This window comes from Felis catus, chromosome A3 (assembly GCF_018350175.1).
Source record: "Felis catus isolate Fca126 chromosome A3, F.catus_Fca126_mat1.0, whole genome shotgun sequence".
Taxonomy (NCBI): domain Eukaryota; kingdom Metazoa; phylum Chordata; class Mammalia; order Carnivora; family Felidae; genus Felis; species Felis catus.
Window position 1 is genome coordinate 78,800,398 of NC_058370.1, and position 72,089 is coordinate 78,872,486.

General features: G+C 40.7%; 1 protein-coding gene and 1 non-coding gene across 4 annotated transcripts; one reads left to right on the plus strand and one right to left on the minus strand.

Annotated features, from left to right (window-relative positions):
* Window positions 1-415: 415 nt before the first annotated feature.
* Window positions 416-32,836, plus strand: PAPOLG (poly(A) polymerase gamma). Of its 3 annotated transcripts, XM_011281009.4 has the most exons (22): window positions 419-672; window positions 3,711-3,872; window positions 5,349-5,415; window positions 9,158-9,239; window positions 9,467-9,576; window positions 11,088-11,141; window positions 12,935-13,046; window positions 15,071-15,160; window positions 17,606-17,744; window positions 18,458-18,530; window positions 19,293-19,413; window positions 19,751-19,835; window positions 20,224-20,277; window positions 21,834-21,953; window positions 22,870-22,979; window positions 24,604-24,725; window positions 24,966-25,141; window positions 25,526-25,614; window positions 25,695-25,915; window positions 26,405-26,470; window positions 26,656-26,712; window positions 28,805-32,836. In XM_011281009.4, the coding sequence occupies exons 1-22, from the start codon at window positions 656-658 to the stop codon at window positions 28,901-28,903; spliced, it is 2,226 nt and encodes a 741-aa protein (XP_011279311.1). In that variant the 5' UTR covers window positions 419-655; the 3' UTR covers window positions 28,904-32,836. The 3 variants fall into 3 exon arrangements, with proteins under 3 accessions (XP_019682815.1, XP_019682814.1, XP_011279311.1); XM_019827256.3 differs by lacking the exons at window positions 24,966-25,141; window positions 25,526-25,614; window positions 25,695-25,915; ... (1 more) ...; window positions 26,656-26,712; window positions 28,805-32,836 and adding an exon at window positions 23,680-23,763 and having other exon boundaries at window positions 416-672; window positions 24,604-24,718; XM_019827255.3 differs by lacking the exons at window positions 24,604-24,725; window positions 24,966-25,141; window positions 25,526-25,614; ... (2 more) ...; window positions 26,656-26,712; window positions 28,805-32,836 and adding an exon at window positions 23,680-24,601 and having other exon boundaries at window positions 416-672.
* On the minus strand, window positions 7,456-7,564 carry LOC111560015. Its single transcript, XR_002741458.1, has one exon. It is a non-coding gene; the product is annotated as a U6 spliceosomal RNA (small nuclear RNA).
* Window positions 32,837-72,089: the final 39,253 nt, after the last annotated feature.

The window sequence follows — 72,089 nt, forward strand, 5'->3', positions numbered from 1 at the left end:
TACAAGCTTGCTTTCCACTGGTTTAATTGTAAAGTCACACGTTCCTCGGTGTGACCCTCTCACGACAAAATCTCCAGGAGTGGATTGATCACGTAGAACTCTGACTAATTAAAGATGTAGGATAACAGAAGAGTTAAAATTGTATTTGCTAGGCAAGGTTGTGATCTTTTAAAAAATATGTTAAAGTCTTTCATTGGTGAAACAAGGAAAATATGGTCCAAATTACCTTCCAAGCGGTTTGCCTAGATTGACAGTCCCACGGACAAAGGAGGGGACAAAACACTCCTTCCGACCGGCGTTTGAGGCCAGAGCCGGCGCCCCCTGTGGGCGGGACCACTCGAGCCTCCAGGGACCCAAACGAGGAGGGGGCGGGGTCGAAGGCGGGTCCAGGCCTCCGGGGGCGGGGCCGCAGCGGGCGAGGGGCAGGCTGGGAAGCGGCGCCATATTGGCGTCGGCCGCGCTGTATTGTCATAAATAGAGCCGGTTTTGTGGTGTTTTCACTACTCGGTTGGATGCCTCGGCCGTAGTAAGTGAGAAAGTGAGCGAGCAAGCGAGCTACAAGCAACCGGAGGAAAGTGGACAGGAGGAGAAGGAAAGAGCAAGAACTTGACTCCAGAGCGAAAGATACTCGGCTGTGAGGGAGACGCAGGAAGCGATGAAAGAGATGTCTGCGTAAGTGATGGGGGGCGGCGGTTGGGGGCGAAGCGGAGAGGGGTGGTTTGGGTGGTCGGCCGGGACCCCGTTTCCGTTCCCTGCCCCTCGCACCCTGCCCATAGCTCGCCGGAGTGGTCTCCTTCCCCGCTCCTGGCCGGTCGGCAAGGGCACCTCCCCTACACCGGGCGGCTCACCTGGCCACCCCTGAACAGACTGGGGGACTCTTGGAGCCCCCATCTGCCCTCGCCTGTCCCGCCTGTGAGGATGCCCCCAGGCAAATAAGCAGCCGGAGAGGCGCGGGTGTCCGTGGGGAGAAACAGTCGGTCACTCTCCTGCCCCCAGCGCTGTCTGAGCCCGTCTCTGCTCCTGTCTGCATTGGCGCAAATACCATCCCCCTACCTCCCCCTCCTCCCTCCCGACCGGCTGTCTCCTGGTCTTCAGGAGTGAATGACCTATCCTAGCCCATGGGTTTCTTTTTAATAAAGACTATGATCTTTTCGCTCTCCCCCGGCCTCCCCCACCTACCCATAGTATATCTACCAGTCTGGACCTCCTGCTCACACTTTGATAAGTCACAAACGGTTTCCGTGCTTGGCAAGATTTTGTTGTGGCTTCTAACATTTTGGTTTATTAGGAAGTAATTTAAGCAGAAAAATGCAGAGAATAACATAAGCATCATTTGTGTAGTCACCATCCATCTCTCTCAAAGCATAACATTCTGTATGTGTGGAGAGTGTGTGTGTACATAAATACCTTTATTTAGAAGAAATCAACTATTACAGATGTGTTTGAAGGATTCTCCTACCTCCTCTGGTTCCATTCACCTCCCTCCCCATAGTACCCCACGGTCCTGAATTTGATGTTTATTGCTGCATTTTTAAAAACGCTCTTACAACATATGTACATAATAACTGGCATTGTTTTACTTGTTTTTAAGCTTTGTATAACTGGTGTCACACTTGTCATTCTGCATCTTCTTTAAGTGCAACGTAGTTATTAGTATCTTTGAACTTTGTCCCTGTTAATATTTTCAACTCTAATGAATTCATAATAAGTACTATATTGTATTCCATTGTAGTGATACACCTTAGTTTAGGGTTTTTTTTTTTTTTTCCTGTTTTGACTATTTCAGGTTGTTTTGAAGTTTTTTTTTAACTTTATTTAGAGAGAGTGCTCACACAAGCAGGGAAGAGGGGCTGAGAGAGAATCTTTTTTTTGTTAATGTTTTTAAATGTATTTTTGAGAGAGAGAGAGTGCGCAAGCGGACAAGGGGCAGAGAGAGAGAGAGAGACAGAGGATTGTGAGCCTGATGTGGGGCTCAAACTCACAAAATGTGAGATCCTGACCTGAGCCAAAGTCCAAGTCAGATGCCCAACCAGTTGAGCCACCCAGGCACCCCATGTTTCTAAGTTCTTAATGGTACAGTGTGGCAGTAAACATTCTTGTACATGTTTCCTTGTACACTTGTACTAGAATTTCTCTAGAGTGTTTACTTGTAAGTGAAATTGATGCATTGAAGGGAATGTGGAATTCCTTTGCTTGCTTTTTCTTCCCCCCCTCTAGATGAGGGAGTTTCAGAATCATAGATTTAGAATTTTAGTGCTGGTAGGCATGTTCTTAGCTAACTTTTTCAGCATACAGATGAGAAAGTGGGACCCAGGATCATAGTATCGGAACTGAAGTACTTGTTGAAGGGAGAATGGAGTGGTGGAAAGATCTTGGATTTCGGAGTTCAGATTCTGGCTCTTCGTATCCCTTGGATCTTGGGTACCTATCTGTAAGATGGCACTTATTCACTACCTACCTCTTACAGTTATTGTTGAGATTAATTGATCATATATATTCTGTCCCATCCATTTACCATACTTATAAACACATTTTGTTTGTTCAACAGGAAAATTGATACCAGAAAGAAATTAAAGTCACTAATACTGATGTTTCCCTTTTGTGTCTCTTAATCATTTCAGAAGATACATAGGCTATTGTATCTTTCATTTGCTTCTCCCTCCCTACCTAATCAAATCTTTACCCAAGGAGCATGCCTTACTGTATGAACTTAGTGAATAAGACACTGTTTTGACCAGTTAAAATTCAAAACAATCACTACTGTATTTTGGAAGACTGTTCTTTTATATTTTGAGATTACATTCTTAACTGTTGTTGTTGATGTTCCTTACTGTTGAATGGTAAAGATAGATGGTAGGGTTACTTGGTTATCGTGTATGTTTATTTTTACTTTACTTTTCTTAGCAGAATAAAAAGTTATACCAACCCATGGTGGTCCCAAAATTTATTTTGAAATTATTGGCCTGTGTAAATACAAAATCAGAAATTGAGCTGTACTTTATTCAAAACTGTAATTCCCTGTTAGGATCTTTTGGAGGCTAGCTTATATTGTATCTATAAAAGTATAAAGAATTTGATAATTATTTAGTGTGACAATGGACTGGGTACCAATCTAAATAAAGAGAACAATTAACCAGAGTCAATGTTAGGACTGTAAATTCTGATTTGAGCAAAGGATGTTAATGTAGGTTTCTCAAGGACAAATCCTAATTGTGATTTCTTTTTAAAAGCGAGTCACAAGGACCTACCTTCTAATGTGATGTTTTGTTTCTTTCCTGGGGGGGGGGGGGGCATTGTTCTTACTCAGAGCTTTCTTTTCAAGTGGCTGACTGCTCTTCAAAGATTGAATATAGATGGTACTTGACTTAAGTCCGCAGGGTGTAGTGGAGGTGGCCCTGGCCCAGCTCCCATTCAGGCTCTTTGCCTTTGAGCTAAGTGGTGCTGGCACAGTTGTCCTGATGCCAACACATGCTGCTTTTGGCTTGAAAAGACATCCTAACCATGAAAGCTGGAGGCAGTATGAATAGCCCTTCATCAAAATAAACACAAAATACCCTTTTTTCCCTTAAAAAAAAAAAAAGTGCCTGCCCCAACTGTTAGTACTAAGTAAACTTTTAAGGTAGCTAAATTAATGAGTGGATTGAGAGATCCATGTATCAGTATGATATGATACTTTAAATTTTTTCTGCTGTTTCATTTTTCTTGAACAGAAACACCATGCTGGACAGCCAGCGTCAACAAAAGCATTATGGAATCACTTCTCCAATTAGTTTGGCATGTCCAAAAGAAATTGATCATATTTACACACAGAAATTGATTGATGCCATGAAACCATTTGGAGTGTTTGAAGATGAAGAAGAACTGAACCACAGGTATGTCATATAAAAATGCAAAATATTTAATAGCACATTAAATATTTAATCATTAATTCTGCAAATATATATCAGGTACTTACCATTATCCTGCCTAGGGATACAAAAATGACCAAATGTAGAGAAATTTTGGCCCTCCTAGAGCTTCTGTTTTTAGGTGGTTAGGGGAAAAGACAATTAGCCAAATAAGTACAATAAATACAATGTTACACATAAGAAGTGCTGCTGAGAAAAATGAAGCTGGAAGTGGAGTTGTCAGGAAGGCCTCATTAACATTTGAGGAAAAATTTGAGAGGGAGGGAACTATGTAGATATTTGAGGGAAGAGCATTCTAGGCAGAAGTTTTCAGGTGGGAGTGTACCTGGTATATTTAAGGAATATATAGTAAGGTAACCAAAGTGTCCAAACAGGGGGATATGGTCTTAAAGAATATGATGTGGGAAGGAGCTTGGAGAGCTAGGTCACTTAGGACCTTATAAGCCATTATAAAAGTTTTGGCTTTAACTCTTGAGTGAAATAGGAAGCCATTACGTTTTTGAGCAGAAAATGGACATGATTTACTCATGCCTTAAGACAGTCAGTCTGGCTGCTATATTGAGAATAGCCTAAAGAGGGATCAAGGGAAGAAATGGGGAAACGAGTTAGAAGGCTATTACAAGAACCCAGGGAGGAAAGGACGGTGAGTTGAACTAGGGCGATGGTAGTGGAAGTGATAAGTAGTAGAGTTCTGAATATATTTTAAAGGTAGGGTTGTTTAATGACTGGAATGTGTGTGAGAGAGAGAGAGGTTAAGGATGATGTCAAGGGTTTGGATGTTAGCACCTCAAAGGATGGAATTTCATTACCTGGAGAAGGCTGAGGGAGAAGCACGTTTGGACGTCTCAGGAATTCCATTTTTCATGTCATCTTTGAGATGCCTAAACTCTACTCTTCCCCAACCTCTTTTTTTTTTTTTTTTTTTTTTAATGTGGATTTGGATATGCTGTTGGTTGAAAGTTTGGTTTAATATCAGATTCTTTTATTAAATAATACTATTTCATAAAAATTAGCCAGTATTTAATTTACTCATTTTAATTATCCAAAGACCTATGACTGTCAGTGAGACAATGCTAACCTCTATCACCACGTTCAATTGATTTTATTCCATAGTAAGGCCAAGAAAGTTGACAATTCAGTTGGCCTCTGCAGACTTATTGAAGGTAATTTTGATTTTTTATTAGGCTTTTTGAATTTTGAAAATAGCTCAAAGACCAAAATACTGTCATCACATTTGTCATTTCTTTGGAACTCTTAGGGACCTAAGAATGCCAAAGAGATGTGCCATGTACCAACAGATGCGACAGCATTAGCCCATGTATAATGTGCTTTTACTCTAGCACCAACACAAAGGTTCTGCCTATATGTTTAACTACTTTTTTAAATACTGGTTTTGGGTTTTCTTAGTTTTAATCTAAAGCATGTTATTTTTTATTATAGGCTGGTTGTTCTTGGTAAATTGAACAATTTAGTAAAAGAATGGATTTCTGATGTCAGTGAGAGTAAGGTAAGACTCTAAACTGCATTGAATTCATAGTTCATTATGTCCTGGTCCTTAGTCCTAGTTAATAAGATGTAGAAATTGAGAATAATCTGAAATATGTTAAAACTAGGCTTTTTGCTCTGCTTGGTAATGAATTGGTCTAGATAGTTGAGTCTCTAAGTGAGAATTTCACTAGTGTCTAGCTATAGATCTACGTAGATTTCTTGCTTGAATTATATATAGTGGGCCAAAGTGTAAATATCAAGGGATTTTAGCTTAAAAGCCAGATTTCAGACATCTTGTGAACTACCAGGTCTGGCAACATTGGACCTGCCTTTGGGCAAAGCAGGAAGAGGCTTCAGTGGATTTGGGCTCCTGCCTTCCAGTGCCTCGTGGCCCCCACCAATGCCTGGTCTCTCTGACACAGCCCTTGTCACTTATCAATCAATTTTGTGTTTCTTATGTATACTTCCCTCCATTTGCATACCTGCCTGGCCCCTGAGACATAAGAGTTTGCAAATCCTAATTTGTAATTATACAACTTTTTTTCCCCTTCCGGTAGCTTAACTATTTTTCTTCTAAAATAAGTTACATTTTCTTACTTTCTTAGAGTATTTTGAATGTAATTGAATTTTCATTTGAAAATCACTGAATGTTATTTTACTGAGTATACTAAATTGAAATAGGGTGTGTGCGACTGGGTGATACCATCTTCCCCTTCACTATGTGGTCCAGACTGTTGTATTTTAAGTTTTTTGTTTGTTTTTATAATTTTTCCATTTCTCCCTTAACAATAATCAGTTGAAAGTTAATGTCTCACAGCAGTCAGTGTGTCTCTCTAAATTCTTTCTGCCCCTTACTCTGCCTGATTTTAGAAATTAGATAAACACCTGTCAGAATTCTTTCTTTTGTAAGTTTTATTTATTTCTGTACCTATGATACATGTTTAAAATTGGTTCTTTTAGACTCATGCGCTCTCAAAAATAAATAAAAAAAAAACATTTAAAAAATTTTTTTGATTTCCAAAATTGTTTCTTTTAGACTCTGAATAAGGTCATGAGGGACTCTGGTAAGTCTTCAGTCATTGAGTTTAAATAAATGGTCTTTATGTTGTTTATTTTTGCTGCCAGATAGCTATCTGACTCGTTTCTGAGCTCTCAGCAGGATTATCAGTAGTTGAGATTTTCAGATAAGTTGAATTCTGAGCAGGTGAAATGCTAGTCATGAGTAACAAAAAAAAAAATTCACTTTTGTTTTCCTGCTACTAGGTGATCAACTCCTTAAGAAAAAAGACCTGTCTTGGTCATCTGCCTAACTTCAAGACAGAACTCAGGCATTAAATAAATGTTAAAGGAATCCATTGTCCCTTTCTAATCAGCCTATAATTGTTACAAATGTCCAAACCAAATACTCACTAAAATTATTTTAAAATCATAATAACAAGCTTTATGATTTATTGTGTGTGGTCTTTATGTCAGCTATTATGGTTGTACTAAGGTCTTTGTTTCCATCCCCATTCTATGATGCATTCAAGATAAATCAAGTGGTATTATCCACAAAAGAGGCTATAATAATTTGTTGAGAGATGTACCTAGTTTTCTTCACAATTTCTTTGCACTTAACTGAAAAATCCAGTAGAATTCTGTTTCTAGGTCAAAAGGTGTTTGTTTTTTATTAAATTGCTTTTTCTCCCATGTTAACTCACATCAGTAGTTTAATCTGCATAAAGCAATCACTGGTTTACATTTAATTTTTAGGCATAAAAATTTAAGACTGCCACAATTTGGCTTTTTGTAGGCACAGTAAGTAAAATATCTTATTATGAAAAAAATTTTTAATTGGTTTTGACATCTTCCATTGTGTGGATAGAGTGATTTTTCATTTTCTGTATCAACTATTCCTTTTATCTATGCATATTTTAGTTTGGAAAATATTGGAAGAATTTGAGTTAGATCAAAGCTCATTTAAATATTCTACACACAGTTCGGATATTTTTAGATTGTAAACAATCTAAAACTCAAATTAGATCATTTTAATTACTGTGGTTTGTGATGAAATTTTGTTTCTAATGTGGAACGCTTCACAAATCAGTGTGTCATCCTTGCACAGGGGCCATGCTAATCTTCTCTGTATCGTTGCAGTTTTAGTATTTGTGTGTTGCTGAAGCGAGCACTGTAATGAAAATATTTTACCCTGGTTCAGTGTATCATTTTCTCATAAAATCTGTAAGAATCTTGCTTTTCAAAGTAGAAAAGTAAAAAATAGAAAGTAGGAAGGTAAGCTAAAAGTTCCCTATCTTCTCTACCTTTTTGGTTCATATTAGTCATCAATATCTTTACTGACTTCTTGCTCTAAAATTACGTGTGGTACTCTTGAAACATTAATATCTATTAAACAGGGAATAACAAACATATCTTGTTACACAGATAATTTCATTCAAGTGAATCAAGGATATTCTTTGGAACTTGCACTGGGCATTATAAAAACTAAGAGAAGTAGTAGAGACAATTCTCATTTTTAAGGAATTTATAGTTGAAGAGATGGGACATATATTCAGCAAAGAAAGGTCAATAAATGTATAATAGAGGAGCAGAGAGGGAAAAGAGCTTGTTATGGAAGAGAGGGGGTCACCAGAGAAGGCTTCATGAAAAAAGGTAGAACTTGAAATGAATTTTGAAAAAATAGTTGGTACTGAGATACCCAGAGAAGGATGGACAAGTGCGATGGAAAGGAGACTAGATTGTGTAACATGTTGGCAGTTGGGGCTTTAAAAGGATCCAGGGATCCTTACCTCAGTAGCCCGAGAAGAGTGCATTAGTAAGTTTTGAGCAGAAGAGTTATAATATATAGTAAGAACATCAGCAAGTGAGTTTTGTACAAAAAGAAATAGAAAATACAGACGAAAGGCAAGAAAGTAGCTTAAGATCCTAGAATTAAGGATTAAATTAGAACCTAGAATTAAGGGGGTAGTAGTTGAATAGGAAGGAGGTGACATGTGAGGGATATAAACTACAAATTGGTAAGCCAAGAAGAATAATGACTATAGGTAACAGGTGGTAAGGAGAATGAGGAACAGAAAGAGAAATCAGACAGGATACCTGTTTATCATAGGAAGAATATTTTGTTTCAAGCATGGCTATTGAAGTGGATCAGAATGTCTGAGTGAAAATACCGAAGGGGAAGTTAGAATTGGCTCGAGGGAGAGGTGAAAAGTAGCCTTATAATTCTGGTACAGTCTAAAAGATTTTATTAAAGTTGTTAGATTCGGTCATAAGGAGATCATGTCAAGAGTGGCTCCACTTTCTTACAGAAAGGTTGCAAAGCTAGGATAAAGAAACTAAGCATATTTGTCGCAATAACTAAAGGGGAAATGGAGTCAGTTAAGTGTATGGTACTGGAAAGAACTGAAAGTGCATTAGTTTGGTGCTTAAGACCTCCTTGGTGACTTCTGAGTGATGGAGCCATTGAAAGACAGGCCATTGGAAGGGGACAAGTAGGGTCAAGTGATAAAAAATGTTTTTCATAGAGATTTGTGCATGCATGAATTTGTTTTATCTTCCCTCAGGAAATACTCTGATTACTTCAAGCTATAGCCCAAAAGAGCTCTGAAGTACTTTCACAAATCTCAATTTACCTAAGTTGACAAATGTAGTATATATCACTAGTATTTAGGCAATTTTTATGCTAAAAATTTTGAAAAATGGAATGCCATTTGTTTAATTTAATTTAATTTAATTTAATTTAATTTAATTTAATTTAATTTTAGAATCTCCCACCTTCTGTCGTGGCTACTGTTGGTGGTAAAATTTTCACATTTGGCTCCTACAGGCTTGGAGTACACACCAAAGGTAATTGCTTTTCTGTGTTCTACTGATAAGAACTTTCAGTAACAAGCTCTTATTTATTCATAATTTGAAAGTAAAGAAGAGGAAAATAGCCATTATCTCACTACTCAGCTAATCATTGTTAACGCTTTCCTATATTCATTTTACATATTTTCTTCTGTACATGTTTGAATATACTTTAACAAAAACATACTTTACTCTTGTTGACTAGAAATAACTTTGATTTGCAGGAGCTGATATTGATGCACTTTGTGTAGCTCCAAGACATGTGGAGAGATCTGATTTTTTTCAGTCTTTTTTTGAAAAATTGAAACATCAAGATGGCATTAGAAACTTAAGAGTAAGTATCCTTTAGTATTTAATATTTTGAACTTATTAAGAAAAGCTAGGGGGTGCCTGGGTGGCGCAGTCGGTTAAGCGTCCGACTTCAGCCAGGTCACGATCTCGCGGTCCGGGAGTTCGAGCCCCGCGTCAGGCTCTGGGCTGATGGCTCGGAGCCTGGAGCCTGTTTCCGATTCTGTGTCTCCCCCTCTCTCTGCCCCTCCCCCGTTCATGCTCTGTCTCTCTCTGTCCCAAAAATAAATAAAACGTTAAAAAAAAATTAAAAAAAAAAAAAAGAAAAGAAAAGCTAGGGCTTACAGTTGTCAAAATATTTAAGAAGTCACTACATCTGGGGGACCTGGGTGGCTTAGTCAGTTACACATCCGACTTTGGCCCAGGTCATGGTCTCGCAGTTGGTGAGTTCAAGCCCTGCCATGGGCTCTATGTTGACATCTCAAAGCCTGGAGCCTGCTTTGGATTCTGTGTCTCCCTCTCTCTATGCCCCTCTGCCACTTGCGCTCTCTCTCTCAAATAAATAAACATTAAAAAAAATTTTTTTAATTTTAAAAAAAAGGAAGCCGCTACATTTCATTAAAATAACAAATGATTGAAAACATGGGCTTTACAGTTATACAGACCTGGGTTTGAATCTGGAATCTACCACATATTAACTTTTAGATTTTAAGTTACCTATTCTCTTTGAGCCTAGTTTCCTCAGCTGTAAAATGGAGATGTAGTGATAACTTGTTACAAGGTTTTTCTGAGGATCAGTGAGATAATTGACATAAACATTTACTGTAAGATCTGATAAATGGTTGATGCATATCAAACGATGGCTATTATTATGTATAAGATTAATAGTAACTTTGTGTATATGTAGCCATTCATTCAGCAAATGAAATTTCAGCACCAGTGATTTGTCAGATACTGTCCTTAGTCCCACAAATATAGTAGTGAATAAGACCGTTTATGGGAGGGAGGGATTGGGGAAATTAAACAGATAGCTTTAATACTATCTGAAGTGCTAGGATAAGGTGAAGTTGAAAGGATCTGCATTATTTGGGTATCTGGGAATGGAGAAGGAGGTTAAGAATTTGTTAGGCTGAGGGATTAAGGAAAGCTCAGAAAGACATCGGTTTCTACTAAATCAAATTATATTGATTGTATTTTTCTAACAGATTAAATCATGAGCTCTGGTCATGTTTTTATTTCCAGTACTAGTGCCCTTTGTAAATAATCAGTTTTCAATTTAATCTCAACAAATAGTAAGTACCCAGATGATAGCAGTTCTGCCTGCTAGTTTCTGATGAAGATTTTTAGGAGGATAATAAATTTGATAACTATGGTCTTGACATTTTGTGTGTCTTAAATAACACAATCACAGAGTAGAAGTATTTTTCTAGAATGTGAGACCCAAGAATATTTTTGCTTTTTAGCAAAATTATTCACATTGGCACTTTAGGAAGGATAAAGAAAGGATTACACCTTTGAAGGGATTACTTATGTGTTGTCATTGTTGTCCTCTTGTAGGCTGTAGAAGATGCCTTTGTACCTGTTATAAAGTTTGAATTTGATGGAATTGAAGTAAGTGTTTAATATTTTTCTGACTTTGTAATTGAACTGTTTAATACATAAGGTTTTTTTCAGTTTTCTTTTTTAAGTCAGACTCACATAGACACATATTTTAAAGAATCAAATAGTCTTTAAATAGTTCCTCACCTATCTTTCTCCTGTATCTATTGACTTCTCTGTGGAAAATGAACCAGCTTCCATCCCTACCCCCATGATTTTATACACACCCTTTGCATTCCCATAATCTAAAATAATTGTATTACTATAATTTTGGTTGGAACATATTCAGTATTTACATTATAATGATCTTATAAATGATGTTCAAAACTGAGCATAACGTGTACTAGATTACCATTCTTTGCTCTGTGGCACTGTTTCTTGGGAGTCAATAATTGTTTTTGCATTTTGTTTGCTTGGTTTTTATACATAACACTATTTCAAACTCAGTCTCTGCTAGCTGTCTAAATTTCCAAATAGATTTAGATTTCTCAGGTGTTCTGTCATTATCAACTTAAAAAGATATCTGACTCTTCTCACCTGTTCGAATCCACACCCAATTCTCCATGAATGATATACAACTAGCATCCTGGCATCTTTCTTTACTATCATCCCGGGATTTCCTTTCACTTCTCTCTAGAGGTTTCTTCTTTTTTGACTTCCTGTCATTTTACGGGCACTCATCCACTAGCTTCCTGAAAAAGAGCACATATTTTTGAGATCTTGCATGTTTAAAAGTGACTTTATTTTGTTCTCACACCAAAATAATAGTTTGGCTGAGTATAGAGCTCTAGGTGGGAAATAATGTATCTCAGAATTTTGAAGACCTTGCTTCATTGTCTTCTACCTTCCATGCTTTGTTGAAAAGTGTGATGCCATTTTATTTCACGTCCTTTGCTTGTGACCTGTTTTATCTCTTTGGACACTTAATGTGATCTTTTTTTTCCTGGGCTTCATAGTTGTTAAATTCATGGCAATAATATACTTTGGTATATCTTTTCAACCAAATATGCTAGGCACTAATAGTCCTCTTAAGCACTTTGGAAACTCCTGTCCTTCTGTTCTTGGAAATTGTATTGAATTCTGTTGGATTTCCTACCTTTGTTTTCTCTCCTTTTTCTGTGTATTAGACCTCCACATCCCTATATTTTTGTTCTGCTTTTTGGGGTTTTCTCATCTTCCAAACTTCCTATTGTCCTCCCTTTCTGCTGTCATATTTTTAAGAATAACTTTTTTATTCTCTAAATGTTCCTTTCTATTTATGTATGTGTTTATTTACAGCCTCCTTCTTTCCTGGTTATAATGTTTTTTATCTCTTAAATCTGCTGAGTCAGTTACCACTCATCCCCATCTGCTTTCATCGTTTTTGCTGTTGTCTCTTTATTACCTTTGTCCTAGTGGGTGATGCCTTCAAAAACAAAATAATATAAAAAACAAAATGAAATTATGCTGGTATTTTAATGGGGTTTCAATAGGGAGTGAATGTAAATGTGTGTTGGATCTGCCATCTTTTCTAGAAGTTCACTCATAAGATTTTGATGTTCTTTTTAATGCTCAGCATATATGCTAAATTAAAATGCTTTCTCTTAATTTGCAAACTTAATTACCATCACAGAACTTTGGTGATTTTCCCATGTGAGATTGCCTAGATAGGCTTTTTGAAGTTTTGGTAGACCTTCCCAAACTAATAATTAGAACTTTATACTTTTAAGGTTGGGAGGGGGGAGAATGGACTAGAAGGAGAAAAAGTAATATTTTTCTCTTTTTTTTCTTTTATTCTCTTTTTTTTTTTTTTCATCTTTCCAAAGATTGATCTAGTCTTTGCAAGACTGGCAATACAAACCATATCAGATAATTTAGATCTAAGAGACGACTCTCGACTGAGAAGCCTTGATATAAGGTGTATTCGCAGCCTAAATGGTAAGCTTCTAAAACGAAATCTCAGATACCTGCTTGAAAACAATTAGACAAAGAGATCTTTTTGCAGAACTATTAATGGACTTTTCAAGGGATTGGACTAAGTCAGTTAAAAATGATGTGATTTTCTTTATATAGATCATCTGACCACATTTAGGCGTTTTAAAAGATACATTTATTTGAAATGTTGTTTGTAGTAATGGTGCACAAACCTAATGGTCTCAGGACCCCTTTGCACTTTGAAAATTTATTGAGGACCCCAAAATCTTCCATTTATGTGGGTTATATCTGTCAGTATTTACTATATTAGAAGTAAAAACAGAAAATTTTAAAGTATGAGTTTATTTCAAAGTAATAAACCCATTCTAAGTGAATATAAATGCATCTTTTCTGTGAGAATGGCATTTTTTGCATTTTTGCAAATCTCTTTAATATTTCCAATATTTAATATTGGAAAAAGGAAGAGAATTTTAATAGCTTTTTCAGAAAATTATGGATATTCTTTGATGCTACACCAAAACTTGACCAGCGACAGTGTCTTTTTTTTTTTCTCCAACAGCTCTATTAAGGTATAATTATATGCCATAAAATTTGTCCCTTTTGGGGTACAATTCCATAGTCTTTACTGTATTCACAGAGTTGTCCACCACAGTCCAATTTTAGAACATTTCATCATCTTCAAAAGATCCCTCTTACACATTTACGGTCATTCTCCTTTCCAACCCCCAGTCCTAGGCAACCACTAATCTACCTTCTGTCTATAAATTTGCTTTTTCTGGACATTTCATATAAATGGGATCATACAATATGTGGTCTTTTGTGTCTGACTTCTTTCACTTAGCATAATGTTTGTGAGGTTCATCCATGTTTGTAACATGTATCAGTAGTTCCCTTTTATTTCTAAATAAAAGACTTTTTGTAAGGTTAATTTGAATATCAGTTAACTTTTTATACTCTTATATTAAAATCTATTGGTCTGTTTTGTTCTTTGAATGGATCTTTTACCCATACATGATTTTATATACAGTCATGCCTTAGTTGTTTGGAAAACACTGGTTCACAAAGTTATTTGGATCTTCTAAATGTTAACACACAATTTCCTTATAAGGTACCCCAAAAAATCACATTCATTAATGTCCCCACCAATCTCACCAGACAAGTCTTTACATACTGGAAAGCTGCCAGGCTCACAGCAGATACTGGTTGTCCAAAATTTTAGTTTTTACTTGAAAGCTCCAATTTTATTGTTGGTAGCAAGTTTTGTTGTTTGTTTTCCTTGAAGTGAAGGACTCACTTTGTTTGTTCATTGTTTTAGAATCTAAGTAAAACTGTTCCTTGAGAAAAGCAGGTCATTCAGCTTTCTTCAAACTTTTCAGACACTGCAGGGTTCCTTTCCTGTTTTCTAACTGCAAATGTGTAGTGGTGAAGATACACTGTTTACTAGTACAGCTTTGGTACCAGCACTTTTACCCACCACTGCTTTTGCACCATCAGTGCAAATGTTAACGCAGTAAAAGAGGCAAAGCCTTATTGTTATTATAAGAACAGGTTTGACGAATTTTGGAGGAAAAAAAATAGGTTGACCTGACAGATTCCCCGGGGATCCACAGACTGCACTTCCGAGAACCACTGGCTTATAGCATCTTTTATTTAATCATTGCATTTTTGTTGTACTTCAGGGTCCAACAGTAAATCACAGTGTTTGTGAAATAAGGTTTACTTTAAAGGAAAAAGTTTTGTAAGTTGGGGACATTGGATTAACAGTAAAGTCAAATGTTGGAGAAAGCTAAAGATACTCAGACCCACGTCTTCCTTTAATGTTGAATTACGTTACCCATGTGCTTTTTAATTCTTTAAAAGCAAAGTGATTCCTCATAAAAGTGCTAAATTTCAAATACATAGAGAAAATAAACCCTCGCATTTTATTATCTTTGATTTTTTAACTTTTGAGAGTCTGGAAATTAGAAGCCGTCTGAATTAACTGGATGTTGTTGCATAATGAAAAATGAATGCTTTATCTTTTTCAGGATGTAGAGTTACTGATGAAATTTTGCATTTAGTGCCAAATAAAGAAACTTTCAGACTCACCCTAAGAGCAGTCAAATTATGGGCAAAACGTAAGTATCCCAGATCTTTTAAGTTTACACTGTAAAATTACCGCTTTCAGTTACTAATGATAGAAGCACATATGAAAATTCCTGAACCTATTGATACTGTTAGGGATTGAGGTCCAATAAGTTTTGGAGAATCTGTTTCTTTTTCAGGTACAGTGGTTATGGTGATCTGATATGTGACTATACCTCCTTCTTGCTTGATTGAAAACTAAAAACTCCTGACTTCCCGTCTTGGGTTTTAGCCAGCCAGTCAGAATGAGTTAGAACTTGAGGAGTGAAACCTTCGTTGTTCTTCATGCTTTCTATGGGGCAGGACCATCTTATTCATCTTTGTCTCCCCATTACCATCAGAGTATAATTTATAGTAGGTATTCGGTAAAGTTTTTAAGTGGAGAGCCTATAGTGATAGTTTCAGCTTCTTTCTGTTTTTGCCTTGTAACACTTTTCTAGTAAAGCCTGGAACTAATTTATATATATACATAGGGTATGGTTCATAAAAGGCCCAAACCTAAGCTGGCACAGCACATTTTTCATAATTTGTAATTATATTTAAGTAGTGCTATACTTCTGGCACCACGTTTTACATAGTCTAAAAATGCACTCGCCGATAAAATTTTTTGTGATGATGGAAATGTTGTCTGTGCTGTCCAAAAGTAACCATGTGGCTATTGATCACTTGAAATGTGCAACTGAGAAACCGAATTTTTTAATCAAATTAAAATTTAAGAGAAGTGAAAGCATATATTCATGTAAAAATTTGTACACAGATGTTCATAGCATTCTTCTTAATAGCGAAAAAGTAGAGACAACCTCATGTTCATGAATTGATGAATGGATAAACTAAAGGTGATAGGTATAGCCATAATGTGGAATATTACTTGGCAATAAAAAGGACTGAAGTAAATTCCATTTATATAAAATGTTCACATTAGGCAAATGTAGAGAGATAAAAAGTAGATGAGTATTTGCCTAGGTCTGGGAAGACTGGGAGCAGATAGGAGGGGAGCAACTGCTAAAGGTTTCTTTTTGGGGTGGTGAAAGGGTTCCAGAATTAATTATGGTGATGATTGCACAACTCTGTGAATATACTAAAAGCCATTAATTTTAATCTGTTACATGGATGAATCTTATGGTATGTGAATGATATTTCAATAAAACTATTACAAAAAAAAAAAGTACATATGACTTGTGGCTACCATGTTGGAAGTACATATCTAAAAAGAGCTCAGGGGGCGCCTGGGTGGCGCAGTCAGTTAAGCGTCCGACTTCAGCCAGGTCACGATCTCGCGGTCCGTGAGTTCGAGCCCCGCGTCAGGCTCTGGGCTGATGGCTCGGAGCCTGGAGCCTGTTTCCGATTCTGTGTCTCCCTCTCTCTCTGCCCCTCCCCCATTCATGCTCTGTCTCTCTCTGTCCCAAAAATAAATAAAAAATGTTGGCAAAAAAAATTAAAAAAAATAAAAATAAAAAGAGCTCAGGCAAGTAGGAGTTGTCCTTGGACTCAGTTACCTGGTATAGTCAGGATAAAGTAAGTTGCAAGAAAGGGGTATCACAATTTTTTTTTCCTTACAAATTAAATTACATAACATGTTTTGTCAATCCTTAGATGTATATTTTACCCATTTAACATATCTAAAATTGAAATTTTTGTATCTTTTTCTCTTGCTTGCTTAGTGGGACATAAAATAACACTATGTTGGGGCACCTGGGTGGCTCAGTTGGTTAAGCATCCGACTCTTGATTTTGGCTCAGGTCACAGTCTCCTAGTTCATGGGATCAAGCTCCACGTCGAGCTCTTCTGCACTGACAGCTCAGAGCCTGCTTGGGATTCTCTCTCTGCCCATCCCCTACTTGTGCACGTGCTCTCTCTCAAAATAAAAACATTAAAAAAAAAATGTCCTATTATGTAACTGAGGACTTAGTAGTTTTGATCAAATATGGTAATATTTTATAGATTGCTACAAGAAACAATCATAAGAAAAATGAGTACTATCAATGGTGTATTGTACTTTATGGAGAGGTACCCAAAGTCTGCAAAATTAGTCCAGCTTTACACTTGATTTTTAAATGCCCATGAATATAACTAATGAAATGTTTATTCTTCCTACTTGTAGTCCCTCCAGATATCTTTTCTCTTTGTTTTCATTTTTTTCTCAACCATAGCTATTGAAAAGTGGGAAATTCCAATGTTTTATAGTAGAGCCTGCTTGGGCAGTCAGAACTGGGGCAGAGAACTGAGGGGTCTGTTTTTGGAGGGCAAAATAGGGGGATAGGATGCAGTTAATGGCTTACTAATAGAACTGTGGGCCTAGCATGAAGGTCTGCTTATTGATAGTAATGTTATTTCAATAACTAAGCAACAATCTTAGGAACTAAGTTATCCTATTCCTTAGAGTTGAATGTTATGGATAGTAGATCCTAACAATAGTTAACAAAACATTAATTTTCTAGGACGTGGTATTTATTCCAACATGCTGGGATTTCTTGGTGGTGTCTCCTGGGCAATGCTGGTTGCAAGAACTTGCCAATTATATCCAAATGCAGCAGCTTCTACTTTAGTTCATAAGTTCTTTTTAGTTTTTTCCAAATGGTAAGTATTTATGGGCATACTTTCACTATCTTATTAACTTCTCCCTGTATGTAAATTTGTTTGGCAATTTAAGAGTGATGCAGAGACGTTTTCTCTTGTCTTACATTCTTTTTAAGTTAAAAGTTTAAAAATGTCAAATTTGAGACAATGATGAGACACCAGATGGTGCTGTCTTCTGGCATTGAGGGTTTCTATAAATGTAGGCTTTTAGCTTGAGAGTGGTCATGATAGATTTTGCTCTGCTGACTACTAGCTATGTAGAGGTTAACATATCCTATGTAAAATGGAGGTGATAATCATAGCTACTGCATGGATTTATTAGGAGTATTTTCAGTTAATGTCAGCTCTTAACTGCTATTAAATTATCAGTTAAATCCATAAAAGCAAATAGAAGGAAGGGGAAAATTCAGATTTAAATTAGCTACAGCTTAATGAGCAAAACAGTATTTGTTTTGCCCTTTCAGAAGATACATTTAAAATAAGCAGCTTTTAAAAAAATAAAATAAAATAAAACAAAATAAAATAATAAAAAATAAATAAAATAAGCAGCTTTTTCCTTTGTGTACTTCCTTCCCTTGCCCACTTTTTTTTTTTTTTTAATACCAAATACCCAGCCATAATGTTTGCCATATGAAAGTTGAAACAGAGTCTAACGACTTTTATGTTTCCTGAAGTGAGGTCCTATGTCAGTTAATTTGCCTTATTCATGTTAGGGAATGGCCAAATCCTGTCCTGCTGAAGCAACCAGAAGAAAGCAATTTGAATTTGCCTGTTTGGGATCCTCGGGTATGTGACTTATTATGGAAATTAATTAAACCTTTTAGGAAAAGGACGATTCTCTAAACTGCAATCTAAAGATAATTTCTCTTGTTTCTGCTCATCTTCCTTCTGTATAGCTATAGTTCTTTCCTTCTGTCTGCTGTCTTTTGGTGAAGATGACCTGTATTCCAAATTCTGATCCAAATGTTATGTCATTAAAAATCACCCACATAAGACTAGATGAGTGAGTGTATCAACCGAAATATTGTAATCTGTTGCTAAAAACTTACAAGTAATTAATTACTAAAAGTGCTGAAATATATAAGATTTACTTTGCAGTGCAATTTAAAGCAGACTCATGGTTCTAAGCTAGCATAACTCTCACCTTGCATTTTAATTTGCTTTTAGATTGAGTGCTCATTCCTCTGAGTTACCTAGGGGAAATTACCCATTGAGTAGGTGCAGAAAGAGGAGTAAGAAACCATTGGATTAATGCTTTTTGCAGCTCTGATACTGTGTTTCCTTGGTTTTAAGAGACCATCGTTTATAAGATGCACCATCCATTTAACAGCTTTTCAGGGGAAAAATAAACTTCTGCAGAGTTTCCTTTGACTATCAGACACATCTGACTTCAGAAATAAATGTAGTTGGGGAGGGAAAATGTACTTCTTAGAATTGAGGAACTGTAGTATTAAATTTATATTTCATATTCTTCAGACTTTTGGGGAAATGAAGTGAGGACAACTGAAATAGGAGAATAGATCAATTATTCTGCTTCTAATTTCACAGGTAAATCCATCAGATAGGTATCATCTCATGCCCATAATCACCCCTGCCTACCCACAGCAGAATTCTACGTATAATGTGTCCACCTCAACTCGAACAGTAATGGTAGAAGAATTTAAACAAGGTAAACTTGTTGGCCCTTTGCCCTTTATGTATTCCCACAAGTTTTTGGTTTACAACAGTTTTATTCTAAAGTTTAGTTATGCCTATTATTTCTAAAAATTCTTTCAAATATGTATTTTTTCAGTAGTTAGTTTTCTAAAATATAATATTAAGTCCAAAATGGAGCCAGCCCAATCTGTTTGAAATTGATTTTTGTGTTATGAGAAATTCCTTTTTTTTGTTTTGTTTTTTTACTCAAGAGTTTGTTGAGGTTAGAGATTTTGGGGGTAGGTTGATACAGAAACTGATAATAAAATAGCCAGTTTTCAAAATCAGTCTCTGTCTCGTTTTTAATTTAGGTCTTGCCGTCACAGATGAAATCCTTCAAGGGAAATCAGACTGGTCCAAACTACTTGAGCCACCAAATTTTTTTCAAAAGTATAGGTATTTGAAATTTTTCATTTTGTGTGTGTGTGTTTAAGGAAGAGTGTTAAATTTACAAAGTTAATATATGATGGGTGACTGTTGTCCCTTAAATTTCAAGTAAGGTAGAGAATAGGTTAGCAGAAATCCTAAATGAGTTTGTGTATTCTAGTAGTATCTCACCCAGTATTAGTGGTGTTTTTGCTTTTAGTGAATTGATTTTTGATTATAGTGTCTAGAATTGATTTTGTGAAAATTAGAGCGTGTTCTAATTTTCATAAGCTATGTGTCTGCATTAGTTCTTATGTTCATTGGGAGGAAGAAAGAAAAAATAATGATGGAAAAGCAGACCTAACAATGTTTCTGGCTTTTTTTTTTTTCCATGACTGTTGCTAAAAATTCTTCACAGACATTATATAGTATTGACTGCCAGTGCATCAACAGAAGAAAACCATCTAGAGTGGTAAGTGATATTCAAGTTCTGTACTTAAATTTGTAGTGATAACATTTATATGATGCTTTAGGTTTATAAAATACTTTATCACTAAAATTATTAAATCTTATTAGTGACTGTTATACATGACCATGGAGCATCAGTGTTTAAGAAATGCCATCAAATGAATGTTTCAGAATTAGAGGTAATACAGGATAAGGATATATGTATGTTCTTTGCCTTTGCCACTTCTCAGATTTAAGCAAAATTGTGAGGCACTTCAAACAATTCTGATACCTAGGCTCAAGTTTTCCATCCTTGCCATCATGTTTCCCCTTCAAAACTAAAAGGAAAAGATATTTTATATATTCTTTTAATTTAGGAGATTAGGGACATGAAAGCTTCTGTCAACAGAGAGGCATTTTTGGTCAAGGAGCAGTGCTTTCTTTCTAGTACATCTAAGTTCATGCCCTTTGCCTCCAGTGTATAGACATCCCTAACTATTAGGCAGAAGCTATTAGGCCACCAGAGATGGTTGTGCTTTCCTCGGGTCTGATTTCTGGGAAAGAAAAACACAATACTGTCTTACTTTTGCTTCCAAAGTTTAGTGCTTATTTTATTGATAATTAAAGAGGCATTGAAAAGAATCCTTTCACTAAAACAACGTATTTCATTTGTCTAGATTGGGAATCAGGAAACTATGATCTGAGCCAAACCTAGTCTGCCACATGTTTTTATAAATAGTTTTATTGAAATACAGCCACACTCACTCATTTATATGTTGTGTATGACTGCTTTCCTGCTATATGTCAGGGTTGAATAGTTACAACAGAAACTCTATAGCCACAAAGCCCAAAATACTTACTCTCTGACCAACACTGAGTAGTAACTCAGTGTTTCATAAATGTGCTGTTGAAGCACACACAATTACAACGTATAAGCTTTTTCAAGTGTTTGAATAATTAAAAATGTTCTTGTAGTTTTTCTAATTAATAAAATCATTGTAAATTTACATAGCTGACAGCAGTCACGTGTGTTAAATGAGATAGAAAATAAAGTTGCAGGTACCTGATGAAACTTTCTATATTTTAGTAGTATCTGTTCTGACTTTACTGAATTCTGTTTTAAATGTAATATCTAGTACCAATTTTATGAAAATCAGCATGTTTTATTTCATTTAGTGCCAGTTATTAGCTTTTTTTGTTCACATGATTTAAACATATCCTTAGCCTTACAGTTTAGATACAAGATTTGAAAGTGAAAAAAATCAACAGTTTTTGTTCATACTGAGATCGTGACTATTTTATGGTCTAAACAGGCAGGGTAGTTTAGATTAGGAATTCATTAAGTAGATCATTTCTTTTAAGGGGTTGGGGGGGGACACAGAAATGGACAAAGCAAATTGTCATTTACTTAAATGGTATTTTAAACAGTCCCTAATATATTAGATTTTTTTTTTTTTTTTTTTTTTTTTTTTTTTTTTATTGAGCATGTAAAGCATCATAGCTATCATATGCCTTTTTCGGTTACTTAGGTGTAGTTTCCAAATTTCATATGGAAAAATTTTGTCCACTCTTCTATTTCAGGGTTGGATTAGTAGAATCTAAAATCCGTGTGCTTGTTGGAAACTTGGAACGGAACGAATTTATTACTCTTGCCCATGTAAATCCCCAGTCATTCCCAGGAAATAAGGAACATCATAAAGAGTAAGTTAAATATTTTTTAATACTATGTTTCTTAAATAATGTTATTTGACAACAGGCATGATTTAAGATCAGTTGTGACATTGTCATTTAACAAACATTGATGGGGGATGATGATACATTATGTATTTGAACATGAGTGGTCCTACATTAAAACTAGTATATGCTATGTTGGTAGCCCACAGACCCCAGCAGAAACTCCCATCACAAGTTTGGAGCATCTTTATGAATATATTTGATACGTTACTTTCAAAGCCATTTAATCCTCTTTATTGCAACACAGGGTAACTGATCAGTGTTTTTTGGTGTCAATTTTAAGAATTTAGCCAAACCAGGGTGGGGGGCCACCTGGGTGGCACAGCCAAGCATCCAACTCTTGATCTCAGCTCAGGTCATGATCTCACAGTTCCTGAGTTTGAGCCCCACATGGGGCTCTATGCTGATGGTGCAGAGCCTGCTTGGGATTCTGTCCCTCCTCTCTGCCCCTCCCCTGCTTGTATGTATGTACACTTTCTCTCTCTCAAAATAAATAAATAAATAAGCTTAAAAAAAAACAACGAATTTAGCCAAACCAGGGAGACTGGGTGGCTCAGTCAGTTAAGCATCTGACTCTTGATTTCAACTCTGGTCATGATCTCCTAGTTCATGAGTTTGAGCCTTTGGGCGGAGCCTGCTTGGGATTCTCTCCCTCTCTCTCTGCGCCTCTCCTGCTCATGCTCGCGCTCTCTCTCTCTCTCTCTCAATAAATAAATAAACTTACAAAAAAAGAATTTAGCCAAACCATTGCAATTTGTATTTATGTTTCCATGGAGATTGAGTTTGAATTACCAAATGACATCTGTAAAATTATAATAAATAAATAAATAAATAAATAAATAAATAAATAAATAGATGGAAATTAAATTTTTTTATTTTATAGCAACAATTACGTGTCAATGTGGTTCCTTGGAATAATTTTTCGGAGAGTTGAAAATGCAGAAAGTGTTAACATAGACCTGACCTATGATATACAGTCGTTTACTGATACAGGTAAGACTTTGTCATCATGGAGCTATGGTTCTCAAGTTTGGTTGTAACACAGTATCATCTGCCATGGATCTGGCTGGCTAGATTTGTTAATTGGTTAAATGAATGTGTACATCCATATTATGAAAACCTATGCTGCTATTTTAAAAAGGCATAGTGAAATAATTTCCAAGACATTAAGTGGGGCTAAAGTTGCAAAACAGTATGCATAGTATGCTACAATTTCTGTAAATAAATAAACACATTTGCTTGTAAGTACCTAGAATATCTTTGGAAGGATATATAGTTTTAAAAAAAAGAAGGTGGTAGAACTGGTTGCTTTTTAGGTCAAGGAACCAGGTGTGTCTAGGGGATAATGTGAGGAGACTTCTTTGAACTGCTTGAGTTTTGTACCAAGTGATGGCATTATCTATTTCAGAACAAAAAGAAGACTAAAGAAACTGTACAGGTTATTTTTATTTTCAGTGTGCGCAGATATGTGCACTTGATAGCCTTGATTAGGTTTCAGAATCAGAGAAAGAGTGTCTTTTACATCTAGCTCCCTAATAACAGCTCTCTGGAATATCTTAACGTATCTTTTATAAATTTGGAGTTGTATTAATCTGGAATAGTGTACATTCATACTATTAATATTTTTGGCTTGGCTTATCTGAGTTTTCTAAATTCTTCTAAACTAGCTTTCACATTTATCATGAAAATGCAGATTCCTGTACATCACGTCGGCACTACCGAATCCCACACTCTGGGAGTGGAGCCAGAGAATCTGCAAGTTGAACAAGCACTCCTGGTGATGCTTTTATAAGCAATCTGGAATGAAAACATGGATATACATTTTTCCATTCTAATTTGGGCTCATTTTTCCAAAAGCAGGAGATTGGGAAGCTCTGTTTGTTGTAGATTTATAGAATGTTCTTCTCCAGATAGAGATTCTGAGACCCCAAGCGAGGAGATAATGTACCACATTTCACAGTAGTTAACTATGCAAAAGAAGCCTCTCCTCTGTGTCTTCAGTAAGCTTATGATCTAATTTGGTATTCACAGTTAAACGTACATTAAATAATTCGTGTTAATAAAACTGACTTTGTTACAAGATGTGAAAAGTGCTAGAAAGGGACTCTAGGGCTGTGTGTATTCCACCATCAGCAAGTATTCAGGGCTTTTGAGCCTCATTTCCCCACCTGTACAATAAGGATGTACTTCTGGATAGTTCCTGACAGTCCAATATTCTATGATTAGTGTAGTAAAAGAAACATCATGGTGGATGACAACTTGTATTGCATCTTGGATCTTTAGTATAAGGATTAGCTTAGACTTGGGTGAGTAATTATGAGAAGAGATTGTCTTTTGGGAAAATAACAGAAAACAGGATGTGGAAAAAACTTTTTTCATGCATTTTAATGAGATTTGATTATTGGAAAGTCTTAGAAGTTGGACATGGGAAAACTAGTTGGTACTTAAATAGGATTGTGAAATGAAAATGTTTTAAAAATACTTGTTCTGTAAGCAGAGTGGGTATGTATGTTTGTGAGATTATGGGGACATATCAAATATATGCATTTTGGAAAAAGAAAACAGACTTCCTGGTTGAGGAAGAAGTTGCCCATTTAACATACTAACATTGTTACAGTGTACAGACAGGCAAACAATATAAACATGCTAAAGGAAGGGATGAAAATTGAAGCAACTCATGTTAAAAAAAAGCAACTTCATCACTACCTTCCCGCAGAGATTCTTCAAAAGAAGAAAAAGGTGAGTTTGTAATGTTGACTCTCCAGTATGGTTCCCCTCAGACAGATGTTCCTGGGATCAGATTGGCATTCTCACAGCTCCCAAACCTATTAAGGAAAAAAGGAAAGAAAAGTACATTTCAGTCTAGAACTAAAATCTCCCCTTCATTCATCACAAGATTCATTTTATGTACTTCAGAATTGAAACCAGTAATTATTCTCATTTGCTTTTTGAAATCCTAACTGCTTTTCCCTCTTTCAGCAAAGTCTTTCTGATGTCAGTCGAAGTTCAGGTGGACCTCCATCCAAAAGATCATCTCTGGATAGCAATTGTTTGGATAGCTCCAGAGACACTGATAATGGAACTCCTTTTAATTCCCCAGTGTCTGCAAACAAACCTTCCAAGCCTGACGTTCTTCCTTCAGGAGAAACGGAAAGGTCTGCACTTCAGAATTTTCCTTTCAGTCTTCAGTTTGAGGATGATGTAAACTTTTCTGTCCTTAGCTAAGTATCTTAACTGTTAAAATACCTTAGCAGTTACTAGTCATTTTCTGACTAGAAATACTTGACAATGCGTTGTAATCCTGTGGAACGTGGTATCGGCTCATGAATATGTAGGACTTTAAAAGTACGCAGAAATGCCCAGGTCTTTGCAGTTTTTTCTCATTTTCCACTCAGTCCTCTGCCTTTTTTCCGCTTTTCTCTTCCTCCAATGGAACATTAAAGTAGGAGTACTTGAAAGAAGTCATCCTGAATGTTAGAATATGAGTGTTTTAAATAAGTCACACAAAGTATTTAATGATAATTCAACACTTTTAATAGGAATAATACTGAGCCTGCTGCTGTAATTGCGGAAAAGCCACTGAGTGTGCCACAAGCTCAAGGACTGTCTATCCCAGTCATTGGTGCAAGTACGTATCTGCACTTCTGTTAATAACCATTCTACTATGTATATATTTAATTGCTAGAATTTTTCTTTTTTCCTTTTCAGAAGTTGATTCTGCAGTAAAAGCCGTATCGCCCCCAGCTGTGTGCACCATTCCTACTGTAGTCGGACGAAATGTCATTCCTAGAATCCCAACACCCCACAACCCTGCCCAGGGACAGCCACATCTTAATGGAATGTCAAACATAACTAAGAATGTTGCACATAAGAGGTCCCATTCCCCATCCGTAGATGGGTCTTCTAAGAGGTTGAAAGAAATAGAAAAGGTAAAGTTACAACCTTAGTGGTAGTCCTTTTTTTTAAGTTAAACTAGCACTAAAGAAATTCACAACTTTCCATAGCTGTCTTAGTGTTCTGTTAGGATTTGTTTAAAAAGAATATTTACCCAAACCCTAAAGGAATAATACTGATTGTTCATCCTAAATTCAGATTACTAAAACTTGATCTGAAAACTTGAGTAATTGGTCTGAGTTTCTCTTTGACTTACACAGAAGTTACTATTGGTAACCAGTCATATTTATTGTGTTATAACGTTGATGTTTTCTGCCTCCAGTAGGTGGTGGTAAAACTATTATCATCTGAATTGATTTAACCGAAAAGGTCACTCAAGTTGAAGTTAAAGGTGGCCGCTAAATTTAGTCTAATTTAAGTTGCAGTAGTTTTGACAGTAGCCTTATCATTAGCCTCTCAGTTTATATAGATTGTATGGGTTTTGTAGGTGATAATAGCAATTCATCTTAGTATTTATATTCCAGTTTATTCGACTTGAATCAACATTTAAGGAATCACGTGCTCCTGAAGACAGAAAAAGAAAAGCAATGGTAAATACGTTAACAGTGTGCTTCAAAATATTACTTTCAAAGAGCCATAGATCAGGAAAAGGACTGTATATTTGAAAATGGATCATATTAGATAGGTCTGTGAAGTTTGGGTTATGTTTTATTTTGTGTAGACATAAGCATACAAAGGAAGGAAAGTTTTCATTTGTATATAATTCTATTTTTAGGATGCCATTGGAGGAGAATGTATGCCTATTCCAACTATTGATACATCACGCAAAAAGGTAAAGTCTTACTCGTAGATAATCTACAGGTACAAAAAGCTTAAGAGCCATGCACTGGGTGAAAGAAAAGGGTAATAAGATTTTGTCCCTGTCCTCAAAGATGAGCAGTATAGTTTGGAGTTGGGGTAGAAACGCAAGCAAGGTCTGGTCTTAAATGTATGTACTTCCAAAGTCAGGAAAAGAGGAAGTTATTTAAGCTTATTCACATTACGTTCAACCTTTGTTCCTTTTTCAAGCACAGCAATTTCTTACCAACGCTTGATAGATCTTTTGATGTATACCATTGCTTACTGTCAAAACTTAGGCTTGATACTTATTAATATTTTGGAAGAACCTAATGTAATGGAATACATAGTACCTTTAAAACATGAGCTAAAGAACCCCTAAATCTTAATTTCAAAATTTATTTTTCAGGGGCGCCTGGGTGGCGCAGTCGGTTAAGCATCCGACTTCAGCCAGGTCACGATCTCACGGCCCGTGAGTTCGAGCCCCGCGTCAGGCTCTGGGCTGGTGGCTCAGAGCCTGGAGCCTGTTTCTGATTCTGTGTCTCCCTCTCTCTCTGCCCCTCCCCCGTTCATGCTCTGTCTCTCTGTCCCAAAAATAAATAAATGTTGAAAAAAAAAATTTTTTTTTTAAAAAATTTATTTTTCAAAGAATTGCCATTGAAACTAATAATACAGTATTATTAAGCATGGAAGGCTAATAAGTAGGTGCTGAAAACTCAGCCTTGTGTAGATCAGAGAAGTCCTTTTCTGAGCATTTACAGTCAACAAAATGGCTTATTTTCACCCCCATCAAAGAGTAAAGTACTTATCACAATCAACCAGGCTCCTCACAATGTAATAGCCATTTAATTTTATTTGTTAAAGTATCACAATCAACCAGGCTCCTCACAATGTAATAGCCATTTAATTTTATTTGTTAAAGTTTATTTATTTTGGGAGAGTGCAAGTGGGGGAGGGACAGAGAGAGGGAGAGAGAGAATCCCAATGCAGGGCTCCATCTTCCAAACCGTGAGATCATGACCTGAGCCGAAGTCAAGAATCAGATGCTTAACCGACTGAGCCACCCAGGCACCCCTTTACTGGCTTTTGAAGCAAATAGTATCATACTTTCTATTAGCTGTAGAATTCATAAAGTTCCTTTTAACATAAAGAGTACATTACAAAAAATATGAGTATGTGATTATATGTGATAATGGAAGAAAAAAATCTGATATGGTTATTAAGGTACAAGACCATGAAATGACAGGCTGGGTCTAGGTTGAAAATATTTCAAGTATAGAGGGTAAGGATATAAACCAAACGTGGCAAATGTTTAATAATGTCTGAGTGTTAATTGTGGCATTAAAAGTCTTCATTGTCGTATTCTCTACTTTTTTTGTATGTCTGAAATTTTTCATGTTTTTTGAATGGCTGTGGGTATGTAGGTTTGGCCAAGTTAGTGACATGAGAGAATTAACTCTCGCGTACTGTTTCCATCACACAACTATCTATAAGAGGTCTCTTTCTCAATTGCTCAGGATTTACCTTCATGATATAATCATCTTTAGTATCCTCCGAAGCCTTCATATAGATGTACCTGAGTTTCACTATCACTGAAGTTAACATTACCTGGTCTGACTACAAAGTCCATTTTCCTGAAAACTCATCTCACAAGTGGGATTCACAGTGTTGTTCTCCACGAATATATGACAGATCCTGTTTTCTTCTGTAGCACACTCATTTTTCACCCACCACCACTTTCCTGCTTAGTGACCCTGCTTTTCGTACTTCTCTTTACCATTGCCTGACTTTGTGCATTTCTCAATCCAGAAGTGGCGAGTGATTTAACAAAGCCCTTTTTCCTATACATACACTCCTCCCACTTGCACCCTTTCCCTGTGCCTCTGCTTTTCACCTCTGACTGCATAAAAAAAGTCCCCAAACCAAGGAAATGACTATGAACATTGGAAGAAAGTATTCAACACATATGTGAGTGTTTAAGAGCTTAAGGAATTTGAAGGAAAACTCAGTTTTGTGACTGATTTACTAGTTGAGGCTTTATAATATATGTTTGCTTTTCCTTCTTTATTTCTATTCCTTTCTAATAGAGACTACCCAGTAAAGAACTACCAGATTCATCATCTCCGGTTCCAGCAAATAACATTCGAGTCATCAAAAATTCCATTCGACTGACCCTTAATCGGTAAAAGCAGTGCCTCCTTACTTAAGTGAATATGCAATCATTTAGTGGCATAGAGCAGCCACTCTTTTTAAAATAGAAGTGGCTGTCACACATATAATAAGGTGAAAGTTACAGTCATCGGACTAACAAGCTTGAAGTGGTTTTGAACTCTCACACTTTGACCTGCAGATGCCGTAGCATTCTCTCATTGATTTGCTACGTACACTTCTGTGAGGATCATCTGCTATCAGATTGTCATCTACAATGTTATGGCTTTGCGTTGGAGGTTTTACTGCCTTAACTTTCGATGCTTGTTTCTCTGTTGTGGGAACCAGTTCTCGGCTCTTTGGACATGGATAAAACGAGTCCAGAACTTTTTTCTTTTTTTTTTTTTTTTAAGTCTTCTGTTATAATCATTGTATAGAACTGAAAAAAGTTGAAAACAAAAAAATTGTAATTTTCCAAATGTTAACACATTTACTTTAGCCTTGAAGCCACTTTGTGAAACCTGAGATAAGTGAATGTGAGGTATCTTTTCTGCTTTCCTCATTTGTGTAGATGTACTTATTGTCTATTCTGTTGATTTAAATTATTTTTTTCCAGAATGGCACATGGAATATTTAAATTTTTATTTTTTTGTGCCTTTCTGTCCAAATGTTGCATAGTTACCAGGGAGGATTAGTCCAGTGATTACATAAGAGTTGGGCACCATAAATTCTCTATATTTTGCCTCCCATGGAGGCCTTCGAAATGCATCTTTATTAAGAATCAAAATGTAACCAAGATACTGAAAGTCAGTATATGAATGGTGAAATTGTTACATATCCTAGCTCATGCCATTCTTGTTAGTTGACTGGTGTTTTTTACCGAGGAGCAACTCATTCCAGCATCAACAATGAGATACCTTTAAATATGGCAGACTTGTATTCTTGAGGTGTAAAATTAACTCGGCATGATAATTCTTGACCATTACTTACCCCACAACTTCAAATAGTTTCTTCATGGACTAGGCATGCAGAAATAAGCAGTGGATTTTACTGAAACCTAAGGCATTTTTTGGACGACATTGTTACCAACCATTAATTGGCTCAGGACCTTTGTAATTTTTATTTAACGATATGAGTTGTCTTTTTTTACACTGCTTTTTTCAATGCATTTCTTAATATTTTTTAAGTTTCATGAACGCATGCTCAGTTTATTAAAATCCATAACCATGTAATTCTTGTAATATGTTGATTCAGTGTTTTGTAAATGAAGTCGTATGTATTTTCAGAGTATTTTTGTATGTACTGTAAGATACCATCTTTTCAAAGAGAAAACTTTAAAACCTTTACTGTCTCTCTTTAATTTTTTTAAATATGGATTATGCTTGAATTACTCTTAAAATGAAAATGTATAGATTGCACAGCCAGGAATGCTGGCATTTATTACTTTCTTCAGCTTTCACTCAGCAATTTAGTAGGTTCTGGTAGGAAAAACACAAATGGTACATTTGAATGGAGCAGGGAAAATACTTGGTTGTATATTTTATAGGACTCATGGGACCCGTTTAGCCCGTGGAATAATAGTCCATTTTCTCTCACAAGCCCCTTACCACAGAGTTGAAATGCTTGGAATCCTGATAGAGAGCAGTATCCTTCTCCCACTCCTGTTCCGTGATCCCTCGGTTGCTGAAATGGAAATTCTAGTATTTAATCTCTTACAAGGGACAACTTAGAAGAGCAAGGAAAAAATAGTTGTTGTTCTGTTACTCTCTTTTTACATAGTAAAAGGCAAAAGTGAAATCCTGTAACCAAGTTGTAGCTCACTTGGAAAGCTCTTCTTTTAGCCAACCCTTTCCTTTATTCAAATATTTTTAAGTTTGTCCTATAAAAACTCTTTGAGCAGAAGTAAAAGATTACGAAAGGACTAAATAATTAAAAAATTCTTCAGTTAGGAAGATTTGATTAAATTTTCTGTATGTGCTATGTTTGCATTTCTGTGTTTAATATCTAGCTATTTTCCCCTTCTTTTATCAGTATTCAAGTCTCTAAGAATTCTCATGTTTGCCTTCCTATATAAACATTCTTTAGAATGACTAGTAGAGTTTTTCTTCAATAAGAAAGCAACAGGCCTAACCCTTATACCACAGTATAGTCATTTCTTGTCTGTTCAGCATGGGGTTGAGACACAGCCAAATCGGTTGAATGTTAGACACCTCAAAGATCACATTCTTCAACCTGTTTGATAACTTGGGAGTTGAAGAGATACTTTTGAGATGGTGGGTTTGGTCAGAAATGAAGTGTTTTCTATCCTAAACAGTAGATAGAATGTTCAGTACATTTTGTGAGCGTAGTAGGAAAGCTTCATTGTACTGGTTCCAAGTAAGTAAAAGGGGAAGGTTTGTATTGGGATTGTATGTTATGTTCAGAGGCACTAAATAAATGGGTCTTCAAGTTTGAAACTTACCCAGAAATATATTTTGTAAAGTTAATAACCTCCGGTATGTAGACACATGTTCATTTTCCCAAGGGTATGAAATCTTAATCTCAGTGTTCAGGACTGGCTCTGAAGAATAGTATGTATCAAAGGAAAATACTTGTCTGCTAGCTTAAATCACAGGGACTTAATTCATTTGAGGGTACGTGGCTTAAAACCTTGTAAAATTGGGGCAAAATGAATTTTTAAAGACTATTGGTGCTTACAATAACTGTCTTAAAGCGACAAGTAACCTTATTAAAATGCTTACTTTACTACAGTAGCAATAAAGTACAGATGAACAGTGTGGAAATGGGCTAAACTTATTTTGTGTTCCTCAGCTTTGACATAGGAATTCCTAACTTGGGGATCATGGGCCTTTGGGAATCCTTTGCAAATGTATATAAGAAATTTGTTTATATGCGTTTTTGTTTTGTTCTTTTCTGGCGGGGGCGGGGGAATTCATAAATTTGATCAGCTTCTCAAAGTGGTTCATGATCCTTAAAAAAAAAAAAGGGATGATGGGGCATTCTTAGGAACCACAGCTTTGCAACATTGAATTATCCCAGACTCTTTGAGGTTTTTTCCCATAAGCTTTCTCTGTTGTAGATTTCTGAAAATGTAGTATGGCTCTTAACTAGTAAAGTGGGCTGTTGGAGGATTCTGGAATACCAAATTTCTCCGAATTTCTTTATATATTTCAGATGAACCAGTGTTTAGATGAATCAGTATTTAGAAGAATGCTTACTATTGAATTTATAAATGTCCTCATGTTTACATTCATTAACAGGGTCAAACTTTAATAACTTTCAACCTAAGACTGATCAGAGCAGAATAGCTCAGAATGATCTTTAGAAATAGTAAACAATAGAACCAATCAGTGAGGATCCTAATCCTTTGGTTTCAGCAGCATTAACGTTCTCTCTTGTTCCTTCAGGTTTGTGGTTCAGAGCAGAACAGTCTGAACAGAAAGATAAAGAGAGAACTTTAGTTTTAAAAAATAACGTGTTCTTAAATAACCATCAAATCTTCCAAAGCTTAGAATTTAGGTCATAATGATAGTGGTAAACAGTGCAGACAATGGAAGAAAACAGGTCTCAATAATGGTAACTATTTCCTTTGGGTTTTTTTAAAGAATTGTACAAGGTAAGATCCTCACCAGATTCCCTATTTTTTCTGAATTTTACTGATACCATTTTATATCTGTAGTTGAACATAAGATTATCATCGGGTTTGCTACAATTTTTAAGCCATTGCTGCATTTCAGCAAAGAGTCACATAATTACCTTATAAAGAACTTAAGATATCTTTGAGGTAAATGGTGCTACATCATTCCACAGTATTATGTAAAATGAATGCAGCTGCCGTTCCTTTCTAGATAGCTGTTTGTGTAGTTCATACTAATATTTCCTGCCTTTTATTTGGATTGTCTTATTTCTTAGTTGTACACACAAGCCTCACTTGTCTGGAATAAGTAATCAAATAAACTTGCTTTGCTAAATAGGTGTTGATGATTGATATTATTTGGGAGCAAGTCAAAATATCTTAGTTATTTTTCAAACCAACAGCCAATTTGGGTCATTTATCACCAAGACTCTTTCTAGCAGATAATCGTATCCAGTATCTGCTTAATATGAAAGCAAAGCTCATACTCAATTTGTCTCACAAACGTTAATTAAACATCAGCAAGCAGTAGCACATGGTGGCATCTGCCTCAAGAACTGGGGGCAAAATCTGTTACTTGTGGTCAATAGAAGGTGACCAGAATTCTCTAATGGCTGGACAGAGGTGCATTTCACAATCAGGCCTTGGGTACTGTTTACAGAAGTACAAGTTACAGAGTTGATTACATTCTTGTTACTTTAACAGTAACTTGTTTTTAGCCAAGCCACATATCTTGAATACTAGTACTGAATTCACAAATAACCTGTGTCTACATCATTAAGATTATTAGCTAGCCATTCATGGCACCAATGGAAATACATTTGACATTAAGCTAATTAGCAAAGCCTCCTGTATTTATTCATCTATGGGTGACAACAGTAGGGCTTCTAAACAGTTACTTGGGATTTCTAATGTCTTGCTGATTGGACTGCCAGCTGAGCATCCCTGGAGTGAATTTATGGAACAACCTGCTGCTCCTAGGATATAACTTTTAACACGATTATCACACTATGCTGAAATGTTCTCAAGAAAATTGGCAGGTACCGTATGGATCCCAGTGCCTTAAGGTATTAAGGCAAAATAGAATTGAATTTATTGCTGTTAAAGCACATATTCTAAAACCTATCTTTCAAACCACATGATCTAGCCAAACTTTTACTTCTTGGTCCCCAAAATGACATACTTCTAAACCCTTCCTTACCAGTGTCCAGTTGCTGGCCTTTCAGGCCTAATGGCTGCATAAAGGCTTCTGTTAACAGAATGGCCAGCGTGAATCACCCTACCTTCCTAACATATACCTTTTAACATTTCAATTATTCTAACTTGTGAAATGTTCAGTTGTTTCTCCTAAAGAGGTTGTAGGTTTGAGAGTAGTAACCTTTAGCCAAGAATCTATATGTAGTGGGTGCCCAGAAGATGCTGAAGAGGAGTCCTGTTTGGTTGGCTGTTTTTTTTTTTTTTTTTTTTTCAACGTTTATTTATTTTGGGACAGAGAGAGACAGAGCATGAACAGGGGAGGGGCAGAGAGAGAGGGAGACACAGAATCAGAAACAGGCTCCAGGCTCTGAGCCATCAACCCAGAGCCTGATGCGGGGCTCAAACTCACGGACCGCGAGATCGTGACCTGGCTGAAGTCGGACGCTTAACCGACTGCGCCACCCAGGCGCCCCTGCTGGTTTTTTGATTTGTGTTTTGTTTCTTATTTGGTTAAGATTATCTAGGAGACCTGATGAAGGATCTCAATCACAGAGGCAAACAAAAGCCAGTGAAAATCCTTGTTTTACAAACCTTTTCAACCGTTAATGCTAAGAAGTACATGTTATATTGCAAGCTAGCACGTGTACGTACACCAATGTGTCTGTATATATATATATAATTTATATGCAAATTATGTATGTACACATACATAATTAATTCTCACCGCCCCCCCCCAAAATGCTTTCCTTGGTGTGATACAGGTTATTTTTAAGTGCTAGTGTTGAAGTTCTCTCTCTAAAAGCTGGAGGGTGGGCTGGGATAAACTGAAGAAGAACAAGCATGCCTTACTAACCAAGTGTCACTCCAGTAAGGTGCAGAAATTACTCACTTTGAATATTACATGGTGCTGGGAAATGACAGCTGCATGCAAAAAAAAAAAAAAAAGAAGAAGAAAGAAAAACTGCACCACTTTCTTACACTATACACAAACTCAAAATGGATTAAAGGCCTAAATGTGAGACCTAAAACCATAAATCTCAAAGAAAACATAAAACAGTAATCTCTTAGACATCATCCTTAACAATGTTTTTCAGATATGTCTCCTCAGGCAAGAAACACAAAAATAAACTATTGGGACTACACCAAACTAAAAAGTTTTTACATAGCAAAGGAAACAAAACAAAAAGGTAACCTACGAGATGGGAGAAGATATTTGCAAATGATGTATCTGATAAGAAGTTAGTATCCAAAGTATATAAAGAACTTCTCCAACTCAACATCAAAAAACCCCAAATAACTTAATTGAAAAATGGGCATGTATGTCTTCCAAAAAAGACATGGATTGCAAATAGTCACGTGACAAGATGCTCAACAGGGAAATGCAAATCAAAGCTACCATGAGGTATCACCTCCCTCCTGTCAGGATGGGTAAAATAAAAATCACAAGAAATAGCAAGTGTTGACAAGGATGTGGAGGAAAAGGAATCCTCATGCACTGTTGGTGGGGATGCAAACTGGTGCAGCCAAGAGAACAGCAGTTTGGAGAGTCCTCAAAAACTCAAAATAGAACTACCATATGATCTAGTAATTCCACTACTGGACATTAATGCAAAGAAAATGAAAACACTAGTTCAAAAGAATATTATTTTTTTGTTTACTGTAGCATAATTTACAATAAGCAACTGTGAAAGCTACCCAAGTGTCCATCAATGGACAAAGAAGATGTAGTATATGTATGCACACACACTGGAATATTACTCGGCCATAAAAAATAATGAAATCTTGCCATTCATGACAACATGGATGGATCTAGAGGGTATTATGTTAAATGAGGCAGAGAGAGCCAAATACCATATGATTTCACTTATATGTGGACTCTAAAAAGCAAACAAAAAAGCAGAAACAGACCCATCAATGTAGAGAACTGGTAGTCAGAGAAGAAGGGGTAAGGGGATGGGCAAAACTGGGTGAAGGGGAGAGGGAGGCCCAGGCTTCCAGTTATGGGATGAATAAGTCACAGAGATGAAAGGTATAACAGGGAATATAGTCGATGAAACTGTGATGACATTGTGTGATGACGGATGGCAACCATACTTGCGGTAAGCACAGCATAACATATCCAGACTTGTCGAATTACTGTGTTGTACACCTGAAACTAATGTAACATTGTGTGTCAGACTATACTTCAGTAAAAATACCTCTTTGGCAGGAAAAAAAATTTTTATTGTACACAGCCATCATATAATATCCCAATGTGGTCCAGGAACTTAAGGATACAAGAGAATTGGGATTAAACAGTAAAAGTATTACTATCTCCTGAGAAATTCTAGACCATCATTATGAGTGTTTAACATTTACTAAGCATTTAGGATATGCCTTTTAAAACATTGTAGTGCTTAATCTTTACGATGATCCTATGAGGTAGCACTGTTAATTATTTTACAGATGAGGAAATTGAGGCTTAGAGAGATTATGCGATCAGCTCCAAATTGCATGACTATTTCTTGGCATTCTCAGGAAATATGATTCAAAGCCTAGTGTTCAACTGTATCTCCCACTTAGGAAAGTAGATGGAGGTGTGGGGCAAATCTCTGCCTCCTTGCACTCTTCCGTGGAGTCTGGAACTTTTGAGGTTAGCCTGGCCAGCAGCAACAATGATCATCTGTGCCAGGCTGCAGGGGGCACTGTGGCTTCCTGCAGGGAGCCCGTGGCTAAGTCAGGACAGCCCAGTTCCAGCCCAGCTCTGCCACTTACATCTGTGTAAGTATGACGCTCAATCCCCACACTGCTTTGTTTTCTCCCATCTGAAACACTTGCCCTTCAAGCCTCACAGGGAACAGAGAAGACCCCGAATAGCCAAAGTAATGTTGAAAAAGAAAACCAAAGCTGGAGGCATCACAATTCTGGACTTCAAGCTGTATTACAAAGCTATAATCATCAAGACAGTATGGTACTGACACAAAAACAGACACATAGATCAATGGAACAGAATAAAAAATCCAGAAATGGACCCACAAATGTATGGCCAACTAGTCTTTGACAAAGCAGGAAAGAATATCCAATGGAAAAGACAGTCTCAGAGTACCCAGGTGGCTCAGTCGGGTAAGCGTCTGACTGGCTCAGGTCATGATCTCATGGTTCATGAGTTCGAGCCCCACGTCAACTCTCTGCTGTCAGCACAGAGCCCACTTTGGATCCTCTGTCCTCCCCTCTCTGCCCCTCCCCTGCTTGTACTCTGTCTCTAAAATAAATAAATAAACTTTAAAAAATAAAAGAAAAAAGACAGTCTCTTTAACAAATGGTGCTGGGAGAACTAGACAGCAACATGCAGAAGAATGAACCTGGACCACTTTCTTACACCATAAACAAAAATAAACTCAAAATGGATGAAAGACCTAAATGTGAGACAGGAAACCAACAAAATCCTGCAGGAGAAGACAGGCAATAACCTCTTTGACCTCGGCCACAGCAACTTCTTAACTTGACATTTCTCCAGAGGCAAGGGAAACAAAAGCAAAAATGAGCTATTGGGACTTCATCAAGATAAAAAGCTCCTGCACAGTGAAGGAAATAATCGACAAAATTAAAAGGCAACCTTCAGAATGGGAGAAGATATTTGCAAATGACATATCTTGATAAAGGGTTCGTATCCAAAATATAGAAAGAACTTATCAAATTCAACACCTCCCCCCAAAAAGTAGCCCAATTAAAAAATGGGCAGAAGACATGAACAGACACATTTCCAAAGAAGACATCCAGATGGCTACCAGACACATGAAAATATACTCAGCATCACTCATCATCAGGGAAATACAAATCAAAACCACAATGAGATACCACCTCACACCTGTCAGAAGGGCTAATAGTAACCACAAGAAGAAACAAGAAATGTTGGTGATGATGTGGAGAAAGGGAAACCCTTTTGTACTGTTGGTAGGAATGCAAACTGGTACAGCCACTCTGGAAAACAGTGTGGAGGTTCCTCAAAAAGCTAAAAATAGAACTACCCTATGACCCAGCAATTGCACTACTAGGTATTTATCCAAAGGATACAAAAATGCTGATTCAAAGGGGCACATGCACCCCAATGTTTATAGCAGTGCTAGCAACAATAGCCAAATTGTGGAGAGTCCAAATGTCCATCAACTGACAAATGGATAAAGAAGATGTGGAATATTACAATGGACTATTACTTGGTGATCAAAAAGAATGAAATCTTGGAGCACCTTGGTGGCTCAGTCGGTTAAGCGTCCAACTTTGGCTCAGGTCATGATCTCACGGTTCGTGGGTTCGAGCCCAGCGTCAGGCTCTGTGCTGACAGCTCAGAGCCTGGAGACTGCTTTGGATTCTGTGTCTCCCTCTCTCTCTGCTCCTCCCCCACTCACACTCTGTCTCTCTTTATCAAAAATAAACATTAAAAAAAATATTAAAAAAAAAGAATGAAATCTTGCCGTTTGCAACAACATGGATGGAAATAGAGTGGATTATGCTAAGTGAAATAAATCAGTCAGAGAAAGACAAATATATGATTTCACTCGTGGAATTTAAGAAACACAACAGATGAACATAGAGAAGGAAAAATATGATAAAAACAGGCAGGCAAACCATAAGAGACTCTTAAATACAGAAAAAAAACAGGGTTGCTGGAGGGGTGTTGGGTAGGGGGAAGGGCTAAGTGGGTGGTGGGCATTAAGGAGGGCACTTGTTGGGATGAGCACTAGGTGTTATATATAAGTGATGAATCACTAAATTCTACTCCCGAAATTTAAAAAAATAGGCAATAATAAAATCCAGAAGACTAAAAAAAAAAAAAAAATGACCATCATAGGGAAGCCGCAACGTGAAATTATTCCAACAGATTGGCAAGGTTTTACAATTAGGATGGACAGACAGACGGAATCTCCCAGAATAACATCCATGTAGCATTCCTTAGCCATCAATCTAGACTGGAGCAGGAAGAAAATGAATCCAGGAGAGCTATCACCAAGAAAAGCAAAGTGAAAATGAAGGTTCATCTGATAGGCTTAATCACAATGAGAGGATATTAACATTTCTCTCAGAGTTTGAGAGCAATCAAGTAAACTCTTAAGTGACACATTAATTTCGGGGAAATGAAAAAGCTAAATGAAAAGGAAATGTAACTAGGAGCGCATGGGTGGCTCAGTCGGTTAAGCGTCTGACTTTGGCTCAGGTCATGATCTCACGGTTTGTGGGTTCAAGCCCCAAGTCGGCTCTCTGCTGTCGGCCCAGAGCCTGCTTTGGATCCTCTGTCCCCGCTCTCTCTCTGCCCTTTGCCCCCTCCCTTTCAAAAATAAACATTTTAAAAAAGGGAAATATAACTAGAGTGTATCACACGGCTCAGCTGTGAAGATTCACAGTCATAATAATATAAGTAGATAATATTGAACTAGCCCCAAATTGTAAGTACATTGAGAAGTGGGATGAGGGAGGAAGGGGAAGGCAGAAGACAGTGAAATCCTCATCTTTAGTGTAGTTAAGTAGAAATATCTAAACCCAAAACGTGTAGCAGAATGTAAGCATATTATTTAGAAATAACAGAAATGTCTTAAAAAGTTGAAAATCATTGCCTCTAGGGAGCAGAAATCAGGAATGGGGAAGAAGAAAGAGGAGGATTTAAAAAAAAATTTTTTTTTTAAAGGAAGATTTCTGGGACTTTCTGACTTTCTAACCGGCACGCAGTAAGTGAATGTTGTAAGCTTTGGAACAGACAGATCTCAGCTGCACCTCCTACTGCTTGTGGGACGTTGGGCCAGTTGCTTAAACTCCTGGGGCTCCAGTTACTCATCTGTAAAGTGGGACCATCAACACCTATCTCACAAGAGAGGAAGTATAGGGAAGTGGTTAAGAGACCCTGCAGTCACACCGCCTAGACTCAGATTCCATCCAGCTCTTACTGATGGACTAACTGTGGGGAGCTGTGAAAATTACTTAATTTCTCTGGGCCTGTTTTTCTCTTTGCGAGAATGGGGAGTATAATAGAACCTACCTCAAAGAGTTGCTAAATGGATTAAGAGAGACAATCCAGAAGCTCCCAGCACACAGTGGAGTTCAGTAAATAACTCTGAGGCATTACAAGGGTTACACAAAATAACACACCAGGAGCTATCCGGAGCACTTGACCCACAATGGGCATCCCCTTCTCCTAAAAACACATCAGGAGAACCCAGGAGGAGAGCCGCTGTTGATCTCCAGCCAGACTAAAGTAACATGTCCAGCTCCCCATGCAATGATGCCAAGGTAAGTGCTCCTTGACCCATCACCAAGCCCGGCTCCAAACACACCTGTCAGAACAGCCGTTTTATTTGGAGGAAGTGTGTAAGACTCCTTTAACGCTGATGGGGTTTCACCAGCTTGTTCTTACAGTCTACTTACACACGGGAGAGCCTGTCAAGGCCGTCACTGCCAGGCCAGGACTCAGACTGCCCAGCACAGCAGGGACACCACGAATGTGCAACACACGCTCTACAGCTTCCCCTGTACGCCAGATCAGACTCCATCTGGAAAACCAGCCACAGGAATGCTCTAAAGCCACACCCATACTCCGATCGAAGCCCCTAACCCTCATTACTCCCACCTCGCCCAGGAGCAAGACACCTAACCCAAATCCCAAGTCACTTCCTGCCAAGGCTTCTCAGCAATTCAGAGAACTTCTAAGTGCAGGTTCTTTCCAAATAGATCAGTTTCTTGAAACTCACAAGGAGTCAAACACCAGAAGAGAGGGGATTTCTGAAAGCCACCCACTAGGATGGCAACTGGTGCTTGGTAGTTTCAAATATTAAGAAAAGAAGAAACAAGCGACGTTGATTAGGCCGTATCTAATCTCTCTGAGCACAGGAAGTGAGTGAAGGCGAATGAGTCTGATTTGCAGGAGGCCCTGAGGTTGCACAAAGCAGCCGCTCCTCCATCAAGGCCCACTCACTGCGGAGACAAGACACCCGCTTTGCCTGCCTCCAGCTGAGCACACCAGAGGGAAAGCACCACTAAATTCCCTGTGAGCTTTGAGCCAATTAGCTGCAACAAGGTCACCAGGTGAAGGGGAAGGGGTCGGGGACGGGGGGGGGGAAGGAGGGAAGACATGGATTTGACAGGACTAATCTGACGGGGCCGGTGGAAGACAGTAGCCAGGATGCCGCTCATTTCTAAATGTTTACAGAGCCCCTACCATTCACTAGGCATTAAATCAGGCACCCAGGACGCACAGAATAAACTCGTCCCCACACTGAAGGACCCCACAGACTAGCAGGGAAGCTGGCTGACATCCTGGTTAGCTGCACTGTGGGAGGCACAGATGGTGTTAGGGAAGAATAACCTCAGGGTTGAATGCTGTAGGGCAGTTAGGGGTTGTCCAGGCAGACAGACAGCTGGGGGAGGTGGGCGGAGGTAGAAAGAGAAAACCTCATGTTTCAAGGATGAAGATTCTGGATATTAGATGTTGTTGTAGGGGTGTGTGAAAGGAGTATTAGATGCATTTTGGGGAACAGGTATAGGAAGAAGCTGGAAATGTAGGCAGAGTCTCGCTACCCGGGGATGGGAGGGGCAGAGGCAGGGAGATGGGTCCTGGTAGGGTACAGCGGACCAGGAGAGTAGACAGTGGGAAATACTGGCCCGGAGCCCAGGAGGGAGGCCTTGTCTGGATGTCCAGATGTCACAGCGCAGCAGGGTTGTCTTCAGAGATATTTATTTGTTAGAGGGCAACGAGCCTCATGAAAGGGGTTCTCCCACTAGAGAAACAGGGAGGAAGAAGATTATCTGATCCCCCACAGTGTGCCTGGGGAAGGAATGCGCATGCACAGCCTGGCCCCACGCACTCAGCCCCTCCTCATGTGTTGGGCCGTGTGCAGGTGGCTCCCCGGGGACTGTAGCAGGTTGGTCTGTAGAGTGAACTGCTCAGAGCAAACCCAAAGCCATGGTCTCCAATCAGCTTTATCCATAATAAAGTTAAAGTTTTGATCTCCATCTATCTCCTACAAACTCATGAGGGAGAAAGTGTTATTCATTGAAGCTACTGCCAAACTCCCAACAATACTAACGTATGTTTTGTCCACTGTGCTTTTCTATCCCCGCATTCCAAGCTGGTGGTCGGGCATGCAGGAGTCCCTTTCCTAACACGCCTTCTCAGGGTGAAAAAGCAATCACTCACTGGTTGTCTGTGTTTGGTGTCTTGGGGTAGGGACTGTGAGAGCCTCACAAGGAGAGAGAAGAGATTGGCCCCTGGAACTGAGAAGAGGGGAAATATCAGGTCCCAGGGGGCTGGGGCCTAGACGCTGCCCTTGTCAAGTCCTCAGAGAGGGCAGCTGATCAGTGTCATTAGGAAGGCTGGACCCCAAGCCCAGGAGAACTTCCTTTGAAAAAGACTCCTCTGTTCCAAGTAGCAAGGGCACTGGACCTGAAGGGCCTGTGTGGCCGGACAAGGGAACACCTCAGCAGTGATCAGCCAGAACCAAAGAGCAATGACTTTGCCTGGAAGGGCGATAGTGACATAACCCCTGGGTGGAGGGGCAGGCATTCCACAATCAGAGATCAATTTTCTGCCAGCTCAGTAGAATGGGGGCTCTGGGCAGCCTGAAGCTAATTTAAACAAAACCAAGAAGTGTGTTTCCTTCACCTCAGCATTGGACGACTAACATTCACAGCTCCAACAACAGTCATCAGGACACAGAGGGTCTGGGAGTGCTCAGCATGGGAATTCGGGAGTGAAGCCAAGGCATGTGGGCAAAGCCCAGACAATCTCAGACTTGGCGGTAAGTGAAGAAAGAAGGGGCTGAAAAAATGCAGTCGGCAAGGCAAGAGACACTAAAGAGGAGAGTTAACAGCGTGAAATATTGCAGAGGTCAATTGAGGAAAGGAGTGAAAAGGTAACCCTGTGATCTGGCATTTGGGGTGACCTTAGAGCAGAGCTGTGGTTGTGGAAGTGAATGCAGGGAATAAAGGTCGCATTCTCAAGAAGAGCAGCAGGGGGAAGAAGGAGAGAGCAGCGGTCATAGATCAAGATGGAAGAAAGGCTTATTTTTAACTCAGGAGATTTCCAAACATGCTGACGGTTGAGGGGAAGGAGCCAACGGAACAATGGTAGATACTTTATAGAGCTAGATGGGGAGAGCAGGAACATTTGCTCGTGTTAAGAACTAGCCCCGGCACGGAAGAAGTGGAAAGGAGTGGAGAAGTAGCGGTAGACAGTTTCCCACTGATTTCTGCCTCCTGGTGCTCATGCCCTTGGGTAATCCCCTCCCCTTAAATGGGGGTCGGGCTTGTTGACTCACTTCTAACAAACAGAATGCTGTAGCAGTGATGATATGCCACTTCAAATATCAGGTTATGAAAAGACTGTGGCTTCTATCTTGGGCCCTCTTGTCTTGCTCTCCCTTGGATCATTTCTCCGGGGAGACATCAGCTGCCAGATTGGAAGGCAGCCTTATGTAAAGGCCCACATGGGTGCCCTCAGAAGAGCATCCTTCAGGCCAGTCAAGCCTTGAGGCGACTGCAGCCCCAGCCAATCACTTGATTGCAATCTTATGAGAAACCTTAAAGGAGAGGCACCCAACTAAACCACAGCCAGAGTCCACATACTGTAAGATAATAAGTGTTACTTTAAGCCACGAAGTTTTGAATGCAGCAATAGGTAACTAGTAAGAAGTAGATAAGCTGGTGTGCAGGGCAGACAAACATTTTAGAGAGCATGTGCCCAAAGGCCTTCCATTTTCTGTGCCAAGAACAAGTTGAAAAGAGGGACAGAAGTTTGGCATGGCCACAGTGGAAGATGGGAAATTTAGTTGGACAAGGATGCATGAAAGAATGGACCACTACTCTTAAAAACCCAGCTGAGATTGGCGACAACAGTGTTGAGGCTACTGCAATATGCAGGTAAGGAGCTGTCGTCCAGCTACCCCCACACCCTGAAATAGAAGAGGTTGTTGCAATGACCAGGATTGGGAGTTTATAAGATGATGGAGTAGAAAGCCAAAGAGGCAACTTAGGAAGATGCTAGCCAGACATGGGCTACAGTGAAGGAACCACAGGAGGGGAACAAGAGGTGGTTGGAAGGTCATGGTTAGATGGGCAGAAAATGGCAGTCTCTGTAAAGCTGATGAGCTGACGTCGTAAGTTAAAGAGTGAGAAAACCAAAAGGCCCCAGGTCTGGGTTGAGAGGGGAAGCAGTTCTAAGGTGACCAGATGACTCAGGGTGTATGCATGGGTGGGGTTCTTAAAATGGAATGCCCTCTGCCAACTCTCCCCATCCAACCCAAGCCACTCTGAGCTCCCTCTAACCCATCTCCCTGAATGCCATGCTCTCCCCAAAAAGGAATCCTATGGTTCTGTTCTTGCCATGTCTGCCTGGACAGCCCTCCATTCCATTCCCATCTCCCCCCTTCCAATGTATTCCTTTCATTTTCCCCCAACATATTCCTTTTCAACTCTCAAGCTCCAGCTCACATCCTGCTTCCTTAGTGAGATCCTCCCCCAAATCTCCAGTCTGAATTAACATCTCCCCAGCCTAGTGTTGCACCTGTTACAGCCCTACAGCTTGTCACACGTTATCATTAGGTTGACGGGGTTTTTGGTTTTCTCCATTGGAAGGCACATCCTTGGAGGGTAGAAAGTGTGACCCGGGATCTTTAAGTGGCTGATGTTCTTGGCAGAGTGGGTGATTCACGGTCAGTGCTCAGTCCTGAACCATGTAAAGTAGTTAAATAATAAGGCTGAAGACACCAAGCTGTAATAGGTCTGCCTGAGGAACTCTGAGATCAGAGAGGCAGTGAGCACTTTATCCACTGTGCTTCTGCCAACACTCCCGACAACGGTGCAAGAGTAGACCTTCCACCGTTTGGGAAACTAAGGCTCAGAGGTTCAGATACTTGTCCATGATGGGTGTTTTCACACCTCGCTAGGCTCTCATCCAGTCTCAAGGCTAAGTTCCAATGATTATGCTGATGACCCCCAGATTTCATCTCCAGCCCAAGCCATTCCCATACTGGAAACAATTCCCAACTGCCTATGCTGCATCTCTAACAGACTTCTTAATCCGCTGTCTTCATCCTGGTAAATGGCAGCTTCCCTCTACCAGCTAGGACTAAAGCCGACTCCTCGCTTTCACACACCCATACCCAGCCATCCTATCGGCACCTGTCAGCTCCACCACCAAAGGCTGTCTAAATTTGACCGCCCACTCCCACTTCAGCACCTGCTGGGAGCCCCCAGCACCGCCCACCTGGATTATTGCAAGCTCCTTACTATCTCCCTGCTTCCACACCTGCACCCTACAGCCTGTTCTCCGCACAGTAGCAGAGAGGATCTTGCCAAATGTAAATCCAACCAGTTCACCCTTCTGCTTAACACCTTCCAGCAGTGTGCCCATCTGAGTAAAAGCACAAGTCCACACGAGGGCCCATGGGCCATACATGATTCAGGCTCCTGTCAGTCATTGCTCAGATTGTTAAAATAGCTTCTTCAGGTGTAATTCACATGTATACAGTTTACTTAATGTGTGTGGTTGTGTGGCTTTCAACATATCCTTAGAGCTGTGCAGCCACCCTCTCAGAGAATTTTGGAGCACTTTCGTCATTTCAAAGAGAAATCCTGCCTCTTGCAGCTGGCCCTCCTCAGCCTCCCCTCTCCCTGGCCTAGGCAACTTGTTTTCTGTCTCCACAGATTTGCCTACTGCAGAGATTTCCTATAAACATGTCTGATTTGATCACCTACTTCTGTCCCCCTTCCCCAGACACCTCCTACCTCTCCCCCCCTTCCCACACCTGAACACCCCCAGCACACTCCCTTCCCAGGGCCCTTGCCCTGCAGCTCTTGCGCTGAAAGCCACACTGCACAGCCACACCTTCTCCTCTTCAGGTCTCTGGTCAAAATGCCACCTTCTCAGGGAAGCCTTCCCTGACTTCTGCACAAAACAACCCTCCCACCGTTCCTGAACCACTCCCCGCTCTACTTAATTTTGTCCATGTCACTAATCATTATATCACAGTATATATCATAATTATATATATTATATATTTGATATTTGTTATATATATATTTTTTAAATTGTGCCCCCTCCGACACCCATGGAATATAAGTTCCAGAGGCAGAGATATCATCACTTTTGTACCCTCAGTGCCTTGAGCAGCATGTGAAATATACTCTATAAATATTGTCAAATGAATGGCAACAATAGTTTTCCAACAGGAGCCTATCAGACTCCAAAATCCATACCCTTGGTGGTGCCTGGGTGGCTCAGTCAGTTGAGCGTCCATCGTCAGTTCAGGTCACGATCTCGTGGTGAGTGAGTTTGAGCCCCCCGTTGTGCTCTGTGCTGACAGCTCAGAGCCTGGAGCCTGCTTCAGATTCTATGTCTCCCTCTCTCTCTGCCCCTCCCTTGCTCTCACTCTCTCTCATTCTCTCTGTCTCAAAAATAAATATTTTTTAAAAATCTATACCCTTAAACATTATGCTCTGCAGATCTTAGAGAACAGGGAGGATTTGAACAGATGGTAAAAGGCCAAGATCTACCGCCCACGCTCAGTGTGGTGGATGCTGAGGTACATTGCCCAGCTCTCCCCTCAGGACAGGGCATGCATTACCCCAGCTGCAGCTCACAGTTGCATCTTTAGGGCTTGCCCTGGCCTGAAGAGACTGCCCTACCCAAGACCACTTCCCCTTTTCAGCACAGCCTGTATTCAATGGTCAATGCAGGGGCAGAAAGCCTACCCTGAGCTCCGGTTTTAAAAGGCCATCCTATATGATCCAATAATTCCACTATGGGGTATTTATCCAAAGTAAACTAAAACACTAACCTGAAAAGATATATACACCCTTATGTTTATTGCAGCATTATTTATAATAGCCAAGATATTGAAGCAGGCCAGTGTCCATCCATAGATGAACAGATAAAGAAGAGGCAGGGTGTATGGGGGTGGGTGGGTGTGTGTGTGTGTGTGTGTGTGTAATGGAATATTACTCAGCCATAAAAAAGAGTGAGATCTTGCCATTTGTGACAACATGCATGGACCTAGAGGGTATTATGCTAAGTGAAATAAGTCAGACAAATACCATATGATTTCATTCATATGTAGAATATAAGAAACAAAAGCAAACAAGAGACAAACAAGAACCAGACTCTGAAATACAGAGAACTAAGGGGAGGTGTGTGGAAGGATGGGTGAAATGAGAGGATTAAAGAACACACTTAATCATGATGAGCGCTGAGTAATGTATAGAATTGTTGAATCATTTACATTGTACATCTGAAATCAATATAACACTGCATGTTAATTATACTTGAACAAAAGGATCTTTTTTTAAATATGGCGTATACATACAACGGAATGTTATTCAGCCTTAAAAAGGTATGAATTTTTGATGCATGCTGCAACATGGATGAAACTTGAAAGCCTTTTGTTAAGTGAAATAAACCAAACACATAAGGAAAAACTAATAATAAAAAAAATAAAGGACCATCCTAGCTTCTGAGCTCCTCGTAGTACTGGCTGAAGCCTTTGTTGTGACAGCAAAGTTCAACTTTTCTCTGTGTCCATCCTGTTTCCTTCCCTCCCCCCGAAGGCGTCCATCTTGAGAACACTCCCCAATAAGCTTTGCTGTGCACACAAATCTCACAGGGCCTGCCTCCTGGGGAGCTCAACCTGTGATGCTCTGAACAAATCATCTGATGGCTTTTTAGAAAGGACGAAGGATCTTTGGGAAATTGGACACCGAACAAGTAAGCTGGGCCTCTGAAATCCACACCAACAACCAGATGAACCAGTCCCACCTGTATCTGCATGAACCTAGTTCTCATCATAGCCCTTTTAACAAAAATAACATGGAAAGGAAAAGAAGCTGGTATGCATAGCCCACAATCAGCTCCACTGCTCTGAAGTGTCCCTCACGTGAAAAACAGCCCCATCTTGGTCAAGCACAGCAGACCTTGGGCTGTCTGTGCTGTGACCTCACTCTACTGAGCCAAGTGTACAATGACTCATAAGTCATCCGGCTCAATCAAAATTTCCTCTTGGCTACATACCCCGCCCCCACCACAAGGCCCGTGGTTATCTCCACCTCCCCCTTCTGGAGCGTGGCTGCTGAGTGGGAGAGAAGTGGGAAGGAGGAAATCAGTCAGTCAAGAAGTGACAACCCCAAGGGGGCAGCAATATCCCTGCCTGAAGTCTAGAGAGGAATAAGCAAAAATGATTAAAATCATACTTGCCTGTCAGTCTTTTAGTAGAATAAGAAATTGGAGGGGCACCTGGCTGGCCCAGTCAGTAGCATATACAGCTCTTGATCTCGGGGTTGAGTCTGAGCCCCACTTTGGGTGTAGAGATTACTTAAAAATAAAATCTTTAAAAAAAAAAAATTTTAAGTGTTTATTTTTGAGAGAGAGAGAGAGAGAGAGATAAAGAGCAAGCGAGCAGGGGAGGGGCAGAGAGAGAGGGAAACACAGAGTCCAAAGCAGGCTCCAGGCTCTGAGCTATCAGCACAGAGCCCAATGTGGGGTTCAAAACCACAAACCGTGAGATCATGACCTGAGCTGAAGTCAGACGCTTAACTGACTGAGCCACCCAGGCACCCCATATAATCTTTTTTTTTTAAAGAAAGAAATTAGAGGGTGCAACCCTCCCTAGTGTGGGAGCAACTTGAGGGCAGGTATCGATTATCGACGTAATAGTAAAGGTCAATGCTCACATTGGAGAGACAGTGTGCCAAGCGTTGTTTCTGAGCACTTCACATATATTCACTAGTTTCATCCTCATAACAACACTAGGAGGTAGGTACATTATCACCCCCCATTCTGCATATGAGGACACTGCAGCTCAGAAGACCTAAGAAAGGGTGTGAAACTGACAAGGGCCATACAGATCCTAAGTGGGTTTAGCCAGTATACTACACAGCTGGTGTGTGTACTTCAGGACTAAAGGCAGTGCCTGGGGCTCTGCGGGTTACACCGCCCCATTGCCCTTCTCACAGCTGACCACATACACCTCAGGAGCAAGCGAACCTGGTTATAGACAACACAGGTTAAGAAGAACCACAGGGGCTGCTCTCAGAGCCCCCCTTCTTCCCGCCTGATGTCCAAGGGGCCACTCGCATCTCCCCTTGGCTTGATTTGTGGTGTCTGCTTTCTGTATGATGCATTCATTCTTTCCAGATTTTTTACTTTCTTTCCATTTGCTCACAAGGGAAGGCCTGCTGGGGTGGAAACATCACGCATGAGTTAAAGGAGAACAATGGGCGCTGGAGAGCTGAAGAAGCCCTGAGTGTGGTGGCTGTATTGTGGTTCCTGAGCTTCCTCCAGGCAAGATCTGATCACACATTACACCCAGCAGGGCTGATGGAGACATTTATCACTTCCTCCCTCAACAAAAGGTGCTAATCAAAGAAACTTTTGCTCTCAGGGGCCAGTTGGCCCCTGTGCTGACTACAGCAAGAGCTCTACGGACTCTGGTTACTTACTTGTCCTTTCAGAATGGGACTGTGTCCTTATGCCTACAAGCCCCAGCCCCTCCCAGTACACACACAGGTGCTCAGTTGCGTTCTTCCTTGGGCATCTCTGAGTAGCATTGCTTATTCTCGACTTATCCTCCTTGACCAAAAAGCAAAGGGATCCCCTGAGGTTCCAGATTTTGGAGATTGGAGACTGTCTAGATTGAGCTAGACCAATGTTGCTCAAGCTGTTTTCATTATCACTCCCTAAGGAGCCTTGACAGGTATTTTTTCCCCTAATCACCCTTCTTCCCATGGCATTATTATGTATCAGTATTTCTCAGATATTACAATGGTTTGTGTCCCTAAGTTTTTTGTCCCTACACTCCGTCCCCTCAAGAAACGATTTTCACCTCCTTGGGAGCAATACTACCTATTGAGAATACATGAGATAGAATCAGTCCCCCACCCTGGCATTCTCTTCCTTTGGGTGGTGACTGTTGACATCCTGCCCCGACACTGCATGTCATGTTCATGGTTGAATATAAACTCCCATCTATCTCTCACAGTGGAACCTAAAGCCTAAAGCGATTTCCCTCCCAGGTGATAATGACCCAAGAGAAACTGAGTGCCTTTGTCCACCAAAAGACCAGTTCAAGAACATTCATAGCAGCTTTATTGATAAAAGCCGAAAACTGGAAACAATTTAAGTGATCTTCGATAAAAGAATCATGATATGTTTACACAATGGAATACTATCAGCAATAAAAAGGAACAAACTATTGCCACATATGACAACACAAATAAATTGCAAAAACATGCTGTGAGTGAAAGGAAAACAGACACAGAAGAGTACACACCATTTGACTCCATATCTGTGAGGTTCAAGAAAGGCAAAACTAGCCCACAGGTAATGGTCTGAAAAGCACGTACTGCTGGGAAGCCTCAAGATCTACCTTGATCTGAATTGTTGCACAGGTACATACAGGTTCAAATGTGAGTACTTGCATAAAAATTCTAGCTATACATTTAATATTTGTGCCCTAGACTCTAAGTAAATTATACCTTAAAATTTTAAACAAGTCCTTGAAAGCTCTTTAAGAAAAATTCAACTAGGGGTGCTTGATTAAGATACAGATTTCCGGAGTGGCTCAGTTGGTTAAGCCTCTGACTTCAGCTCAGGTCACAATCTTGCGGTTCAAGCCCTGCGTCAGGCGCTGTGCTGACAACTCAGAGCCTGGAACCTGCTTTGGAGTCTGTGTCTCCCTCTCTCTCTGCCCCTCCCCCACTCGTGCTCTGTCTCTCTGTCTCACTCTCAAAAATAAACATTAAAAAAAAAAATTAAGAAAAAAAAAAGATACAGATTTCAGAGTCCCTCCCAGAGACCTAGCCTATGGGGCAGGGCTGAGAAACAGAATCTTACCCAGCCCCCCAGGTAATTCTGGTACAGGTTGTCCTGGAACAGTGCTCTAAGACACAGTGGTCAAGAGTTTCCACAGATCTCTCCTGGCTCCATTAGCTTCCCCGCACATGTTCCCATTCTGTAAACCTAAACAACTTGAAGTGAATTTAACAAACGTTGCAAAATGTTCCCTGAAAACCTGTGAGGAGTACAACAGAAATAGACCCCAGTGTCCTATAAGTTTAAATTGAATCTCTGTACAAACCGGCCCCTAGGAATAAAGGCTGTGATGTTGGAAGCAAGGAAAAAAAGCAAAGATACGAACACTTATACGAAATGGTTTTTGAACTGCTGCGATTGAATACTCTGGTTTGAGCCCATCCTACATTACTGGGTGGAGAAAGGCACAGATCCTAGCTCCTCCTGTTGTGAGCTGTGTGACTTTGGGTGAATTACTTAACAACTCTGATCTCCAGGTCCTGCTCTGTAAAATGGGAATAATAGGGTTTCCTTTCTGTGGTTGTTGTAAGGCTTAAAAGAGATTTTTAAAAGGGGGCAGGGCGCCTGGATGGCTCAGTCGGTTAAGCATCCGACTTTGACTGAGGTCATGATCTCATGGCTCATGAGTCTGAGCCCCATGTCGGGCTCTCTGCTGTCAGCTCAGAGCCTGCTTTAGATCCTCTGTCTCCCTTTCTCTCTGCCACTCCCCAGCTTGTTCTCTCTCTCAAAATAAATAAATAAACTTAAAAAAGAAAAGAAAAAAAATGTAAGGACCATATGTAGGGGAGGAAAAAAAATCTTTCACTCTGCCGTTTTCAATTTTCTGCCTGGAGCCCTGCAAGTTAGACTGACAAAAGACAAAGTAACAAGAGAAAAAGAAACAGAAGTTTAGAAGTTTACTAACAAATGCAGTGCCTATGTGCAGGGGTACCAAGTGATGAGGGTATGAAGCACAGGGGTGGTTAAAACTTAGCTTATATAGCATCTCTACAAGAAAGAGAAAGAGACTTTTAGACAATTGATGGGAAAAGGAAGAGAATTTTGAGTTCCTAGGGCAGCAAACTGTGGGAAGGGAAACAGAGGGAAACTAACGGAAGATAAGGGCTAGTACTAAGGTTTGTGATGTAGGCCCTTCTCTGGGGACCGCCTCGGGCTGATATAAGCCTACAGTTGTCTTTAGTGATTAACGTCCCTCCTTTCTGGTAAAGAGGGGAGGCGGACACATTTATAAACTTTTTCCGGCTTTTAGACAAATGGGGGAGAGCAGAGAACTTTTCTTGTATCTGTTTCTTCTCAACTGTCTTCAGCTCAAAATAATTTTTACACAAAAGTGGCATACTTTGGGGTGGTGTAGTCGCCACCATTTAGACGCATGCAGATGGAGCTTTTTAAGAGTAGCTTTCTCCAATCTTTCCTGAAATTTAAGTTCCTGTGTGCACTAGCTTCAGCCCCGTATTCACACATTAAATATTTATTGGGGTGGGGGGCGGGGGGCAGCTGGGTGGCTCAGTCCGTTGAGCGTCCGACTTTGGCTCAGGTCGTGATCTCACAGTTTGTGAGTTTGAGCCCTGCATCCAGCTCGCTGCTGTCAGCGTGGAGCCCGCTTCGGATCCTCTGTCTACCTCCCCCACTCACACTCTCTGTCTTGAAAATAAACATTAAAAATAATAATAATAAAATAAAAAATAAATATTTATTGGGCATCTATTTAATGCCAAACACTGTGCCAAGGGTGGGGATTAAAGGGATGAATGAGACGTGGACACTCACATTAGATGGGGCGGGTAGAACGACCTGGGAGGACAGGTACTGAGGATACCCTGCATAGTTGCAGGCATCCCCCCCATCTCTGGGAACTAGGGAAGTCCTCTCAGAGTTCCCCTGAGCTGACTTTAGCGGGATACATAGAAGTTGCCAAAAAGGCAAACCAAAAAAATGGAGAAACAAAGGCTTGGAGTGAGGAGGAGATACAGCTGTGTAAGCTTTCTGGGTTCTCTTTCATGGGGTACACTCATTCGAAAGCCAGCATCTAGTGAGAGGCAACAGGTCAGATACCGTGAGAAACATGGGGATGACTAAGACAGTCCATGGTCTCAGGAGGCTCACCATCGGAATCAAACCTTCCCAGAACTATTTGGGTGGTAGAAAGCAGACAGTCAGAATTATACACATAATTCTATTTGTCCTATGTTACTAACCAAGTGCTGGTCTTCAGAAGGGTGGGAAGGGGTCTTGGGTGCCTTTAGTACTTGTCCCCGGGATCTGGGGAGAGTCTCTGACCATGAGGGAGTCAGCAAGCAGTGATGACTGGCCACTTCCAACCACCTCTATCGCCCTCAAATTATAGCATTTAGGAAGCCCTGCCCTTGAAAGTCAACTTCCAGGGAACATTCACAAATAACAGAAATCACACTCCATCTCAGGTGGATCAGAAGCATCTTTTCCCAGCTCTCTCCAGATCCAAAGGCCACCATGTCACTTTGCCATAAATCCAACCCTTTCAGGAAGACTTGTGATGCTCAGTGAAACTGGTAACTTCTCAGAGGTCTGTGAGAGGTCCTTCATGCTCAGTGGCATGCTAGTAAGTGGTCAACGTCGGCTCTCCAGGAGAAAAAGCCCTGATCTGTTGGGCAATTTTTCTAGTGTAAATGCTCCCACCATGACCGAACCACCAGTGTGAGGCCACTGAACATAGAGTTGGGAGAGACATGTGTCATTAGCTCACAAGCAGAGAGGACCTGCTCTGACACACCACCACGCCATGCTCTCCCATAGCCCTGAGAGATGACTTCCAGAAAGCTACAAATGTTACCCCAGTGATGAACAACAGCACACTTTTTTTAACTTTTTTTTTTTCAAGTGAGCTCTATCCTCAACATGGGGCTTGAACTTACAACACCGAGATCAAGAGTTGCATGCTCCACAACTGAGCCAGCCAGGTACCCCAACAACAACATATTCTTACCAGCCCCAAAGCATTTTTGAAACAGCTTCAGGCACCATAGTGACCTGCATTCAGAGCTGGGTCCAGGCCTCAGGGACCAGGCCACCTCCCACAGCAGGTCCCATCCTTTCTCTGCCTGGTCACCTCCTACTCAGCCTTCCCATTCTCAGCTTGAGTCACTTCCTCAAGGAAATCTTTCCAGCACCCCACCCCAGCCTAGGTCAAATCCTCCTACCAGGAGCTCCCAAAGCCCCACCCACCTCTCCTTCCTGGGCTCATCACAGTTTAATGGTAGATCTTGTAGGTGTGATTATTTGATTTGCATCTCTCTCCGTTTAGACTAATCTCCCAATGGATACAGACTGGTCACCACTAATCCCTCCCTGGCACATGACAGAAACTCAGCATATACTTGTGAGACAATGAAGACATGATGTGACGAAGTGACTAAACCCAAAAAGCACGGACACTGGGCAGAGCCAGAACTACCTTTCAGGGTTACCCTGCGGTGTTCTCTCGCCTTTACCTTCAGTCAGTTTCAAGGTTTGGGGCTCTGATATCAACTTAGCCACTCAGTCATCATCCAGTAGAGGAGGTAATTTTCTAGCTCTGAGGAGGAGGCCAGCTAGCCACGGGCCACCACCAGCCTGAATGGCTGTGTTCAAAGTAAACAAAGATCTCCCCTCTAGCCAGATGCAACTGCAAGAACTCTTGGATTTGCTACAGAATGTCCTTTGGGGACCAAAAAATGCACCTTTTTCTCAGAGCATACAGCTTGGTGGGCACATGGGGACTGAATTTCAAATTGCAGCCTGGCATCTGTGCCAGGGCAAAGCGCATAGTGTTCACAGCCGCCCTGCTGGCTTGGCCTCCTCCGGAGCCAGTCTTGCCAGGATCTAGGGGCAGAGAGTTCCAGACAGAATGGCAGTTCGAATCCCCTGAGGCAGGTCTGAGCTCAGGCAGTTCGAAAAATGAGGCCAGAGTGGCTGGAACACAATGAAGGCAAAAAGGAACGGGGAATGGGGGAAGAAGGGGGTCAGAGAGGGTGGCAGGGGCCAGAAAGGGAAGAAGGGCTTTAAGTGGAGAACTTGTATTTTCAGTGTTTGTTGACTTGAATGGAAGTCATAAGATGGGATAAAACAAAGTTTTCCATTCTTTTTTTTTTTTAATGTTTATTTTTGAGAGAGTGCAACCGGGAGAGGGGTAAAGAGAAAGGGCGACAGAGGATCTGAAGCAGGTTCTGCGCTGACAGCAGTGACAGCAATGAGCCTGATGTGGGGCTGGAATCCATGAACCATGAGATCATGACCTGAGCCGAAACCAAATCAAGAGTCGGATGTTCAACTGACTGAGCCATCCAGCTACACCCCAAAGTTTTTCATTCTTATTGTCCTTATCTATTGACAGTGCATGAAGAATAGGCCCTAGGAAATGTATCAAGGTCATCCCCTTACTACATACAAGAGTTTGGGGACAAGGCCCTCCCCCAGGACATGTGAGACCTGAGCCAAATTATAACATGAACTTCCTCACTCCACTTTCCCCTCCAGGTAAAATCAGACCACAATAAGCATCAAGGATGGCCTAAAGGGGTAGATATTTATTGTTGCATGTATCTACCTCCTCGCCTCTCTTTGGGGATTGTTTCTTTCCCTACTCCAAACATGTAGTTTGAACAGGGACTTCCATGTTCTCACAGACCCTGCTCCCAGCCACAGTGCCGAGATGGAAACTTGGCCCTAGCTAAGCCAGTCAGAATTCTCCTCTGGGATTTTTATTATAGTATGGACCAGGGGTCCTCAGGAAGTCCTTTCTGGTGCTTTCACTTAGCCATTTTTCATTTGTGGGGTGAGCACTTATAAAAACTGTACTTAGGTATTAGGGATACACTGGTAATAAAAGGAAAGGACACAGTCCCTGGCTCCCTAAAGCTTTCAGTCTGGTGGGAGGGACAGAGGAGAGTCCTTCCTGCTGGCCTGTAAAATTCCAGTGGGGACAGTGATTACAAGGGACAGGCAGGTGGTGCTCTGAGGACCTATGAGAGGAATCTGCCTGGTGAAGCAGGTCAAGGACAGCTCCCAGGAGGCAGTAAAGCTGAAGCAGAGATCTAGGCATCTGGAATGGCTTGTGAGAACCTAAGTGGCAGGATATGGCGAGCATAAGGAGAGAAGACAAGAAGGAGAAGGGTAAAGTAGCACCTGGTGCCCAACGAGGATGAAGTGCGGAAGGAGCACACTTTATCTGTTAGGTTCTAGTTAGAGAAAGGAATGGCTTCAAAAAGATAGAAAGTCTTCATTTCTCCCCTGAAAGTGATCTATAGAAAGTAGGCCTCTTCATCCCAGGCCCCTTTCACCATTTTCTCTGCCAGTTTTAGTGCTCGTTTTCATCTTCAGGTTTTCCTCACTCTCTCAAGATGACCACTGTAGCACCAGCTATCATATCCCCTTTCAAGGCAGAAGGAGGAGGAAGCCTTAAGAGCAATAACGGCAAAACTTCCAGCTGAGTCAGCCTTTTGTAAAGGACTTTCCCAGGAAGCTCAATTTCATTACTTCTGCATACACTTCACTGTCCATCCCTGGCTGAAAGGGCTGGAAACTGTAGTCTTTTCGGCTGGGTACATTGCCACTTCCAACAACATGGAAATTCTGTCACCAAGAAATAAGGGAAAAGTTTCAGATGCCCTTGGGATACCCAAGAGTAGATGCCAGCTAGGCATTTGGGTACACTGCAAAGTTGGAGAAAGGTCTGTGTTGGAGAATTAATTAGTGAATCCTCTAAGTAGAGATAGTGATTGCATGAATGAAATCACTGAGAAAGGGAGTAAGAGCACCTTGGACACCTGAGGAACTCCAATAGTGGACAGCCAGCTCAGGGGCTGAGGCTGCCAAGGAGACAGAGAAAGAGAAGGTTGGAAACTGGGAAATGTGAGGCTGTGGCCCCACCATCATGGGGAAGACCCCTATCTGCAGAGCTAGAGAAGAAAGTGTCCTTTGCAAAGAGTTAGCTGGAGAAGAAGAAGAATTATAGGATGGGGAGGAAGGGTGAGGGGGGGAAAAGGATTCCCTGGTTCCCTCATAGCTGATGCCCTGCCCTTCCCGTGACTGTGTTGAACTTTCTTCCTGTTATCTGAGCCTTTTAATACATCTTCTCTCTTGTCGAAGTCACTGGGAGTCTCTCCCTTTATAGTTTATTAATGTAGACAAGTTGAGGCCTGAGGAGTGTGGAAAGTAACACCATCCACTGGGTAATGTGAAAGAGGAAGCAGCAGCTAATGGTAGATGAGTCTCAGGTCTTTTCAGCACATTTGCTGGGCCCACTTTGGGATGAGTCCTAAGTGTGAACTCTCAAGGTCAGACCTTGTGCCTTTATGGCTCATAAAAGGCTCCTTGTGTTTGAATGAATAAATGTTTGTGGGATGAGAACCACCACGGTATGATCATTGCTCAAGCACTCTTGAAACCACTGGCTTAAGAGTTGGTTCATTTAGTCATTCACTTCCCTTCTCGTCTTTCACTCCATCACTCTTTCAATGATCCCAAGGCAGAAGCCCCACATCACATTTCTTCTAGCTACAGTGACAAGTAGACCCAATGGCAACAGAGAAACAAACAAGGATAAAAATTCGTTGCTAATAGTTGTGTTTTTGACTACAACATTTATCTGAAGGGCAGGGGCAGCTTATGTCCTGATGAAAAAAAAAAAAGTGTTAATCATTATGTAAATGACATTCCTGAATTTTCAAGATGATGAATCACCTAATTATCTATATAAAAATTCAACAAGCAGAAGTTGTTAACCAAGCTCTCTATCCACAAAGCCTGAGAGGAAAAACAAGATCAGGTATGACCAAGTGGAAGAAGGAGCTTTGAATAGCAGGCAAAGGCCAGTAAAACTATTGCCCATTTTTTGGTGGGAGGATGGGGAATGTTGGAGTAGAGAGGTCCAACTGATATAAACCATATCTAGTTTCCATGTGATTTAAAGTTCTCTAGATACTGATATACAAGGATATGAAACACATGTCATCTCTTCTCAATTAACTAGACCAATATACTTATATTCACATTGGCTATTACTGGCCGTAAACTTCTCCAAAGCTCCTTTTCCAATCCAATCCAATTATACACACACAAAGCATCAACTTTATCAGTGCTAGAGATGAACAAGGAAAATAACTCAGTCTGAATCCACTTCTCTACAGGAGGGCTTAGAGATGAGCGTTTTAACTCAAGCCAGTCTTAGCAGGTAAAATCTTACCCATCCCCATCAACTCTCTTGAGAAGGAACTCAACAACTATAATGAACCTGGAAAAGTGAGCATTTGATTCAGGAAGGGTGGTATCCAATACTTTTCAAACTGAAATCTTTTTATTCTAGGAAGAATTAGTCCTAAACAAATGGTGGGTTTCTCACTGGCTCAAGGTTTAATCTAACTGGTGGGTAACTGTCCATGAGAGACCAGCGTGTCTTAAGAGTTTGTATCACCATATACCATGCTTGGGTGAGCTGTACACACACACACTTTGCCACCTTGAAGTCTTTGCCCTCAACGTTTACGGCATTAAACCCTTTTGGCTTCCCCCTTACGGGGATATGAAGCTGTTGTTTGTTCTAGTTCAGTCACTGAATTAGACAAAACTCAGTGACCTCTGAATAAGCCACCTCACTTCTGGAGTCAACTTGAGCAATATTCACTTATGTCATTAGTACTGGGGCGGTGGGGGGGGAACCTTCTAATGTGCAACTTTCAATAGCCTAAGTCATGCCCTAATAGAAAATTAGGAGTTCAGTGGTTCATACCAACCCTTCTCAGCCAAAAAAGATGCCTCCAATATTATGACTCGGTAGTCCCTTATATACTTTTTCCCCTGGGGGACAAAGAGTGACCTACTACCACAAAATGTTTCCCTCTGTCCCACCCTACCAGTTAGGGTAGGACAAAACTTGTTGCCTTCCCTCCCAGGAACCTCCCTCTCCCATTTAAATGAAAACTCCCCTCAGAAGAGCAGTAGCTTTACTTTAATCTGATTCACACAGGAGAGCATGTGAGGGAGGGCAGGCTTTCTTTGGTAAAGATTTCCACTCAGACTTCCTACTAAATATCACTGTCTCAATCTACTCTTTTCTCTTGGGGCCTCCAAGCCATTCCTGGGAAGGAGTTTGGAAAATGATCTCAAAGGCAGGATGGAAGGTAATATTGTGTCAGTTAAGGGAACACATACAGGTCTGCATTGGGATCTGCTACACACAGGCTGGATGACCCCAGGCAAGTTACTTTAACTTCCCAGTGCCTCAGTTCCCACATCTGTAAAATGAGGATAATAATGGCACCCACTTTGTGTACCTAAAGTATAAGATATGACGATGATGAAAATCTCTCTCCATTCTTCTCTTCTCGATTCCAATAAGAAAGAACTTCTTTTCAGTTCCCTAAAACCCTCTCCTGTCTCTGTGTCTTTCTCTCCTGATATGAGCCTTCTAGAATGCTTTCTCTTTTATTGGGACAACCCCTCCCCCAACTTTACCCCTCCAATTCACCTAACACAGTCAGGTTTTACCTTAGATATTACTTTCTCCTGGAAACTGTCCCTGACCAGCCACCCCCAAGTCCAAGGGGACTGTCTGTAAATATTCCTGCCACATCCTACATTTAGCTTATCCAGCACCCATCATACTGAACTGTAAGTGTTAGATTAGACTACACTTCCTGAGGACAGGCACTGTATCTATCTTGTCCAAGGACTGAGCACAGTTTTGATAAATATTTGTTGAATTAAGGAATGAATCAAATGTTAGACAAAAGCTTACTAATACCAATTTATGGAAATTCCTATAGACATTTCAGTGGAGAGGGTATAAGAATGGAATTACCCAGAGAAGGGATCCTTGCCATCAAATAAAGATTTAGTGCCCAGACATTACTTCCTTGCCTTTTAAAAACTGATGGCATTTGATGCCAATGGCTCAAAAACTATTTATTGTTTCATTTAACTTATCTCCACATATGTAGTAGTAATATACTATCAGGATAACAATACCAACAAGTTTCTTTTAGGTATTTCTTTTTTTATTTGAGCAGAGGACAAACAGGAAGAAAAAACAGGAATTGAATCCCCTAGCTTGTAGTCATGTGTTTCTGCTTCTCAGAGCCTTGGTTACAGTGAAGAGGTGAATGACATTTAGATATGAAGCTAGTGACTTCAGATCTCAGTCTCTGGTGAAGTAGGGTATTTCCATTTGGAAATCACTGCTCTAAAAACGGCAATAGTGTGTCGTCATTATGCTGAACAGAACTCCAGCCCAAAGGAATTTCCCTGGGAGCCCTACTTCAGCCATCTCTCTGGCCTCTGGAAGGGTTTGTCTGGTTTTTGTCGAGTGCTCCGTATGAGGTCATCACCATTGCTTTTCAGGATGCTATTCCAGGCACTGAGAAACTGAAGGGTAGGAGCTGAACATAGTGCCCATCCAGGAAGCAAAGGGGACCCAAGGAAACACAGAGCCAGGGAAAGGAATGAGGCTTTACCCAGTAAATGAGTGACTAGACAGGCCAAGGAGTACATGAAGGAACATAAGAGGTGGTGAAACAGACATTCTCCTTTTTTTTTTTTTTTTAGTTTACTTATTTTTTGAAACAGAGTGAGCGAGTGAGCAGAGAGAGGGGGAGGGGGAGAGAGAGAATCCCAAGCAGGCTCCACATCGTCAGTACAGAACCCAATGTGTGGTTCAAACCCACAAACTACAAGATACTGACCTGATCTGAAAACAAGAGTCAGATGCTCAACCGACTGAGCCACCCAGACACCCCAGAGACACTCTTCCTTTTGACAGGCTGTGAGTGAAGCAAAGGAAGCAGGGCAGATGGAATGTGTATGCAGGGGAAGAAGGCACTTGGGAGGGGAAGCTGAGCCATGGGAGAGGGAGGGGATAGTTAATGGAGTGAAGTGCACTGGGGAACAAGAGGAAACCAAGATCAAGATGGGTGGGGGGAAACTTGGGGTTGAAATTACTTTTCTTCTTCCAAAACCTAGGAATCAAGACAGAGGCATTTTCAGAAGAAGAGAGAAGTACAGGGAGATGGCATACTAGAGATGGCAGTCCTGGGACCAAACACCTGCATTGACTTGGAAGAAGTGAAAGGCCTCTTTAAAGCTCTGGTTTCATCACGTGCAAAGCAGGGTTGTCTATACTCACCTTGCAGATGAAACACATATATGGCACCAACCTAGTGCTTGCGGCTGCTGCATAAATGATAGCAGCTGTGATTGTTACTCATCTCAGGAAAACAAGAGACAAGGCCATCTGCAGAAGGGAAGCAAGAGACAGGCCATCTGGAGAAGGGAAACAGGAGAAAATGGTTTGGGGCCTTGAGGGAAGTGAGCCACCATGGGAATAAGGCAGAGATACAATCAGTAGGTGACCAGAAGGAAGGTCAAGAGGACCAGCTGAGGTCAGAGGGCAGGAATTTGGGGCAGTCCATTGGCAACTCTGGGATTTGAACTAGTAGGGTTCAGCAGCATAGAAAGGTGTGGACATTTCCATCAACATTGCATTAACATCCACATTGTTGAGGGAAGTAGCTGATTGTTTTAGTTTGGGGGAAGCAGCTCTTTTGATCGGGAATGCCACGACAAAGCACCCCTGCGGTGCCTGGGATTCTCTTGTAGTGCTGAAGCCATTTGGAACCCAGGTCCTTCACCAAGGGGCAGACTCTGTTTCTCTGTTTCTCACACATCGCTGCCTGCACCAGGTTTTCACTATTGTGTTTCTTAGAGCCATTGTCCTGTAAGCCTTTGCATGTGTGTATGTGGGAGACAGGTGGTGGGTAGGAGTGGAAGTTAGGAAAGAAGAGCCAGATACCTCCCGAAGATGGTTTATGGGGAAGACCAAACTGCAAAAACGCCTTTGAGAAGTTACCTTATACTGTTTGCTGATTGTTCATTTTGACAACCTGAGTTGTCAGTGACCTGCAGTAAAAGGAATACCCTGGGAACAGGATTTTTCAACATCAGAACTACTGACATCTGGGGCCAGATACTTCTTTGTCATAGGGAGTTGTCCAGTGCACTGCAGGATATTTAGCAATATCACTGGCCTCCACCCCTAGATGCCAGTAGCAGCCCTCCACATCCCAACCCATTTGTGACAACCAGACAGGTCTCCAGATGCTGCCAAATGTCTCTTGGGGGAAGGGGGTGTAAGGGTTAAACTGTAGTGTAAGGCTAACCTGTAGCTTTAAGAAACAACAGCTTTACCAGTATAGGTTAAGAGATAACAGCCTTATCCTATCAATCAAGGGACAGATTAGTGTTTGATTGGATTGGGGCAAGGGCCTGTTTGAACTGTTTCCACCTGGGAACTATTCCTTTGTTCTGTTCCCAGGTGATAATAAGACGATGTGGTCGGCTATAAAAACTCTGTACCCTGGCTGTTCAAGACCGCACTCTGGTCAAGAGTGTCGGTCCGGGGCGCCTGGGTGGCGCAGTCGGTTAAGCGTCCGACTTCAGCTAGGTCACGATCCCGCGGTCCGGGAGTTCGAGCCCCGCGTCAGGCTCTGGGCTGATGGCTCGGAGCCTGGAGCCTGTTTCCGATTCTGTGTCTCCCTCTCTCTCTGCCCCTCCCCCGTTCATGCTCTGTCTCTCTCTGTCCCAAAAATAAATAAAAACGTTAAAAAAAAAATTAAAAAAAAAAGTGTCGGTCCCGATCGATCGATTTGCCTTACCTTTCATTGCAATAAACTTTGTTGTGACTGTCACTGGTGCCCGTAGCATTCTGTTTCAGGAGTCGTGTGGATGCAACAGGGGAGAATCACCAGTGGTTGAGAATCCCCACCCTAGAAGGAAAGGACAGTCCTTGAAGGAAGCCATCCTAGCCCCTGCATTTCATCACTTTAAACTCCGCTGTGGTGGTTTCTCCCCTCCCAGCAGTTCTCCTGGGCCCTTCTTCCTCATCATCACATCCCCTACTCAATCATCACAGCATCACCTTCTTGGCAAGGTGGGACTACATGACTGCAAAATAGTCCATCCGGAAGGCAAGAGCAACAGAACGAGAGAGAGGCATTTCATCAGGAGCAGATTGAGAGAGCCTGAAACTTACATAATTTGGGTAACCCATTTATGAACACTAATGCAAAATTACAAACACAAAATTGCCAGGGTCCCTCTTGGGGCTCTGGAAGAGTCTGTACATTAGGGTGGAGCCCCGTATCTCAGGCTTCATTACTTTCACCACGAACCCTCTTCTACACATCATGCAAACCTGAGTCTTTCCTCAATTTTCTTCTCTTGCCTGAACTTTTATTCCCAGAATACTATATGTCGGGTGACCTCACATAGGACATCCAGTGTGTTGTTCTCTTGTAAACAGATATGTAAGACATTATCCCTTTTACTCCCCCCCACCCCCATAAGGTATTTAAGCTGAAACCGTACTGCTTTCCACAAAAGAGGTACAGAGTTGACCAGAGATTGTATAAAAGGAACCATCTAGATTTTATTTCCTAGGCTGCATGGAAAATGAAATTGTTCTACTTATTAAAATAGCCTTTCTTCAAATTCTTGTGACTTACTAAAAATGACCATTAACATTTTCAGTTGGTTCCATTTTGGTTTTGGTCAGAGTTTCTTCTGAATTGAGTTTCACTGACAACTTTGGTGACATTTATCCTTCACTTCCTTTTTTTTTTTTTTTTTTTTTCTGATGCCTTCTGGGACTGAGGCTAAGGGATGTGCTGCTCTTGTGGGCACAGCAGCTTTCCTCTCTGGATAGGACTGAGACCTGATGCTCCAATTATGGCAATAAATCATATTTTTCTTTCCAAAGCACTTGTTTACTCTCCTTAATGTTCTGTGTAAGAACCCTTGTGAGCACAACATAAACCCAGGCTTATTTGGGAATCAATCCAACAGCAAATAAAGCCCTCTCCTCATCTCAAAGAGATCGAATAGGAATGACATAAGTATATATAAACAATAACAACAATAACAGTAATGGTATTAGTAATACAGTTGGCCTTTGAATAATGTGGAGGGTAGGGGCACTGACTCCCGCACAACTGAAAATCTGCATATAATTTTTGACCCCCCCAAAAACTCAACTACTGATAGCCTGTTGACCAGAAGCCTCACCAATAATATAAACGACACATATTTTGTATATGTATTATATATTGTATTCTTATAATAAAGCAAGCCACAGAAAAGAAAATGCTATTGAAGGGCACCTAGGTGACTCGGTTAAGCATCCAACTCTTGATCTCAACTCAGGTTGTGACCTCATGGTTGCTCAGTTCAAGCCCAGCATCAGGCTCTGTGCTGACAGTGTGGAGCCTGCTTGGATTCTTTCTCTCTCCCTCTCTCTCTGCCCCTCCCCCACTCTCTCCCTCAAAATAAATAAACTCTAAAAAAAAAAGAAATAAAAAAGAATAAAGGGGCACCTGGGTGGCTCAGTTTGTTAAGTGTCTGACTTTGGCTCAGGTCATGATCTTGCAGTTCATGAATGTGAGCCTTGTGTTGGGCTCTGTGCTGACAGCTTGGAGCCTGGAGCCTGCTTCGGCTTCTGTGTCTCCCTCTCTCTGGGCCCCCCTCCCTTGCTCGCTTGCTCTCTGTCTCTCTCAAAAATAAACATTTTTTAAAAAAATGCTATTGAGAAAATCATGATAAAGAGAAAACACACAGTACTGTAAAAAAAAAAAAAATCCACTGATGTATAAGCAGAACTTCACTGTTAAAACCTGTTTTTCAAGGGTCAACTATAATTTGAGTATGCTCCTATACAGTTCAAGCACTCTACAAACATTAACTCACAAAATCCTGGGAAATACTGGATATATGTTATAATAATAAATGACAAATAATGTTATCTGAGGCATGTTAATTACAGCTCTGGTGGAGAGCTGCCAGGAAATCTTCACAGAGAAGGAGGGATTTGAACTGAGCCCCTGAAATCACCATGCTTTCTATAAGCCGAGAGACTCCCAGGCATCAATCACACACTTATTTCTTATCAACTCTGATCTTCTCACACAGTATTTGAAGCTACTTATAATAAAAAATGCAGTCACAACAGAATTGTTAGCCCAAGACTTAAAACACAAAGATCACTTGGAGAAGGGAGAGCTATATGAGAGAACCCAAACTAGTTCTCAGAATTGAGGTAAAATCAGAGTCTCCTGGAAACTTAGGTATAATGAGTTTCATAACTTCAACTCCCATGTAAAAACAAACAAACAAAAAAAAAAAAAACCAACAGACAATACACTTGCTCTAAACGCTAAGAAAATTGACAGGGTGAATCTTTATCCGACGGCAGGATACGGGAGCAGGAGATGGGAGGTGGGAGGGTGGTAATGGCAACATAAATTGTTTTCCACAGATACAGAAAGATCTTTCACACATGTGTTTCTCACACTTAAATTACTGTCTTGTGATGGCACTTCTGTGGGGGGCTGAGAAGCTGCGATCCAAGAATGCACATGCCCTGTGTTCTAATTCTGACCAGATAGAGGGAAAGAGCTTAGAGCTGTGCTTTTCAAACTCCAATGTGATCGCAGGGACATGGGATTCTAATTCAGTTGGCCTAAGTTGGGGCCTGAGGGTCTGCATTTCTCATAAGCCTGTGAAACACTGGCACAGAGCAGCAGTTCTCAGATGTGAGCGTGAACCAGAACGCACAGATGTCTAGGTCCTATCTCCTGAGTTTCTGACACAGAAGTTCTGAGGTGGAGCCCAACAGTTTGCATTTCTTAAAAAAACAAACAAAAAACAAAAACACCCCCACCACTTTATGGAGGTGTGATTGACATACAAAAAGCTGTCGAATTTTACATATACAATCTGATGAGTTTGGAGAGAAGTATACATTTGTGGACCCGTCGCCACAATCTATGCCGTAAACATATCCATCACCTCTAAAAGTTTCCTCCTGCCCTCTTTTTTATTAAGTCTTGTGGTGATAGGAGTTTGCATTTCTAACATGTTCCCGGGTGACACTCATGCTGCTGACACATCTCTCCCCAGCCACCACATTTTAAGGACCACTGGCTTAGAACATCCCCCATGAGTGTTCAGTGGTCCCTCCTGGGCTTTGCAGGAAAGTTGGGGGGTAGACAATTCAAGATAAAAGAACCAAGATGGGCCTTCCAAGTAGGTATTTTGTGAGCTTAAAATGAAAAGGGGTCCGCACGCTTCAGATAATGAAGGTAAGGATAGCTGGCATTTGTTGACATTTTCTCTGTGCACCAAAGGGTTTAACTCACATCATCTCAGTCAGCATCCGGTATGGGCAGCAGAGTTGGCGTCTGAGGTGCAGAAGGGCCGGCGGCCCTGTGTGCGTGCCAGGAGGTAGTGTCGCATCTTCTGTGCATTGCTGTGGTCTGCAGAGGTACCTGCAACGCAAGGCCAAACCGGCTCTCAGGAAACATCTTTAGATCTGGACAAGCAGACGCTGGAGGCCTGAGTTCTGCTTCACAGGGCTTGCAGGAAACAACCAGAAGAATTTGGGGGCAGGTGTTAACAATCATCTGTCTCAACCACAAAAGTACCTGAATATAGAACAGAGTTTATCAGCCCTGGCGCACACCAGAAGCACCTGGATGCCCAGGACCCATCTGGGGAGACGCAGTTTTAAAGGCTTTCCAGCCAGGGTTGAGAACTACTGGTGTAGCTGTGATTTCGGGAAAGATGAGTGGGCCAAGGACGAGAGCAAACACCAAATTTATCAAAGAAATCACCTATTCCCAGAGTGGGTCACTTAGGGGCTTGCCTAACTGGCCACACTGGTTTCATGCTCTTCTTTAGAGCAGAAGTCATCCAATTTCCGGACAGACCAGCATCACCTGGTAGGTTTGTGAAGGCAGGTTGCTGGGCCCATGCGTGGAGTTTCTAATTCAGCAAGTCTGGAGCGGGCCCGAGAATTCAATTTCTAACACGTTCTCAGGCAATGCTGATTCTCCAGATTCTAGAAGTTTAGCTGGTTTGCTGTTAAGACCTTAACTACTACATAGAGAGGGATGCTTGTATTTCAGATTTTCTATTTTTTTCTCAGCTTTTTTTTTTTTTTTTTTTTTTTTTTACTGGAGCAAAAGGAAAAATGAAGATAGACAAAATAAGCAACAACCTTTTTCCCCTACACCCTAAATATGTATATACACAAATTTTCCAAGAAATAATAACAATTATATGAGGAACATTATTAGATCTAGAAAGATAAATATACACTCAATGTCCCTTATATAAAAATCTATACAATAGGGGCACCTGGGTGGCTCAGTTGGTTGAGCATCCAACTTTGGTTTAGGTCATTATCTCACAGTTTGTAAGTTTCAGCTCCACATCAGGCTTGCTAGTGTCAGTGCAGAGCTAGCTTCGGATCCTCTGTCTCCCTCTCCCTGCCCCTTCCCCACTTGTACTCTCAAAAATAAATAAACATTTTTTTAAAAATCTATACAATAAAATTTGCTTTGGGGTACCTGACTGGCTCGGTTGATAGAGTATGTGACTCTTGATTTTGAGGTTGTGAGTTTTTAAGCCCTATGTTGGGTGTAGAGGTTACTTAAAAATAAAATCTTGTGGGGCACCTGGGTAGCTCAGTGGTTTAGCATCTGACTTCAGCTCAGGTCATTTCACAGTTCATGAGTTCGAGCCCCACATCGGGCTTCCTGCTGTCAGTGCAGAGCCCACTTGGGATCCTCTGTCCCTCTCTCTCTGCCCCTCCCCCACTCATACTCTCTCTTGAAAATAAACAATAAAATAAAATCTTCAATAAAATACAATTTGCCTTGAGTTTAGAGCTATAACAAAGTTTATTTCCTTTGATAATGAATTAAATGTCTTATAATTAAACAGTTTTAGAAAAGCTATATCCAGCTATTTAAATAAAGGTTTAAAAGGCTACTATAGCCTTGTCAAAATGCTATTTAAGGTTGAACTGTAGAAGTATTATTTTGCTAAAGCCTCTGAAGAAATGCATAAAGTGTAGGATCTCTATCAAGCTACAGAGTTTGGCCCATAATTGTTTCCTTTTATATACTCAGAATAATCGTCAACAGATACTAAAGGTTTTCAATGTTTATAACTCTTTTCTCTATTGAGTAAAGTCAAGAACAGCAAAGATTAAGAGTCGAGGGGCGCCTGGGTGGCTCAGTCGGTTGGGCGGCCGACTTCGGCTCAGGTCATGATCTCACAGTCCGTGGGTTCGAGCCCCGCATCGGGCTCTGTGCTGACAGCTCAGAGCCTGGAGCCTGTTTCGGATTCTGTGTTTCCCTCTCTCTCTGCCCCTCCCCTATTCAAGCTCTGTCTCTCTCTGTCTCAAAAAAATAAATAAATGTTAAAAAAAAAAGAGTCGAGTGCACTTAGAATTTGCTTATCCCTCACATGTGGGACAAGAGTTAGAAAAGCAGCCCAGACATCCTGGCATATGACGGTACAGCCTTTGGATGTGGCTGTATCACCTGTGGGCTAAAAGATTCTATATTAAAAAGAAGACAGGGGGCACCTGGCTGGCTCAGTCGAAAGAGCATGTGACTCTTGATCTCAGGGTCACGAGTTCGAGCCCCATGTTGGGTGTAGGCATTACTTAACAAAATAAACTTTAAACTAAATAAATAATATAAAAACAAAAGAAAGCCAGAAAAGCATTAAAACAACAACTACGTCACTACAGTAAAACACAAAAGTACAAATGAAGAGTCAAAATCCCCACAAAGGGCCAGGCAAACAAAAACAATGAAAATCAGCGGAAACTGTTCTGATTTATTTCAAAGAGTGAACTTGAAATTAAACTCAGGAATCACTTCTTAAGCAAGGATGGCCACAGGCAGTCCCTGAAGGCTAGTGTCCCTAGTGGTAGTCTTCAGTCACTGCCCCAGGTGAGGAGCCTCACCCTCACCCTCAGAGTGTGTCCCCCAGGGCCAGTCTTGCTGGTCATCTGTACACAGGGTCCCCCAATTGTCTCTCCACCAGACAGCCCCATCCTTCCCACCGCTCTGAGGCACACCCAGCCAGCCCCCAGGCACCAAGCCGCCAGTCTTCACTCCTGGAGAGAAGGGCACCAACAAGGAGGGAGGGTGGTTTTCTCAGCTCTGGATACACTCCTGAAAATGTCCATGCCAGGGATTCTATTTAACTGGTCTGAGATGGGAACCAGCAGCAGTTTTGTTTCTTAATCAAAGTAAAATATGTAGACAAAAAAGTACACAAATCATAAGTATGCAACTCAGTGAATTATCCAATGTATATGTATTTTTTTTATTTGTATAACCATCACTGAGGAACACACACACACGGACATTACTAGCAACCCAGAAGCCCTTCTTGCGTCCTCCCTATTATCTACCCATTTCCCCTTCTCTAAAGGTCCTGGCTTCTAACACCATAGAGATTTACAATTTTCCTGATTTTCATTACTTTATGATATCTCATATTTTGAGGAAAATCTTTTATGTCAGTATCCTTTCACTGATTGCTCTATTTGTGAGATTAATACTATTTGTAACTATAGTTTGCAAACTTTTAATACTGTTCAGGATACCATTATATGGATATACCACAACTTGTTAATCTATTCTACTGATGGGCATTTGAGTTGTTTGTGCTTTGAGGAATTGCAAATACTATTGCTGCAGATATTTTTGTACGGGTGTCTTGATGCACATGTGCAAACATTTCTCTTGGGTATAAACCTAGAAGCAGAATTGCAGATCACAGGGAGATGTTGGTTCAACTTCAACAGATACTACAAACGGCTTTCCAAAGTGGTTGTACCAATTATACTCCACTTAACATGTTTGTGAATTTTACTTGCTCCACATTCTAGCAGGAGAGCAGTATTTGTAACAATTCCCTGGAAGGTTCTGCTATGCATCAGGTTAAGAACCACTGGTGCCATTGGGGCCCCTGGGTGGCGCAGTTGGTTAAGCGTCCGACTTCAGTCAGGTCACAATCTCGCGGTCCGGGAGTTTGAGCCCCGCGTCAGACTCTGGTTTGATGGCTCAGAGCCTGGAGCCTGTTTCTGATTCTGTGTCTCCCTCTCTCTCTGCCCCTCCCCCATTCATGCTCTGTCTCTCTCTGTCCCAAAAATAAATAAACGTTGAAAAAAAAAATTTTTTTTTAAAAATAAAAAAAAAAGAACCACTGGTGCCATTATATGTCAAATACTTTGGAAATGGCATAAGGTCTCACATACTGCTGGAGTGCTAGAGAACAGGAGGATAAAGGGTGATGTTTTCGCAACCACCCAAGAAGCAGACAGGACACCTAGTTTTATTCCCATTTGGCTAATGAAGACACGAAGACTCAAGGTCATTGACTTGCCAGAAGTAAAACAGCCACATAGTGACAGTCAGACTAAAACCCAGGACTCTTGATTTCTATCCCTTTGTGTGTTCCAACACACAACACAACATTATTCATTAGATGTCCAATATATAGAGGTTTGGGCCAAACCAGATGCCAAGGCAACTTCTCTGTTTTCTCCTGTCCCAGACTTTAAGAAAGAAGAGAAAGCAAGGGCACTTGGGTGGCTCAGTCAGTTAAGCATCCCACTCTTGATTTCGGCTCAGGTCATGATCTCATGGTTCGTGAGTTCAAGCCCCACATCAGGCTCTGTACTGACAGTGCAGAGTCTGCTTGAGATTCTCTCTCCCCTCTCTTTCTGCCCCTCCTTCTCTCTCTCAAAAATAAATTTAAAAAAAAAAACATTAAAAAAAAAGAAAGAAGAAAAAGCAGAAGTCTCTAGTCATAATTGTGAGAAGCACACACACTCTTCCTTCAGGCAGAATGTAAAACAGTAAATGGGCCCTTCGTTGCCTGGGAAGCTCCATGACCAGAAAAGTGGTCAGTCCCCTCAGGAACAATATGGTCTGAGCTTCCCTCTGACTCAGCTCTTCTCTGTCCTTACTGGGCAACCTTGGACAAGGGACTCAATCTCTGAGTCTCAATTTCCTCATTGGTAAAGTGAAAATGATAATATATGTACATCTCGTGTTTTAAGGAATGAAGAGCATACATAAGAACCTAATACATATAAGCACTCAATACAATGTAGATACTCTTAACATTACCAGTGAGAGTCCACTAACCCTGAATCTTCCCTTTTCCCTCTTTTTTTTTTAATGTTTATTTTTTGAGAGAGAGACAGACAGACAGACAGAGTGTGAGTGGGGGAGGGGCAGAGAGAGAGGGAGACACGGAATCCGAAACAGGCTCCAGGCTCTGAGCTGTCAGCACAGAGCTGGACGCGGGGCTCAAACTCACAAGCTGTGAGATCATGACCTGAGAAGAAGTCAGATGCTTAACTGACTGGGCCACCCAGGTGCCCCCCCCCCTTTTTCCTTCTTTACTGGATCTTTCCCAACAATGTACAAATGTGGTTATCTCCCCTATTTTTAAAAATCTCTCTCAACCCTACTTCCTTCTTTAGCTGGAGCCCCATTTCTCTCTTCCCTTTACAACTTATGGCCTTCAGGGCATCGTTTGTACTCACTGACTGCAGTTCTTCCTCTTCATTTGTTCTTGAACCTTTCCAACAAGACTTTCACCCTCACCACTCCACTGACACTACTCTTTTTCAAAGTCACCAATGACATGGACTTTGGAAGCTTCTTGGTCCTCATCTTACTTACTCTGTCAGCAACAAGGGGTACAGTGGAGCACTCCCTCCTCCTGGATACATCCTTAACTGGCTTCCAGGACTTCCAGGCACTATACTCCCCCTCCTCTCCTCCTATCTCATTGGCTGGTCCTTTTGTCTTTTCTGCTTCTTCCTTCCCATCCCCGTCATAAACACTAGACTGTTCCAGGGCTCATGTCTTTACACTTCTCTTTTCCATCTACTGTCATTTCCTCAAAAAATCTCATCATCTCTTAGTTTTAAATACCATGTATTCATTGATGACTCCCAAAAGTTTCTTTCTAGCCCTGACCACTCTCCTGAATTCCAAGCTCATAGATCTGACTGCCTGCTTGGGTTCTCCTTTTGGATGTCTAAAGGGATCTAACATGTAAGTCCCACCACTGAACTTCTGATCTTTTTCCCATCCTGAACCCCATAAGTCTTCCCTGTCAGTTCACAGACTCCCTTTTTAGTTGCTCAAGCAAAAGACCTTGATGTTCTATTTAACTCCTTTCTTTTCCTCACACCCCACAACCAATCCGTTAGCAAATCTTTTGATTCTATTTTCAAAATATGTCCAGAATCTCACCACTCCTCACCATTTCTAATATTACTTGGTCTAAGAGACTTTCTTCTCTTCCTTGGATTATTTCAATAGCTTCCTGACTGGTTTCACCATGTCCTTCACAGGCTACTCTCAACAGCCAGAGTGATCCAGCTAATATGCAAATCAGACCATGTCACTCCTTGGCTTACATCATATTGTCGCTTCCCATCTTGTTCTGAGTAAATCAACATGCTAACAAGAGCCCTCCGTGATCCTCCACCCACACACCCACGCTTTTCTGACCTCACCTTCTACTCTTTCTTGTTCTCATCCTGTTCCTGAGTCAGTCACTCTTGGCCTGCATGTTGATCCCTAAACTTGCCAGGCATGCTCCTGCTTCTGGGCTTTGTCATTTGAATCTTTCCAACAAGGTTCTACCTGTGCAGAGAATGCTTCCAACCCAGGTA

Excerpts from the sequence above, each read along its gene's own strand:
- PAPOLG (XM_011281009.4), top strand. Across the intron at positions 18,531-19,292 it reads TGCCTGTTTGGGATCCTCGG|GTAAATCCATCAGATAGGTA; the intron begins GTATGTGACTTA and ends CTAATTTCACAG. Across the intron at positions 26,471-26,655 it reads ACAGAAAAAGAAAAGCAATG|GATGCCATTGGAGGAGAATG; the intron begins GTAAATACGTTA and ends TTCTATTTTTAG.